The sequence below is a fragment of the Salvelinus namaycush genome, chromosome 36, assembly GCF_016432855.1.
Source record: "Salvelinus namaycush isolate Seneca chromosome 36, SaNama_1.0, whole genome shotgun sequence".
NCBI lineage: Eukaryota > Metazoa > Chordata > Actinopteri > Salmoniformes > Salmonidae > Salvelinus > Salvelinus namaycush.
This window is the reverse complement of record NC_052342.1, coordinates 8,085,792-8,153,669: the sequence shown is the minus strand read 5'-3', so window position 1 is coordinate 8,153,669 and position 67,878 is coordinate 8,085,792. Positions and strand designations below refer to the sequence as shown.

General features: G+C 44.2%; 4 protein-coding genes across 6 annotated transcripts in view; all 4 read left to right on the top strand.

Annotated features, from left to right (window-relative positions):
• Positions 1–14,703: 14,703 nt before the first annotated feature.
• Positions 14,704–23,433, top strand: LOC120030406 (zinc finger and BTB domain-containing protein 38-like; the record flags this gene model as incomplete). The annotated part of the gene is made up of 1 exon (XM_038975797.1): positions 14,704–23,433. A coding segment is annotated over one exon (5,439 nt), but the record flags the coding sequence as incomplete, so codon positions are not given.
• A 2,994-nt stretch (positions 23,434–26,427) lies between these two features.
• On the top strand, positions 26,428–34,332 carry shbg (sex hormone-binding globulin). Its single transcript, XM_038975477.1, has 8 exons — positions 26,428–26,670; positions 29,527–29,627; positions 30,046–30,235; positions 30,777–30,938; positions 31,190–31,349; positions 32,336–32,481; positions 32,637–32,829; positions 33,197–34,332. Exons 1-8 carry the CDS (start codon positions 26,572–26,574, stop codon positions 33,337–33,339), a joined length of 1,194 nt encoding a protein of 397 aa, XP_038831405.1. The 5' UTR covers positions 26,428–26,571; the 3' UTR covers positions 33,340–34,332.
• An 8,079-nt stretch (positions 34,333–42,411) lies between these two features.
• LOC120030372 lies at positions 42,412–57,733 on the top strand. Of its 3 annotated transcripts, XM_038975758.1 has the most exons (6): positions 42,412–42,560; positions 43,253–43,286; positions 53,057–53,166; positions 53,711–53,822; positions 53,956–54,074; positions 56,677–57,733. In XM_038975758.1, the coding sequence occupies exons 3-6, from the start codon at positions 53,158–53,160 to the stop codon at positions 57,202–57,204; spliced, it is 768 nt and encodes a 255-aa protein (XP_038831686.1). In that variant the 5' UTR covers positions 42,412–42,560; positions 43,253–43,286; positions 53,057–53,157; the 3' UTR covers positions 57,205–57,733. The 3 variants fall into 3 exon arrangements, with proteins under 3 accessions (XP_038831686.1, XP_038831687.1, XP_038831685.1); XM_038975759.1 differs by lacking the exon at positions 43,253–43,286; XM_038975757.1 differs by lacking the exons at positions 42,412–42,560; positions 43,253–43,286 and adding an exon at positions 52,537–52,901.
• A 6,065-nt stretch (positions 57,734–63,798) lies between these two features.
• Positions 63,799–67,878, top strand: part of LOC120030588 — a 5,528-nt gene continuing 1,448 nt past the window's right edge. The window contains exons 1-2 of the mRNA XM_038976013.1: positions 63,799–64,176; positions 64,295–64,386. Coding sequence (XP_038831941.1) covers positions 63,915–64,176; positions 64,295–64,386 — 354 coding nt within the window. The 5' untranslated portion in view covers positions 63,799–63,914. The remainder of the gene's footprint in view (positions 64,177–64,294; positions 64,387–67,878) is intronic.

The following is a 67,878-nucleotide window of genomic DNA, read 5'->3' as shown; positions in this document are numbered from 1 at the left end:
AGCTGTATCCTTATTACTCCCAAGCACTTGGGTTAAGATGTTGCTTTTGATTTCTTCTATATTATCCACTTATTAGAGATTCCTGTTGGCCATATCATTGTGTCAACGTTTGTTAAACAAAGGCTTCTACATGGTGCTGTCATACAAAAGCACCGTTATCAGCTTTTTGGCTCCCTCTTGTGGTCTACAATGCAAATGGCATGCATTTTTTTGCTCAACAGTTCAAGTGCACAAATGTCCCCTACCTGCTCTCAGCCCCCTCTACTGGCAACAAGACAAGTGACATGTGGGAAATTGCAGCAATAACAGCTGTACGTCAGCAGCTTAGGATAATATGTATCATTCGATGCCTAGTTTGCCTACATTCAAAACCGTTTACCTGGTCAATATACTGTACATTCATGTTGATTCATCAGCACCATCCCTCTTGAATGGGGGTTATAAAGCATTTCTGTGTCAATGGATTTTAATGCCTTTGGTTGTCATTGGATATAGGCCTATCTTAGATCACATTTGATGTTTAGCCAAATAGGAGGGCCCACACCAATCTACCATGTGAAGACTGATCTGTGACTATGGGCGATAACATGTTTAATACCTCTCCCATCACGTGTTATTTGTGTGTAACACTTTACATTTGAGTGGGGCATAATGTTCTCAGTGGGATGGGTGATGTACATCAGCGTACCTGTTTTTGTCCTTGTGAGTTTGGTTTATGTGGAGAAAGATGCCCTTATTCAGAGGGAGCTCTCGTTTGGTGATGTTAGTGTTTGCCTGGCAGTGCATGTTTTGTGTGAGCAAGTGAGGGAGCTGCAGGTCTCCCTATGAATTTTTTTAACAAGGTGGTTCTGCGGAGTATGGCCAAGGGAGCCCAGGAGGACCATTTTAGATTTTTTAAACACCTTTAACTTCCATTCCTTGCAATCTAGAGCAAACAAATATTGCCTTCTATAATGACAAAGTAAAAAACAAAAACAATGGCATAGCCAGTCCACAAGATGGCGTAACGCCTCTTACGTTGTTTACATTTTAGTGGGGCCATTCTTTACATTTGGTGCGTCCAAGTGGCGCAGCATCGATTCCGTCACAACCATCACAACCGACCGTGATCAGGAGTCCCCATTGGGCGGCGCACAATTGGCCAAGCGTCGTCCGGATTAGGGGAGGGTTTGGCCGGGGTAGGCCGTCAGTGTAAATAATTAATTTTCATTAATTTACTTGCCTATTTAAGTAAAGGTTCAATAAAAATGTGCGAGGGAGAACCCTGGAGCTGAGCGTGTCCTCCATAGCACAGTAAGAGCCTTTATGCTTTATCCAAAACGTGTTCGGAGGCACGGTATGGATGGTGTGACGCAATTGCGAAGTCTGGAGGCAGGCAGTGGCCAAATTGAGCTCTAATGCTCGCGGTGCGCTTCTCAAATTTTGTAACAATGCGGAGGGCTCTGTACAGCAACGCATTGACATGATTGGTTAACGGTAAGTGGGGCGGGAGGTCCTGTATAAACACAAACTCACTTACTTGACAACTTCCTTCACAACAGCGCAACAAAAAAAACAGCTCTGCGTTGCTCCGCGAAGCGCAATAATTAAAAATGCCCAGACTTCTGCAGAGGCCATATCACGGTAAACGCTGCACGACCAATGCAGGCGTCAGAATGACCACGCAGCCCCTTTAATGAGGGAGGGAGAAGAGAGACAACCAGGGAGAGGGAGCCGTTACTCCACTTTGACACGAGATTCTGGACCCTTATTTAAACATCCTTCCTGTCTGCGACGGAAGGTAAGAGACATATGAGATGTGCTAGATTATGTGGATTTTTCTCACCGCCTTGGCCACTGATGTCCCAGCTACAAATGCACCTGTAGTGCAGGCCTATAATTCGTGGACCTGGTTTGCTGTGTGTTTATCCTTGTCTGTCACACTTTAAGTACGCATACAGCACCCCGCCTAAAAACAAAATGACATGCTTTGTGTATACCATGCTAAGGTTGTTCCATCTGGTCACTGAGTAAAATATGGATAAACAAATAAAATATCAGTCCTGTTGCGTGTGTCTGATTTCTCAGCCAGGTTTTCTGTTAGTAGGCCGACTGACTGGGTGGGACTGCGGTTTCTAAATCAAGAGCTTATTCCCTCCATTCACGACACAGCAGTATCTGCAATGATTCAATTGCGATTACATGATCCCAAAAATTCAGCCCACTCTGATAATATCAGTACCTAGCAGACCAAGTGGTCAAGCATAAATGTTTAGCTTCCAACTCAATTAAAAAAGACCCTACAGTTTAAGTGTATATACACTGGCCCTGCTGTTTCGTAATAAAATGTATCATGACGTTGGCTAAGAGGCACGCTCTCGCTTGTTAAAAAAAATCAGCGGAACAAGTGAGCACTTTTCTTGAAAGGCATTCCAGTGGGAGCGCAGGGAATGTCCTGTTCCCTTTACTGATTGTTTTGATGATGTTGCCAAGTGGCTCCATCTTTTATGCGTCCCTTATTATCATCCATCTATCCCTCCAGATCCAACCTCTGTCTCTTGTGGGCATATTTTTCTAGGGATGTTTGCGTCTTTTGGCAACTTTATCTAAGACGCTTCGATATTTAAGGGTCCAAGTCTGAGATACTTTTTAGAGGACGCACAGATAGCTTTTGGAGGAGATTCACACACATGATCCAACTTTGTGTGAAGGCTTTTGGAGCCTCTTCCTCTCCCAGAACTATCTGAGGTGCTAAATTAATTACACTTGATCCCACCTCCCTTCGCAATCGTTTAGTGTTAATCTGGGTTCTGCTCGGCACCGGCCAAGTCTGGCCCCAGCAGCACCACCGAGTCCTACTATCCCCCCCAGAGGACTGGCTCTGGCCATCTCTCCCTCTCTCGGGTCTGACTATCCTTCACGCCCTGCCCTTAACCTAATTCTCTTTACCTCCCTTTTTTGTTTTGCTACCTCCTCCCCTCTCCCTAATTCTCCCTCCCTCGTTGCCTCTTTCTCTTATGTCCTCTGCCCTCTCGCTCTCCCCCTTACCACCTCCATTCACCCCTATTCTCCCCCCTCTTCTCTGCCCCCCTCTCTCATACTGAGCTGTAGAGACTACCACATGCTGGCCGCAGGCTCTCCCCTTGCCCCACCACTGTTAATTTTTTCTCTCTTTTAGTTTCTTTGCTCTGCCTCTGTAGTGTTTTCCCTGGCATGGTGCCGAAGCCTCTGACCATCTGCCTCTCTTTCTTTCTCACTTTTCCTTTATCGCTCCCTTTCTTTTCCCTCTCTCCCGACGTCAACGGTATTATCATAGCGCTTTTTGTCCCTTTTTTTTATCACTGGGGAATGATTTTATTTTGTCTCACCCCGCTCTCCCCCTCACCCTCCGTGTTCCTCCCTCCCTCACACGCTCCCTCTTTTTTTCGCTGTCCCTTACGGCCATTCTCGCTCTCTCTGCCATAGCTCTCTTAAAGAGACATGGTGGAAGAGCAGGGATGTTGACACCACTCAGAAAAACAATGCCATCATAGGAACAGGAAGTATCATACGCCCGGAGTGCAGCGCTACCGGCACGCCTGCTACACAGTCAACATACAGCCACTTCCTACTCACCACTGAACACCAGTAAAACAACCCTCTCTGAGAAATATGACCTCCTCCCTCACCACTAACCCTCCTCCCAGCTATCCTGAACCTACACAACAGGCTAGTCACCCCTTCACCAAATTCTCTTGTGTACACTCTCTTTCTCCCTACTTCCCCCTCCCTCCCACTCTTTTTGCCATTACGGCATGCCTGAGTAGCTGCCTGGAGATGAAGAAGCTAATTAATTTGATTTAGCAGTTCTTTCCCTGGCAGTGGAAAAACCAACCCCCTCCTCCCCCTCCCCAACACCACCCCAAACCGTATCAGGCACCCCTCCCAGATGATTTTCCACCCATCTTATCCAGTCTCTTTTGGCAGCATTTCCGTTCCTTTTTCCCTCAACGCGAGCGTGCGTGCATTTTAGGTTTGCTCTCGGTTGCGTATTAAACTAAAGCTAGTCACTATCCTCTAGTAACCTCCATTCAGTGTTGTTCAGCTCTAATTTTCCAGATTTCACTGGCGCAGGTTGTGTGACTCAACACTAGCTGTGTTGGCGCAGACACAAGGCCTGCTCAGCGCTCACACAAGCGTGCTGGCTCTGGCCATATTCATTCACCGTGGGGATATGAATCACTTAGTAGCCATTTAGTGCTAAAACCCCATTTCCGTCATCTGATATTCTAATGTATCCACCCGCCACAGTCACCCGCTGTGACACGCTGCTGCTTTTGGGGCATCTGCCGAGCGTACGCAGTTAATCATGTGACAGACATGATGTGCGCAGTAAATCATGTGCATTTGTACAAGAGTATGTATTTGTGTGTTTTAATAGTTCCAATATGTGTCTGCATGTGGTACACAGGAGTGTGTCTGCAAGTTTGCTCGTATGCAATTCTGCATGTGTGTGGATGTGCAAGTATAGCAATTGATTTTTTTTAATAACGTTTTCCTGTCTGCAGGCCAGAGCGAATGGCCGCCCACCTGACCCCTTCGTGGAGCAACTCCACTTCCTGTTCCCCTTTTAAGACGACCCCTGACCTTTAAACCTGAGGTCAACACCTCTGGACTTACCACTTAAGCAGGTCAGTCTCTCTAGGGTTTGTTTTGATTATAGTCCTTCTCTAGGCATCAGTAAACTTGAATTCAAGGCTGCAAGTTAAGTAATTGTATATGCAGCAGCACCCGCTTAGGTATCAGTATCTGGACCAGTATCGGTTGTGGCGGTTTCAAGCAGGACTCTGATGAGGCCAAATTCTATTTAATACATTGTCAAGCGCTGGCGAATGAATGAGGCCCGCTTACTGTTGGAATCAATTACACTGTTGAAAGTATTCAATAGTTTTCAGGTCCCTATTTTTTAGTCTTACTGTCAAACTCAATAACCATTTAACAATTCAGAGAAAATATATTTTTGTTGTTTATAGATTGCAAACCAAAACACCCAACATTTCTTTGTTCTCGCGCTGTTTTCAATACATTTACTTTCAAGACTTGTGTGTGTTTGAAGTTTGTCAAGTGTTTCTAAAACGATGCTTTTCCCTATTAACGGTAAATAGTTTTGAATGTAGCACTTCATAATGGCTCTGATTTCCCAGCAAGATGGCTCCCTTGGCGCTTCCATCGTTGCGCATTCAGATGTGTGTGTCGCTTGGTAGCACAGCATGAAAAGCGTTGATCACGTTTGGGCAAACGTCCATGAATAGGGACGGCTGGACAACGGGACTCCCTCTGAATACAGAGTTGGGGGGGCTGGCCGCCGCTGCCACGGGACACTGCACACATGTGTGGGACTGGTTGGCCACACTCCAGTTACGTGAGGGTGCGCGCACACACCCCTCACTGTTATGACTGCCAACGGCCAATATTACCCACCCCCCAACTCTCATACACACATACACTTTATGTGCCACATACACATGTTCCCTGTCACAAGCACACTCACACTCTGTCCCCCACACACTCGCTCTCTTTCTCTCTCTCTCTCCATTGGTGAAAAAGTGCATTGGAGGGGAGAGAGATAAAAAAAAAAAAAAACCAAGTTCCTGCAGAGCCGGAGAGGTCACAGCAACAACACCCAATCCCAGCTCCGTTACCATGGAGACAAGTGTGCTAGTATACAATGGGGCAGGAGGGAGTGGAGGGGAGGGAGTGGTGGCAAGGGGGGGTTGCTGCTGTGTATGTGTCAGCAGTGTAAGAGGATGGGGAAGTAGGATGTGTGTGATGGCTGTAAAGTTCTGAACATTCTTCTCTCTCCCCCCCCACCCCCCCTCTCTTTCTACTGACCCCCCCCCCCCTGTTGAGAAGCAGAGCAGTCTGGGGTACTTAGTTAGAGATGTGGGGTATGTGGAATGCAATTGATTTTTGTCTCGTGTGGAATTGTAAGAAGTTAGTCAGGGCCAAGATGGCGGTGGTATCCTGTCTAACAAGTAACGTTTCCAGAACATAAGATTCCCGCTGTTTTTGACTGGTTCCCATTTGGTTGTGAGATAACATTTGTTAAATCAGGGGTGTATTCAATATGTCTTGCAACGGAAACCATTTACCGTTTAAGAACTAAATGGATGCAAGCGTAATGAAACTGGGAGGGACCTCTCTGAATTTGTCAAATAGGAACTCGTTTTTGTTGCAGAAAGTTTTCCGATTGGAGTAAACTGTTTTTGTTGCAAAACGTTTTCCAGCAGACAAAACGTTTTGCAGCAGAATCAGCGTAATGAATACACCCCTGGGTTGTATTCACTAATGCACACTAGCAAAACATTTGTGATGGAAATGATAGGTTCTTGTTGGACAATTAGCTCTTGAAAGTATCCCAAAGTGGGATTCAAAATCATTTGTCAATGATCTTTGTCCACTAATGCAAAAGTGGAAGATAAATTTTAACATTTTGTAAAAAAGTATGAAAAATAAAATACATCTTGATTAGATAAGTATTCACATCGCTGAGTCAATACATGTTAGAATCCCCTTTGGCAGCGATTACAGCTGTGAGTCTTTCTGGGTAAGTCTCTAAGCGCTTTCCACACCTGGATGTGCAGCATTTGCCCATTTATTCTTAAATTCTTCAGGCTCTATCAAATTGGTGGTTGATCATTGCAAGACAAACATTTTCATGTCTTGCCATAGATTTTCAAGCAGATTTATGTCAAAACTGTTACTCGGCCACTCAGGAACATTCACTGTCTTCTTGGTAAGCAACTACAGTGTAGATTTGGCCTTGTGTTTTAGGTTATTGTCTGGTGGAAAGCAGACAACCAAATCCTTTAGGATTTTGCCTGTGCTTAGCTCCATCCCGTTTTCTTTTTTATCCTGAAAACCTTCCCAGTCCTTTACGATTACAAGCATACCCATAACATTATGCAGCCACCACTATGCTTGAAAATATGGAGAGTGGTACTCAGTAATGTATTGTGTATTTGCCCCAAACTGTTTTCAGGACAGAAACTTAATTGCTTTGCCACATTTTTTTGCAGTATTACTTTAGTGCCTTGTTATAAACAGGATGCATGTTTTGGAATATTTTTATTCTGTACAGGCTTCCTTTTCACTCCATCAATTAGGTTAGTATTGTGGAGTAACTACAATGTTGTTGATCCATCCTCAGTTTTCTCATTATCACAGCCATTCAACTCTAACTATTTTAAAGTCACCATTGGCCTCATTATTTCCTTCCTCTCTGGCAACTGAGTAAGGACGCCTGTATCTTTGTATTGACTGGGTGTATTGATACAACATCCAAAGTGCAATTAATAACTTCACCATGCTCAAAGGGATATTACATTTTTGCTTATTTTTTTACCCATCTACCAATAGGTGCCCTTCTTTGGTAGCCATTGGAAACCTCCCTGGTCTTTGTGGTTGAATCTGTGTCTGAAATTCCCTGCTCGACTGAGGGACCTTACAGATAATTGTATGTGTGGGGTACAGAGATCAAATCACATTTTATTTGTCACATGCGCCGAATACAACAGGCGTAGTAGACCTTACAGTGAAATGCTGACTTACAAGCTTTTAACCAACAATGTTTTAAGAAAAATAAATACAATAAGTATTAAGTAGAAAATAAAAGTAACAAATAATTAAACAGCAGCAGTAAAATAACAGTAGCGAGGCTATTAACAGGGGGTACCGGTACAGAGTCAATGTGCGGGGGCACCGGTTAGTTGAGGTAATATGTACATGTAGGTAGAGTTAAAGTGACTATGCATAGATAATAAACAGAGTAGCAGCAGAGTAAAAGAGGGGTCTGGGTAGCCCTTTGATTAGCTGTTCAGGAGTCTTATGGCTTGGGGGTAGAAGCTGTTAAGAAGACTTTTGGACCTAGGCTTGGCACCGCTTGCCGTGCGGTAGCAGAGAGAACAGTCTATAACTAGGGTGCGGTAGTCATTCAAAAATCATGTCAAACTATTATTGCACACAGTGAGTCCATGCAACTTATTATGTGACTTGTTAAGCGAATATTTACTCCTGAACTTATTTAGGCTTTCCATAACAAAGGGGTTGAATACTTATTGACTCAAGACATTTCAGCTGTGCATTTTTAATTCATTTGTATTTGTATTTTTTTTATACAATGACATCATAGTTCTCTGGGCCTCTGTAGCTTAGTTGGTAGAGCACGATGCTTGCAACGCCAAGATAGTGGGGCGGCAGGTAGCCTAGTGGTTAGAGCGTTGGACTAGAAACTGAAAGGTTGCAAGATCGAATCCTCGAGCTGACAAGATAAAAATCTGTCGTTCTGCCGCTGAACAAGGCAGTTAACCCACTGTTCCTAGGCCGTCATTGAAAATAAGAATTTGTTCTTAACTGACTTGCCTAGTTAAATAAAGGTAAAAAAATATAAATTGTGGGTTCAATTCCCGGGACTACCCTTACTTAAAAAAATTTATGCAAGCATGACTAGTCGCTTTGGATAAAGCATCTACTATATATTATCATTCCACTTTGGAATTATGAGCTATTGTGTGTTGGCCAGTCCCCCAAAAATCTAAATTATACAATTTTAAAATTCAGGATGAAAAACGGCAAAATGTGGAAGAAGTCAAGGGGTGTAAATACTTTCTGAAGGCGCTGTAGACCCTCCCCGCTTCGGTCTCTTTTCTTCCATTTGGTTCCCAGTAAATTATTATTTATTTATTTTACCCTTATTTTACCAGGTAAGTTGACTGATCTTTTTGACATAAACAAACACGGCAAGGCCACGGCAAGGCCACGGCAAGGCCACGGCAAGGCCACGGCAAGGCCACGGCAAGGCCACGGCAAGGCCACGGCAAGGCCACGGCAAGGCCACGGCAAGGCCACGGCAAGGCCACGGCAAGGCCACGGCAAGGCCACGGCAAGGCCACGGCAAGGCCACGGCAAGGCCACGGCAAGGCCATGTTGGCTGTCAATCAATCAGTCGTACAGCAGGGTAGAGTTGGCCTTAGGGTCATACACACACACACTCGCAGTGAACCCGAAACACACACCTGATTTTTGGCGCCATCGCTCGCTCCCCATAAACTTGAAACCTTTTAAAAGAGGCAATAAAAATAGAAGGCAGTGTGTCCCTGCCCTAATCTCTCTCTTTCTCTCTCTTTGATCTTTGCTTCTTCCTTTTCTTCAGTTAAGAGTACTTCCATCGGCCATCAGACTATTGTCTGTACCCCCCCCCCCCCCCCCCCCCCCCCATTCTCTATCCTAGTTCCCAGGTTTTTTTTTTTGTTGGCATTGGTCCTGTTTGTTTTCAGCCATTTTGGGGACTGGCAGTGCTCGTAACTAACTGCTTAAATGGCGTCCTCTGCCTTGCTCTCCCTCTCTCTCCCTATCTCGCCAGGCTTTGTGTATATAAAGTAGTGTGCGTGTTTGTGTGTCTGTGTGTGCGCACGTGTGTGTGTGTGTGTGTGGCTGGAGAACAACACTTCCAAATAAAAAGAGGATTGGATTCAGAGGGGGTGGGGGAGGAGGTGGAGAGAGAATAGAAGAGATGAGGGGGTGAAAAAATTCACTTGCTGAAAAAAAAAGAAGACAAAAACACTGAGAATCATGTGTCAGAGGCAAAACTGAAGTGAGCGAGCGAGTAGAGCAGGCGAGAGAGAGGGAGAGGGAGAGGGAGAGAGAGAAGGCGAGGGAGAGCGAGAGCCAGAGTGCGAGAGTCGCTCCTGCCCTCTTGTCTTTACACACTGCTGCCTGTGTGTGCCCCGTCTCTCACAGACGCGCACACACACACACACACAGCGGCGCGCTCACACAGACTGAGGGAGAGAGAGCCCGAGAGAGCGAGCAAGAGAGAGAGGGGAGAGGGAGAACACATCACAGCAGAGGTGCAGCAGGAGGTTTCCCGAGGTACGTTGTCTCGTTGTGTGCTTGCCTAGCAGTGAGAGCCTGACATGTTGCTCTCTTTTTCTTTTTTTTTGCCTGTTTTTCTCAGTCTCTCCATCGCCGGGGTTGTTGTTGTTTTTGTATGTCAGGAGAAATGGAAGATTTTATTAAGTGTGTGTGTGTGTGTGCCTGTGCACTGTGTGTGTGTACGGTGTGGCGCCAATAAGAGGCCTCGTCTCCCTCATCCTCCCCTGTCTCGCTGGCGCACCACGCAGTTCTTTTTCAGGAGCGATGACTCGTTCAGGGATTGTGATGAAACTTCACATTTCTCGGCGTCTTTTGCATCCGCGTGAATCAGTCCAGATCAGAGGGTCTAAGCTAGCGCTCGTGTGATCAAGGCGATAGTCATTGACATGACATGGTCTTTTGTATTTTAGGGGAACCTTTTCTCACTGTGACCGGTCGGACGATCTTCCTCCATGAACTTAACTCCCAAAAGGACACAGAGAGTCGGGGAATAACTCGAACATGCATGTCCCTGATATATAATCTAGTGCAGAGATTATGCTGTTCTCGTCTCTCCTGTTTCCTGGTTCTTTGGTGTGTCATCATATCCTCCTTATGCCAGGTTATTTTGGAAGCGGAAGGCGGTTCTTGCTGAACCTTGGAGGGCATTTTGACATCACAGCCCTATTGTTGTTTCCTTAACTAACTAAACCCTCCTTTTATTTTAACAAAGAAAAAAGGGTCCCTCATGGTGTCACCATGTCTGCCATGCCAAGCTTCTGGCTTCACTGTATGGGATATATGACCCACAAAACCACAAGGCTTTAGGGGTCATGAGTTATAGGGGCCTTGTTGCTTTGTGGCAGTTGTTGGTTTTCAGGTAGAGGTTTTTATTGGCTAGACTCTATGCCACTGGTATCCACTGGAAGACTTGACTAACCTGCCAATGCTGTTTTTACGTGCAATTTCCGCTTAAGCCATTCCAATTGTCCAATTTTTGAAATTGAGATTGCAACGAATTGGCATAAATATCTCGTTGATAGGAGTGATTTAAGCAGAAGCGAGTGTCTATGAAGTCATGATTTGGCCCTTTTTGCTGGGTGATGCACTCTGGTTGAACGGTGTTGCGCTGTGTTGTAGCAACGGTGCTGCGGTCACAGCAGCAGCCCTCTGGGGACGTTGGAGCAGCGTTCCATGTTATCAGAGTTGTCCCCTCATTCACGTGCCCTCATGCTATCAATGCCCATTTAGTGTCTGGTAGCTGCTTACATCTCCAACAATCCTGAGCCTTTTTACGCTGCACATGACTAACAGGCCTGCGTTGTGTGTGTGTGTGTACGCGATGTCTTAAGAGGGACTGTGTGCAAAATTGAAAAATGATTTTGGGGGAAATTACCTCAAAGGTCAGTGGTGTAGTGTTTCCACTCTTACGACTCAAGGTACTTTTTTTGGGGGGGGGGGCCATCCCCTTCTCCTTAATGGTTCCCATGATTCAATTACAGGGGGCAGAATTCCAGGAATGACGCTTCTGGGTTGGTAGCTAACAGGCCATGGCGAGTGTGGTGTTTTAACCTGGGGCAGGTTAGCTGGTGTGTGGAGTGGCATGCAAAATCGTAGAGATACTACAGTTTACACTGAGTGATTGGGGGGGTACTACAGTCCACCCTCCACTCCTCTTCTCCGCCTCCTACTCCCTCTGCCCCATCTGGCTGGCTCCACCATGTTTTCTGGGCTGAGGGGGGTGTTGTGGAGAGTTCAGTCTCTGTCTCCAGCGACAGCCCCCTTTTCACAGCCCAACTGGTGCCCCCCTGGCTGGCCGTTCCACACTAGGGAGAGCCCAACCGACACCTTCCTATTTCCACAACCCCACTCCACTCGCTCACGGTGCGGAACGAGCAAACTAACCCCCCCCCCCACACACACACACATTTCTCCGTTGCTTGCTAGCTGAAACCCACCCACCAGTCTCTTGCAGTAACTAATCTATGGCTTGGCTCTACACATGAAGGAGATGGGGTCGGAGCCATTGCGTACTAACTGATTAGGACTCAAGTTACTTTAATAGTAACGTGGTCATTGTGACCCTGGAGTGTAGCATTGAAGGTTTTCTTTGACCAACTTCCTGTGGCGGATGTGATTCTGGCTAATGTTCTTCTACCTACCGTAGTGAGTCATTTGTCCCACAAGTGTACCTGCACGTTCAGTTTATTTTTTTTGTGGTTGTGTTTTTTTCGCAGCACGGCGAGCGCAGTTAGACACATTCCTTCAGCGAACGTGGTTGTTTGAGCGGATCACCATACTTCAGAAAGGGCACGTTATTTTTAGGGGGCGAGGCTGGGTCCTTGGCACTCTGGGGGTCAGACGCTTGCTTGCGTGTGTGTGTGTGTGGGGGGAGGGTGTGTACTCGTGTGTGTGTGTGTGTAGGGGGAGGGTGTGTACTCGTGTGTGTGTGGGGGGAGGGTGTGTACTCCTGTGTGTGTGGTGCTTGTGTGTGCGAAGCCCCCCCATGTCACGCATGGCCAGTTTGTTGTTCAAGGCCCTGGTTGTGGCGATGCGGTTGTGTGCGTCACAGCGAGATGAAGAAAGAAAGAGAGAGAGAGCGAGCGGGCGGCAGATTAATTTTCCCTTCGCGGCGCACCAGATGAAATCGTGACGTCTTTAGTCCTCATGTCGTTTCACGCTGTGTTGGCCTGTGAGTAGCTGGTGTCTAATATCAGGGGTTTCCCGCATGACAATGCTTTGTCACAGCGCAGTAAACATCCAGGTATCTACGTTTAGCCCTGTGCACGCTTCCTGCTAATCCGCGTAGTCTCCGTGTTCGTCTGTGTATCTGGGTAAATAAAGAGCAATGCTGTGTAGCTGTGAGACTTTATCTGTGTTTCGTTGCATATCATGTGACCCGATTTTAGTGTGTGCGTGGTGTGACCATTTCCTGCTTTTTTTTCTTTTTTTCTTTTAATCCACTTAATTCAAAGCTCTGCTTATTCAGTTCATTCCACCTATACAGACTCTCTGTGGCGGGGTACTCCTCTGCTTCACCCCATTGTTTTGCATGTGTTTCTATAAGCAAGGCCATCCGCGACATCAGTAGTTTGTTTTTGTGGCCGTGTGTGTGCTTGCTGGTGCCTGTATGTATGGTTGCGTGCATTTGTGCCCATGGGGACGTGTCTGTGTTTGTCTGCCTGTCTGTACTGCTGTGTGTGTGTGTGTGTGTGTGTGTGTGTGTGTGTGTGTGTGTGCTGTGCGTTTCTGTTTCCAGCCTGGCCCTTTTCTCTCTCCCCTTCTCTCTCTCTCTCTCCCTCCTCTTCCCTCTGCAATAACAGTGCTGACCTAGTTCCTGCCTGTTCAGGGCTGCCTGTGGAATTTTACAGAGGCCTGCCTGCCTTGCTGCTTGAAAACGCAGGCAGAAAAGCATGACTGAGGGTTTTTCTTCTTGCCTCACCATTAGGCCTCTACAGCCATCTTCCCCAATCTGTAGAGTCCATAGAACGGCCCGTGCTAAATATGTAATAACAAAATAATTGCCTATTGCGAATCTGCGAGCTGAATATGAATAGAATTGGATCCGCTGCAATCGGCGTTCAAATTAGAATTGAAATGGGAAGCGCCCCGTCGACCGTTGCTCGTCTTCTCGAGCTTAACTGCGACAGAACCGGATGCAGTGGGCGGGGGAAAAATCCTCCACAACCCCCCACCCTACCCTCTCTGGCTCCCCTCCCTCTGCCTTCACAAATAATGGTTAGAGTCATGACCAGCAAATTCTGACCACTGCCAGGAATGGGCCAGCAGGCTGTGATGGGAATCCCCCCCCCCCCCCCCCCCCCCCCCTTTCCCCCCCCACCAAATGGGAACCTATTCTAAGTTAGCAGGGCTATGGGATGTAAGTCAACACTCTATTTCGGGGATTCTTGATTAAATCTGAACGCCTTCCAATTAGGCGACGGGAATGTTGTGGTACAGCCGAGATGGATCCTTGGAATGCCTTTCCCGTCTCTGCGTGCTGAAATCTAAACCAGCATTGCCACACAGTCCACCCTCTAGCTCTCTTTCCCTCCTCTCGCCATTCCCTTTTTTTAAATGTGTATTTATATTTATTATGGATCCCCATTAGCTGCTGCCAAGGCAGCATCTACTCTTCCTGAGGTCCAGCAAAATTAAGGCAGCTTATACGATTTTAAAATTAATAAAATCACATAGTCACAGATTTCACAACACACCGTGTGCCCTCAGGCCCCTACTCCACCATTAGCACATATCTACAGTACAAAATCCATGTGTACTTGTGTCTGTGCCTATGTGTGTGTTGCTTCACCGTCCCTGCAGTTCCTAGTGTTTTTATCTGTTTTGTAAATCTAATTTTACTGCGGGCATCAGTTACTTGATGTGGAATAGAGTTCCATGTAGTCATGGCTCTATGTAGTACTGTGCTGCTCTCATAGTCTGTTCTGGACTTGGGGACTGTGAAGAGACCTCTTGTGGCATTTTTTGTGGGTTACGCATGGGTGTCCGAGCTGTTTGCTAAGTAGTTCAAACAGACAGCTCGGCGCATTCAACATTGTGTTTTGATGTTTTATTGCATTTCTTATGCTACTTCCAGTATTTTTTTTTAGCGTGGTGGAATATTTGAAGGAGAATGTAGTTTTTTTTTTCTGGTATTATACGTTAAAATGTAGAGGTTATCTACAGCGGTTTACAAAAAAATGCCTGCAGGGATCCATTCTAGCTGTAACACTCATCTCTTGTTGTTTCTCAGGTTGTGAGGGCTGGTCATGGTTCCTCAGCCGGAGGTGTGCGACCCTGTCCACGCGAGCCTCTTCCTGCTGCGCCTGAACAAGCAGCACCTGGCCGCCGGGCCCGCCCTCTTCTGTGACGTCGACCTCGTCGCCGACAGCGACGCCAAGTTCACCGCCTGCAGCCAGTACTTCCGCCAGCTGCTGCTGTCGTCTTCCCCACCTCCTTCGGATCCAGTATTGGACACCCGCCATCAACCCCCTCTTCTGGGGGGCTGAGCGAGTCCTGGAGCTGCCTCACCTCCAGTCCAGAGTGCTGTCCAACCTACTCAACTTCATCTATACCTCCCACGTCCCCCGCCGGCACTACAAGGGGAAAAGGCTTCTCTCAGAGGCGGGCCTCAGCCTCGGGGTGCCCTTCTTGACCCACCTGGTTAAAGAAGAGGAGAAGGAACCAGGGGAGATGAAGGGTAAAAGCAGGCAGGGCCGAGCAGGGGAGGCCATGATGGATGATGGGGCAGACGGCCCAGAGAACGCTAAGATCACCCTCAGCTTCCCCCTCAGTGCCGCCCTGCCCGCCGCCCTCACCATTCACAACCACCGCCCCTCCTCGGCCATGTCCCCCCCCCGCTGCCGACACTCCTCCTCGGGGTCCAATGAGGGGTCGTCATGGAAACTGGCCACCACGGACAAACGGCGGCCGTTTAAACAGCCCCGACATGACAGCTCTCCGTCCTCTTCCTCCTCCTCCCATTCTTCTTCCTCTCCCATGGATCTTACCGCACTGGTCAAAAAGGACACCAAATCCCCCCCACCTCTTTTCAAAGCCGGTCTGGACTCCCAGTTCCACAGGTTCACCCCCAGGTCCTCTAATGGGCCTATAGGGGGTTACCCAGGGGAGGGTCACAGACTGACCAATGGCACAGCCTCCCCCTCAGACACTGCACAGATCCTGTTCAACCTGAGCGCCGTGGCCTATCAGAGCCAGGGGAGGCAGGGCACAGAGAGAAAGGAGAAAACAGGAAAACAAGGAGGGAGGGTGGGCAGCCCACAAGTTGGACCAAACCTCCACCCGCCCACCCTCCACCCTCTTCCTCCTCACTCCTCCTCCACCCCCCCAGATGGCCCCACGGCGGAGCTGATATGTGGGGTGTGCCACCGCCTCTTCAGCTCCGCCTCATCTCTCACGGCCCACATGCGGCTGCACCGTGGGGGCCGGGCCCTCAGCTGCCAGCACTGTGGCAAAGCCTTCATCCACAACAAGAGACTGCAGTCCCACGAGGCCTCCTGCCGGCACGCTCTGACCCCGGCCATCCCCTCTAGCCTCCCCCTTCTCCCCATCCAGCCAAAAGCGGAGCCCCTGGAGGAAGGGGAGGTTAGGGTGGAGGGTGGACAGATTCTGGGTGCAGGTGAGGAAGATATGAAGCCTGGCAAAGGGAAGAAAGGGCGAGGTCTCCTGGTTCGACACGAAGGCGACGTGTCCGAGCTGGTGGGGGACGAGGACCACTTCGTCAAGGTGGTGGACGGCCACGTCATCTACTTCTGCTCGGTGTGCGAGCGCTCCTACATGACTCTGTCCAGCCTCAAGCGCCACTCCAACGTGCACTCGTGGCGCCGCAAGTACCCCTGCCACTTCTGCGACAAGGTGTTCGCCCTGGCCGAGTACCGTACCAAGCACGAGGTGTGGCACACGGGCGAGCGACGCTACCAGTGCATCTTCTGCTGGGAGGCCTTCGCCACGTACTACAACCTGAAGACCCACCAGAAGGCTTTCCACGGCATCAGCCCGGGCCTCATCTCCAGCGAGAAGACGGCTAACGGCGGCTACAAGCAGAAGGTCAACGCGCTCAAGTTTTACCGCCTGCTCCCAATGCGTTCCCAGAAGAGACCCTACAAGACCTACAGTGACTCCCTGGCCAATGGCCTGCAGCTGCCCCCTTCTGACCCCTCTTCCGTCCCTCTGCCCCTGGACTGCAGCCTGCCCGACTCCCTGGACCCCGGTGACCTGCGCAGCCTCATCAGTGGCTCTCTACCCAAGGGTGTGAAGCCTGACCCTGAAGAGTTCCCTGCCGGCTTCCCCCTCACAGTAGCTCTAGAGCAGGGAGAGATCCGGCTCCCTTCCCTAACAGGCATGGCCCTAGGGAGAGTAGCTGACAGAGAGGCAGCGTCCGAGAAGGTAGGTAGTCGTGGCAGCAGCTCCAAGGTATCCGTTGGCAACCGAGGTAAAACTCCCAAGGTCGGCGGTAGCCCAGAGTTGGGTTTGTCCTCCGTGATCACGTACGGCCACCCCAAGCCGTCAGTCATAGTGCATGGCACAGCAGTGTCATCCGTCATTGTCCATAGCAACCAGGTCACCTCCGGGGGTGGGAAAAGCCCCCTGAGCAGTCCCTCCCCTGAACCTAGCAACAGCCAGACACTCCCCAAGAGCAGTGCAAAGCCTGTTAAAAAGCATAGGGAAAGTACGGAGAGCCATAGGAAGAGAGCTAAATTAGTGGACAGTTCAGACGCCACAGAGGAGTCGGAGAGGAGATCAGAGATGGGTAGGTCCCATCATAAGTCCAGCAAGAGTGACGGCTCCTCAGCCAAACAGTCGTCCACAGGGTCAGAGGGCAAAGGAGCCGGGCCGCTGTGTCAGATCACGGTGCGGATAGGCGAGGAGGCCATGGTCAAGCGCAGTATCTCCGAGACGGACCTCAAGAGGGACAGGAGCCCCCCTCCTTCCAAAGCCAAAAGGACATACTCCTCCCCACAGGAGACCAAGGAACCTCGCCACTCTCACCACCACCACCACCATCACCACAAACACCGCTCCCATCGCAGCTCGAGCATCGGAGCCGAGGGGGAGAGAGGAGGAGATGGGGAGAGCAGGAAGAAAAGTCCCATAGCCCCGGGCAAGATCAGAGAGTACTACTTCCGCCAGGAGGTGCGCAAGCAGGGGGAGAGTGAGGACGATGAGGACAACCTCTGGAGGCCCTACTATTCCTACAAACCCAAGAGGAAGGCCCCGCACGTCCACAAAGCAAAGAACTGGCAGGCCAAACTGCACTACAAACGCTCCCTCCGGCTTATGAAGAGGGCCGAGGGAATCGTGGACCATGTAAATAAGGAGGCAGAGGAGCAAGACGAGGAGGATGGAACGATGGATGAGGTGGAGGTGAAAGATCACATAGAGCAAGAGAAGGGAGAGGTACTTGAATCCCTCAGTATTTCCGCTATACCTTCAAAAGACAAAGAGGGGGAGGAAGAAATCCAGGAGGCCCACCTTAAGACCATTGATCCTCCCCTGGCTTCTCCCCAACCCCCTCTGGCTACCTCAGTCTCCCCTATGGACACAAAACGCCGGCCCTGGTCCGATGGGAGCGCGTCGGAGTGCGATACGTGTGGCCGCTGGTTCTCCAGCTCCAGGAAGCGGGATAAACATGAGCTCAGCCACCTGCTGGAGTTTGTGTGCCTCCTTTGTAGGGCCCCTTTCCCTTCCAGGGACCAGCTGGAGGATCACCAGAGAACTCGGCACCCCAAAGCCCCCGACCCCCTGTCCGTGCCACCCCAAGCGGGACCTCAGTCCAGAGATGAGGGCATGGAGAGGGAGACTAAGCTGGCAGAAGTAGACAGGGCGAGGGAGAGGGTTATACTAGGGAAGGGAAGTCCAAGTCGCCTAAGTAGGAGATCGTTGGCGAGACACACCTGTCCGCAGTGCCATAAGGTATGCAAGACATCCTCGGCGCTAAACCGCCACGTGAGGCGCCACGAGTTAAGCAGCTCCCCGGAGAGGGAAAGGGAGGAGACGCAGCCAGAGCCAAAAGCAGCAGCAGAGACTACAGTTAGCACTGCTAGCAAAGACCTAGACACCATGAGTGGCCATGTTCCCGTTGTTCAGTCTATCCCAGCTATCAGCTACCCTGTCCCAGAACCACAGCATAGTAGCGAGGGCATAGAGGCACAGCAGTGTGCGAGCCAGCCTAGCAAAGTGAAAGCAGAGCACCGTATTCCAACACTGTGCAGCAGCCCTGAACTCAATGAACTCACAACTCCTGTTCCTGACAGAGCGCCCAGTCCACTGATTATTCAGCCCACTTCAGAGATCCCCATGGCCGATATCCCCAGTTCAAACAGGCCCACACCCTCTCCCTCCTCCTGCACCTCGGCCCTCCAGGGAGTGCTGGTCATGAGCAGTGGAGCTGAATGTCTGGACTACCGGACCCCCAGGAAGAGGAGTCTGGAGGGGCAGAGCCACAGGAGAACCAGCCCTGCACCTGTCACGGGACCACCCACCGCTTCTCCGAACATGCACCTGACCTCGCAGATGAGAATCAACCACACTGCTGCTCCTCCGTCCGTTGCTATGACAACAGTGCCCCTCCGAGGGGTCTGTGGCGTGAAGCGGGAGGAAGATAGTGTGGAGAAAGGACTGAGGCAGGGATGTGGGATGGGCCTCCTCCATCATGCTGGTTTTAAGGACTCACCAGTGGCCCAAGATGTCAGGGTTCCGCCCTTGTCCAGGAGCCCCAGTCCCAACCAAGCACAAGACCTGACCATGTCCTCAATCCTAGCCAGGGAGGTGGAGAGGGAAAGGCAGAGAGAATGGGAGAGGGATATGGAGAGAGAGCTGGAAAGGGGGAGGCAGAGAGAATGGGAGAGGAATATGGACAGAGTGCTGGAAAGGGAGAGGCAGAGAGAAAGGGAGATGGAGAGGGCTCAGCAGACTAGGGGGGCATCTCACCCCCCACAGGAGCAACTCAGAGACAAGGAGGTGATCCTCCTGGTACCCAAAGAGGAGCCAATTAGTCCCGCACCATCCCCTATACACACACCCATTCAAACCACTATTAACAACCCTCCCTTGCAGAGGCGGCCCACCATGTCCCCATGCCTCTCCCCCACTGCCATGGACCTGCTGATGCAGGCCAACCGCCAAGTTTCCCAGTCCATGTGTGGCACACGGGGCCCCGAGAGGCTTCAGTTGCCCACTGGGTCGGTCGGTGGCATCGACCGCCCCTCGGCCCACGCCCTACTGCTCCCACGGGTCCCCCCACCGTCCGAGGCAGAGCCTCAGGACCACTCCCCAGTGCCATCCAGAGACCCTCACAGAGGGGAAGTCACTGCCAGGGGATATCCCATGCAGGACTACCCCCTGCCCCTCATCGTCCAGAGCGGCTATTGCTCTGGCAAGAAGCAGGAGGACAACCTGCTCATGTCCTACCCAACCGGGCCTCTTGCCTTCGGGCCGTTGGGGAAGATGATGCCTACCGGGGACCTAGCCAAACTGCCCTTCTACCCCGACCCGTACCATCTGCTCTACGGGCCACAGCTGCTGGCCTACCCCTACAACCTGGCCTCCCTGCCCATGGCTCTGAACATGATGGCCCCTGGGGACGACAAGGTGGCGCCGCTGCCCTTCCTCCCTGCCCTCTTCAACTACGCTGCAGCAGCTGGTCCCTACACTGGCATGGTGCCACACCACCTAATGGCCAACCCCAGCCTCTACAACAGCGGTGGCGGCAGCAGCAAAAAACAGCGGGACAGCAGCAACGGCAAGCCGTAGAAGTTGTAAAGAGAAGTGACACTTTTATTGTATTTTAAAAGTGGATGACCAGGCCTGTGGTTGAAGAAGGGGTGGAATCATCTCCTTTGGTTACTGAGTACACTTGCACAGTCCCCGGCCTCTCTTTTGTAAAGTAGCAATCAGAGCCTAAGCGTTGAATCGGCAGAGAGGATGATGGGAGGAGGATGAGTGAGGAAAGAAAGGACACATTCATCATTACAGACGGATATCCCCCTCTCCTTTCCTCTGGCTTCTGTTCTCATGTCTTTCTGTCGTACTAGTTCTACACTAGCGCTTGGTTAATTGTCTTCTCCGACTCGTTATGATAATATCTATAATAATAATAACAGCTAACAGGGTGTGAAAATGTTTCACTCTGCTTCCCTTTATAGTGACTGCATAATACTGATCATGAATACACCTCTCTAGGGGGACGCTTTTTAGGGAAGGAAAGGGATCAGCTTGAAATGACATCAAATGAGTGTGTGGCGTGCGATCGCTTATGTGACCGTGTGCTCCAGGTGTTTGTGGGAGCTGTAACGTGACCTGTATGTAGGAGTTATGCAGTTGTGCACGCTGGGGTTGGCTTCTGTTCGTTTGGTGTGTCTGAATGCGAGTGGCTGTACGGCTGCGGTCTGCCATCTGCGCGCTGATCATTCCATGGGGGTTCAAAGGTGTCAGCAGCATTCCAACACTAGAATAGCCCTTTTATAGGTCTGTGCATAGTTCAGTAGAAGGAGTTCTTCTATTTCCAGGTCCCGAAGTAGCAATGCTAGCTAACCGTATGGATGGAGTAGAGTCTGTACTTGAGACAATGGCAGATCTTGTGGGCTTATGTTACTATAGTGGCTAGATGAGTCTGCTTAGGGGTTTCATGTTAGCTTTTACCTTGCGCTAAACAGCTGCAAAAAGTTCCTGTAAAAGGGGGGAGACTTGACAAGTCTTGTAGCTGATTTGTAAATGTACTTTAGCTGTAGCTGACCACTGGGCGAGAAACACGGGTTAGTGTAGACCACGCACTTCCTGTTCTCCTTGTACTCATCTCATTTCTTCCAAGGATTGAAAAACAAATAAGAATAGGTCGGTCTTTTAATGTTCGGTGGCCCTTTTCCTCCCCCTGATGCCTCCTGGTGTCCAACAAAGACACAGTCCGTTTACTAGGCCGGTTTGAAGAGAGGGGGAGTGTGGAAGGGAAAACAGAGCGATGGAATCAGGGCAGGGCAATTCCTGTGATATCTGGAAAGAGCGAGCGAGGGAGATTTTAAAAGAGAACCACAGAGGCCAGGCGCACCTAGGTCAGTACCCTCGACGGAGCTTCCGGGTCAAATCAAAATGACCCCTCCCCTCTTACTGAAAGGGCATAGAAAAGGACAACGGAAATCGAGTCGGATGGCGCCACAGTGGCTCCCGTTTGTGTAAAACAGCTTTTTCGTGTCCCAATAGCTCCTCCCTTCTTCTGGGGCAGAGAAAGGTGACGTCGTTGTAGGGCCGGGCGTAGCAGCATCCGTTGTGCGGCTCGGAGTTTCCCAGATGTCGTGTGGGACTTTTTCTGTAATGTCTTTCTCTGTACGTTACATTTGTTTGTTTTGTTTGACTTTTATATCACCTTTTGCTAGCGAGACAGAAGTGGCTTCAGCAAATTAAAGAGGTTTCGAGTACACTTATGAATATGAATGTCGTTTTAGTCAAGAGGTTAAGTGCATAAAGTTAGACGGGTTTCAGTTTTTCCGACTTGAAACATAGCGTGTGGAGAGCCGTTATGAAGTCTGGTATGCATATTTACAGTAGTCCTAGGAACATGTCAAGAAACTTAGATTCTGTATCCACAAAAGCATGAGCAACACTCGCTTCCTGACAGTTTTTATTATTCTCGATATCCAAAATCTCTCACGTTTTCCTTCCCATGGCTCCTCATCCTCTGTCGTTCCCCCCCCCCCACTATCTCAGCTCACCATCTCTGTTTTGTTTTGTATTTGTTCTGCAGTATAACCCCCTAAAAACAGAGCAGCTGCCACATTTATTTCTCACAATCCGTATGGGAGCTGTCCAATTATCCCCTTTCCTCCCCAAACGTGCACACTTTACACAGCCTCTTTTTGGAGTGTGTATGGTGTGTGTGTGTGTGTGTGTGACGAAACCGCTGCACTGTTCGTTTCGGGCAGGAGGACGGAAACACTGAGTAACCAACTGCAGGGGCTCACGGCCTCGACTTGGTTGTGGTTACAAGCCTTTTGTGTGTATTTCTGTGTGTGTGTGTGTGTGTGTCTCTCTATGCGTGTGTCTGTATGTAGCACAGGAGGTTGGTGGCACCTTAATTGGGGAGGACAGGCTCGTGGAAACGGCTTGTGCGGAATAAATGGAATGGTATCAAATAGATGGAGCACGTGGGTTCCATGTGTTTAAAGCCATGCCAATAGCTCCTTTCCAGCTGTTATGAGCCGTCCTGCCCTCAGCAGCCTCCACTGGTATGTGTGTCTGTATGGGGGCGGAAAAGGAAAACCGAAACGCATCTGCCTCTTAGCAGTATATCCCTCGAGGTACTGTATATGGACAGCCTGTGTTTTTTTTGTTTTTTTTCAGTGGTTTTCTTCCAGAGCCCGCCCCCGTTCCTACCCAGCTGTAAAGACTCACCATACTGTACCCATCGAGGCCATTTCACTAGATAGACATGTTTTTGTGTTTCGTTAAAAAAATTAATTTCTTCTAACATATTTTTGCCATCATGGTGATCAATCACTGACCCAAACGCCTGCAAATAGACACAGAGTGAATTCTGGTGACGATATACATATTCACATTTATGTTGAGTAAGTTCAAATGAATTGTGCCTCCGCTTCAGTATATTTAAACGTAGCTGTATTCAAATGGTTTGGATCTTCCAGATTTCAGACAAGGTGCCTTTTGTATGGCTTAAGAAATGGAAATGATACATGGGTGAATTTATCAAAATGGCAAATAACCGGGAGAAAAGTTGTGGCTTAATGTGCTATGAAGCTGGTCATAGTTCTAGGGGTGTGGCTAAACTGTTTGGTATTGTGTATGTTTAGGTAAATACTGTGCCATAGTTTTTAGAGTCCACAAATACGTTATTGTTTTGTTTTTTCTTCTTCAAATATATGAAATGTTTTAATGTTGCCTGATAACTTTGTCTGGATTTGATACAAAGGCTTGTAGCCACAGCTCTCCCAAAGTCCCTTGTTTGTTTCTTTAACACTTTCCTCTTGTTCACCTCTTTCCCGCTCTTTCTCCTCGCTACAATCAAACAAATAAAGTATTAACCTGATGACCCAACAGGAAGTCTCATGTCTGATTTGAATATCTGCTCTGAGACAAACCAGTATGCGATGTTATTTCTTTCAATAGTTGTGTAACTTGTTCCTCTACAAGAAATAAAAAGATCTGTAAGGTGAAGTTTTGGTTGGTTATACATGTGATTGTTGAAGCATGTATATTACATAATAGCTGGTGTTGTACTACCCCACCAAGCAATACAGCTGTTACACTTGTAGGGGGGGGGGTGTTAATTTATGCATAATAAATCAACATATGCACAGTGTTGGAAAAAGTACCTAATTGTCATACTTGAGTAAAAGTAAAGATACCTTAATAGAAAATGACTCAAGTGAAAGTCACCCAGTAAAATTCTATTTGAGCAAAAGACAAAGTATTTGGTTTTAAATATACTTAAGTATCAAAAATAAATGTAATTGCAAAATTATACTTAAGTATCAAAAGTACAAGTATAAATCATTGAATATTGCTTATATTAAGCAAACCAGACGGCCCAATTTTCTTGTTTTTATTTATTTATTGATAGCTAGGGGCACACTCCAACATGCAGACATCATTTACAAATGAAGCATTTGTGTTTAGTGAGTTCTCCAGATCAGAGGGAGTAGGGATGACCAGGGATGTTGTCAAAAATATTTAATTGGTCAAGTGAAGATACCCCAAAAAAGTACTTTACACCACTGCATATGCATGACTTCTCCCCCTACGTCAGGGCTGCCCAACCCTCTTCCTGGAGATGCACTGCCCTGTGGGTTTTCAGTCCAACTCTAATTTAACACACCTGATTCTACTAATTACCTGCTCAAGACCACTAGCTGAATCAGATATGCTAAATTAGGGTTGGACTGAAAACCTACAGGACTGTAGATCTCCAGGAAGAGGGTTGGACTGAAAACCTACAGGACAGTAGATCTCCAGGAAGAGGGTTGGACTGAAAACCTACAGGACAGTAGATCTCCAGGAAGAGGGTTGGACTGAAAATCTCCAGGAAGCGAGTTGGACAGCCCTGCCCTACAAGCTCATCATAATTATGCATCGTTTTCCACCAGAGGGAGATATTGGGTTAAATCCACGAAAGGAAAGGGTTTCTAGGAGGTGGTTAGTGAAAGGTTTTGCTTGAGGGCAGAAGTGAATTTCCAGTAACATCTTGTTTGAATCCTCTCTGACGAGTGACACTCGGTGGCACAAGAAGGAACTGCTACATATTCTATCCCTGTAGTGTAAAACCCCTCGATTCTTCTCCAGTGAACTATGGAATCCAGGTTGTCTGTCTGGTTACAGGACATAAGCTGACTGGCGCAAAATGTTAATCAGAGCATTTGATTTGCACTGCAGGAGTAAAACAGTGCTGATCTGGAAGTGGTCTCAACCGCTAATCACTAAAGAAACTTCAATCAATCAAATGTATTTTATAAAGCCCATTTTACATCAGCAGTTGTCACAAAGTACTATACAGATACCCAGTATAAAACCCCAAAAACTACCTAGAAAGGCAGGGACCTAGGAAGAAACCTAGGGTGGCCAGTCTTCTTTTGGCCGGGTGGAGATTATAAGGCCAGATCGTTCTTCAAAACGTTCAAACATTCATAGATGACCAGCAGAGTCAACAGTTCAACACCTCAGTGAATGTCAGTTGGCTTTTCATAGCCGAGCATTCAGAGGGTGAGACAGCAGGTCCGGGAGAGAGAGAGTTGAAACAGCAGGTCCGGGACAGAGAGAGTTGAAACAGCAGGTCCGGGACAGAGAGAGTTGAAACAGCAGGTCCGGGAGAGAGAGAGAGTTGAAACAGCAGGTCCGGGACAGAGAGAGTTGAAACAGCAGGTCCGGGACAGAGAGAGTTGAAACAGCAGGTCCAGGACAGAGAGCGTTGAAACAGCAGGTCCGGGAGAGAGAGAGAGTTGAAACAGCAGGTCCGGGACAGAGAGAGTTGAAACAGCAGGTCCGGGACAGAGAGAGTTGAAACAGCAGGTCCGGGACAGAGAGAGTTGAAACAGCAGGTCCGGGAGAGAGAGAGTTGAAACAGCAGGTCCGGGACAGAGAGAGTTGAAACAGCAGGTCCGGGACAGAGAGAGTTGAAACAGCAGGTCCGGGACAGAGAGAGTTGAAACAGCAGGTCTGGGAGAGAGAGAGTTGAACCAGCAGGTCCGGGAGAGAGAAAGTTGAAACAGCAAGGTATCACATAAATGTACAGTTAATAACAATATATTTTTTTGAGTATTAAAGAAATCCTCTCAGATTTGGTGAAAACTTGGGTGGTAATGTCAGAGCAAGATGTCAGGACACAATGTGACGTAAAACCAATAAGATCAAATATTTTGACACCTTTGTCCAGTGATAGCTTTCCTGTTGTTGCAGGGTGTAAAGGGAGGGGGACTCTGTACCGTTCCTAAAAGCACAGTGCAGCCTCAGATGACCATACAGGAATGCTGCCATTCCAACACGCCAAAGCTAAGGCATACACACTTAGTCACTGCTCTCCCAGCAAATAGTCACAGTCTCAGTTGAGCTGGTAAACAACCATCGGTCGACGAAGGTCACTCACCCAGCATACACTGCTGTCTGTTTCTCCATCGCTAGAGAGATAGTGGTGGAGCACATTGGCCAGAGGGGACTCATCAGTTGCGATCTCATTATCAGTTGATAAAAATCATGCCTGGATCTCTTGTACTGTATTCTCTTAATAGTCACTGTTAATCACTTTAGTCTACATATTGACAAGTTGGTCTTGGGTAGCCTATGAGTGCAGAAATATTTTGTCCTGCATTCTGTTGGCTTGCCCTGTTACTGTTACTATTGCCCTCTTCCCCTCACTTTTGTTGCTCTCGCTTTCTTTTGCCTCCTCGACCTCTATTTCTCCTTTTCTGCATTGCACTTTCCCTCCCTCTCTCTCCCAAACAGTTTGACACAAACAAGCAACAACTTACCAGGAAATCAATAGCCGCTGACGATGTCGACATGTTTGCCCTCTGGTCTCTGGCGGGCTCACGTAGCTCTGGCTCACTCCAAAACAGGCGTCAGAGTATCAAAGTAGACCATTAGCCCCACCACTAGTACCTCAGGGCTAGTTCAGAGTGAGTGGACCAACCGCTGTGAGGTTCTGGACACTGGTAAGCCTACTGAGGGTCAGGGGTCTGAAGAATGGGCTCGTTAAAGACCATGTCAGGTGGACTGCTGCTGGGTTTATGTCTCACCTTGCTGGGATGGGGAGCTGAGGGACAATGGAACGGACGCCCCAAGGTACGTCAAAATTCTCTCACTTTTTGAAAATGTACAGGTTTAATATGTAACCAAGGTGTTTTTCTCATGAAATTGATTTTTCGTGGTTCATTTAGTGGTTAGAGTGTTGGGCCAGTAACCGAAAGTTTGCTAGATCAAATCCCCGAGCTGACAAGGTAAAAATCTGTCGTTCTGCCCCTGAACAAGGCAGTTGTTCCCCGGTAGGCCGTCATTGTAAATAAGAATATGTTCTTAACTGACTTGCCTAGTTAAATAAAGGTTAAATAAAAAATGTAAATGATCATTGGATTGGCCCAAGGGATAATATACAATATTGGTCGTAGTATTGCCTTAATCTCTCAAGGACAGACTATGTAAACATCTGACCAAGATCACCTTAACAGTAACACAGAGAACTTGAATTGCGCAGTGAAAGAGAGGGGACTTTGCTCAGTAGTCTGTGGGCGGAAAACAGTATGTCAGGTCAGCCTAAGTCTATTCCACTGATTTGAGCTCACCCACATTTTGCTGTATCACTTTACTAACATATTTATGACTCATTGTACAAAGGAAAATACCATATGTTCAAATGTCTATTTCTCCGTACATTTGGCATCATGTTCAATAGATGCACAAGCATAAGGGTGTCGATGTGCTGTGCATATTCCCTGCCTGTAAGAAGACAACATTGAAACTTAGCGGTGTGTATGTGAATGAATGAGCAGTATATTGAGCATACTGTAACATGTGTTGTACTGTACATACTGTAACATGTGTTGTATTGTACATACTGTAACATGTGTTGTACTGTACATACTGTAACATGTGTTGTACTGTACATACTGTAACATGTGTTGTATTGTACATACTGTAACATGTGTTGTACTGTACATACTGTAACATGTGTTGTACTGTACATACTGTAACATGTGTTGTACTGTACATACTGTAACATGTGTTGTATTGTACATACTGTAACATGTGTTGTATTGTACATACTGTAACATGTGTTGTACTGTACATACTGTAACATGTGTTGTACTGTACATACTGTAACATGTGTTGTACTGTACATACTGTAACATGTGTTGTACTGTACATACTGTAACATGTGTTGTACTGTACATACTGTAACATTGGTGTTGTACTGTACATACTGTAACATGTGTTGTACTGTACATACTGTAACATGTGTTGTACTGTACATACTGTAACATGTGTTGTACTGTACATACTGTAACATGTGTTGTACTGTACATACTGTAACATGTGTTGTACTGTACATACTGTAACATGTGTTGTACTGTACATACTGTAACATGTGTTGTACTGTACATACTGTAACATGTGTTGTACTGTACATACTGTAACATGTGTTGTACTGTACATACTGTAACATTGGTGTTGTACTGTACATACTGTAACATGTGTTGTACTGTACATACTGTAACATGTGTTGTACTGTACATACTGTAACATGTGTTGTACTGTACATACTGTAACATGTGTTGTATTGTACATACTGTAACATTGGTGTTGTACTGTACATACTGTAACATGTGTTGTATTGTACATACTGTAACATGTGTTGTATTGTACATACTGTAACGTGTGTTGTACTGTACATACTGTAACATTGGTGTTGTACTGTACATACTGTAACATGTGTTGTACTGTACATACTGTAACATGTGTTGTACTGTACATACTGTAACATTGGTGTTGTACTGTACATACTGTAACATGTGTTGTACTGTACATACTGTAACATTGGTGTTGTACTGTACATACTGTAACATGTGTTGTACTGTACATACTGTAACATGTGTTGTACTGTATATACTGTAACATGTGTTGTACTGTATATACTGTAACATTGGTGTTGTACTGTACATACTGTAACATGTGTTGTATTGTACATACTGTAACATGTGTTGTACTGTACATACTGTAACATGTGTTGTACTGTACATACTGTAACATTGGTGTTGTACTGTACATACTGTAACATGTGTTGTATTGTACATACTGTAACATGTGTTGTACTGTACATACTGTAACATTGGTGTTGTACTGTACATACTGTAACATGTGTTGTATTGTACATACTGTAACATGTGTTGTACTGTACATACTGTAACATTGGTGTTGTACTGTACATACTGTAACATTGGTGTTGTATTGTACATACTGTAACATTGGTGTTGTACTGTACATACTGTAACATCGGTGTTGTACTGTACATACTGTAACATGTGTTGTATTGTACATACTGTAACATTGGTGTTGTACTGTACATACTGTAACATGTGTTGTACTGTACATACTGTAACATGTGTTGTATTGTACATACTGTAACATGTGTTGTATTGTACATACTGTAACATGTGTTGTATTGTACATACTGTAACATGTGTTGTATTGTACATACTGTAACATTGGTGTTGTACTGTACATACTGTAACATGTGTTGTACTGTACATACTGTAACATTGGTGTTGTACTGTACATACTGTAACATGTGTTGTATTGTACATACTGTAACATGTGTTGTATTGTACATACTGTAACATGTGTTGTATTGTACATACTGTAACATGTGTTGTATTGTACATACTGTAACATGTGTTGTACTGTATATACTGTAACATTGGTGTTGTACTGTACATACTGTAACATGTGTTGTACTGTACATACTGTAACATGTGTTGTATTGTACATACTGTAACATTGGTGTTGTACTGTACATACTGTAACATGTGTTGTATTGTACATACTGTAACATGTGTTGTATTGTACATACTGTAACATGTGTTGTATTGTACATACTGTAACATGTGGTACATACTGTAACATGTGTCATGTTTTGACACACAGAAGGAGGTATCGGGCAGTGGCCCTATCTACCTTGGCCAACAACAACGAGGCACCTGGTGGCCCCTGATGCAGACCAGAGAAAACCTGACAGAGGTCAAAAGGTCAGTCTGCTTTACATGACCGTGAGAGGGGGAAAAACAGCACAAAAAAACAGCACCATTCCAATACTTTTAACATGCACCCTTCCTTCCTTTCTTAAAGTTGAAAGACGATTGGACAGGTGTAAGCATGGGTTACATGCATACATAACATAGTTTTCATAAAATCTGAATGTTTTACTTACTCAAAGAGAGCCCAACTTTCCTTAAATTATACTTCCTACATCTCTGTGCTCTATCATACAAACCATCCATTTTGCTAACCATCCATTTTTACTAACCATCTATTTTGCTAACCATCCATTTTGGCAAGGAGAAACGACCAAAACATTCACTCTAAGCAACGGTCAGTCAAAGTAGCAACTAGGAAGACACATGAATGACTAGTGATAGACTTCTTTCCCATGTCTTTGGTCTACAGCATCAAGTCCATGTTCCAGTTCCGGACGTTTGACCCCGAGGGGGTGGTGTTCTATGGGGACACCAGGGAGGGAGAGGACTGGTTTGTCCTGATCCTCAGGAACGGCATCCCTGAGATGCAGATCGGGAAAGCAGACATCCTCGTCAGTGTGCAAGGGGGACCCAAACTCAACGACGGCAAGTGGCATCTGGTAAGCCAGTGTAACCGATGTGAAATGGCTAGCTAGTTAGCGGTGGTGCATGCTAATAGCCTTTCAAACGGTGACGTCACTCGCTTTGAGACCTTGAAGTAGTGGTTCCCCTTGCTCTGCAAGGGCCGCGGCTTTTGTGGAGCGATGGGTAACGATGCTTCGTGGGTGACTGTTGTTGATGTGTGCAGAGGGTCCCTGGTTCGCGCCCGGGTCGGGGCGAGGGGACGGACTAAAGTTATACTGTTACACCAGGTGACATTCACTCTGCATTATGGGTAACCTATAGAAGCCTGGCACGCAAGTCTAGGTGTCAAATCAGGTGTGTACCAGTCACTTCTAATAGACCTGTGTGTAATGCATTATGAATTAATTTATAGAGGTTGGTATGAAGGCCTGTAGCAATGTGAAAGAAAGCACTTTCAATTCGTGATACACTAGTGTATCAAATGTATTTGAGGCTTTATTCACTGCTGACATGATACATTTCTATTCTGTGATATAGATGTACTGTACTGTTTCTGGTTTTGTATGCATACTGTAGGTGGAGATCAGTAGCCAGGGGGATTTTGTGGTGCTGGAGGTGGACGGCCAGAAGGAGTTGGTGGTGGGACTGAAGTCCAAAGAGACCATGGAGGTTCTGACAGGCCAGATCCGCCTCGCCCTCGGGGGAATCCTGGTCAGCCTGGACAAGCTGCTCCTCCCGGTATGCTGGAGCTATCTGTCTGTCGTTTGGTGTAGACGGGGATTGATTGACTGAACTTGGAAATGGACTGGTCTCGTTTAAAAATTGGTTGTGTGTGAGAGCATGCGTGCTTGTGAATGAGTCTAATTGCTAGCTTTAATGTTTGTGTGTGCTAAGTGTGCTAAGTGTGTGTGGGGGGGGGGGGGGGGGGGGGGGGGGGGGGGTGTATAAACGGTCCTGATACTGTACTTGTGTGTCTGGGTGGTCTTCAGTTCCAGCCAGAGATGGATGGATGTATCCGGAAGGGGAACTGGCTAAACCTGAGCACCCCCTGGGAGACAGAGTTGATTGGGGAGCCCTGGCCCTGCTACCAGAACATCCAGCCAGGGAGCTATTTCCCCGGAGATGGACTGGCTGCATTCAACACCACAGGTAGATATATATTGAAACGAATGTGGGGCACACACAATAAAGACTGGTGACTGTCTAAGAACAAATTAGCAAACAAAATCATTAGCCAACAACAAAACGCTACTCGCCTTGGATCCAATCAGCATCCTTTTGTAGTTTTAACTGAAGCGAAGCAGGTGATCCCTATTCTACCTTCTGTAAAGACAGGCCCTATATACCAAAGAAGGTCTGATGGTGAAGTGAACAGGCTGTGAAGCCACACATAGCCTGAACAGTATTGGGTCTACCCAATTTACCTGTATATGTCCATATTTTAATTGTTTACTTTTTTATTTCACCTTTATTTAACCAGGTAGGCCAGTTGAGAACAAGTTCTCATTTACAACTGCGACCTGGCCAAGATAAAGCAAAGTAGTGTGACACAAACAACAACACAGAGTTACACATGGAATAAACAAACGTACAGTCAATTTCACAATAGAAAAAGTCTATATTAAGTGTGCGCAAATGGCATAAGGAGGTAAGGTAATAAATAGGACATAGTAGCGAAGTAATTGCAAATTAACACTGGAGGGATAGATGTGCAGATGATGATGTGCAAGTAGAAATACTGGTGTGCAAAAGAGCAAAAAAGTAAATCAAAACAATATGGGGATGAGGTAGGTAGTTGGGATGAGGTCGGTATATACAGATGTAGGATCTTAATTTGATCACCCTGTTGCTGGAGAACTTTTCTGCAATGCAGGAAATGTTAAACTTGTAGTGTATTTGAGGTTTAAAAAGGCTTCTGAAGTTTGTAATTTCCGCTTTGAAATTTCACTTGATTTAAAAAAAATATATATATATTAACCCCTACAAAATGTCTATTAATTATAATCCACATAATAATTCATATTTCCTGTTGCTGCAGGATTATTTTCCTGCTGTAGCAAACTGGCTCAAATTAAGATCCTACATCTGTATATTCAAATATTGGGATTGATTTATTCATATCTGTCCCCCTGTAGACCTCCCTGGCCACCAGACAGAGGAGGGTGGAATTACTATTGACATCCATGGAGACTCCACTAAGATGGAAGGAACAGTTCTGAGCTTGAAGACCCCTGGGCAGGAATTGCCCACAGTAACAGTGAAAATAAACAATAACCCAAAGGTACTAATCCCACCATTCTAATTTCATGACAATATGAATGTTGGATTTCAGCATGTAAACAGTCACAATCACAGTTCGTAATCGTGGTTCTTTGACCAGTGCAATACCAATTTGATACAAATGTACATCCATGCTTTCCAACTTTTGTGTGGCAGAAAGTCATACTGACCATCCTCAAGCGTGACACCATCACCGAACAGAGTTTCAGCAGACTGTCCCTAACCCTGTTGAAGAATCAAGTGAACATGGACATCGATGACACGCAAATAACATTTGAGATCGACAGTATACCTGACTTTCATAGAAGCTGGAAAGAGGGGATGATCCTTGCATTTGGGGGGCTTCCAGGTGAATTTGTGAGGAGATACTTGAAGTGTTTTGAGGATACACATGTACCAGAGGAGGCTGGTGGGAGGATCGATAGGAGGACATGTTCATTGTAATGGCTGGAATGGTATCAAAGACATCAAACACATGGAAACCACATGTTTGACTCCATTCCATTCATTCCATTCCAGCCATTACAATGAGCCCATCCTCCTATCGCTCCTCCCACCAGCCTCCCCTGACAGGTACCAGATTTATCCTAAGTTACAGCTAACAGCTATCAGGCGTCTACACACATATTGATGCGGTGGAATCTTGAAATGTTGTTTATTTTTTCCCCTCTCTCCATCCCCCCCGTCCCCCTTTCTGTGGTTCCTCCCGCTCTCAGGTGATGGAGTGTCCTATAGTAGCAACCAGTACCTGAAGGGCTGTCTGGAGAAGATCCAGGTCCAGGGACAGGATGTGGATCTGGACCGGGCGCTGTACAAGGACCTCTCCGTTTCCTCCCATAGTTGCCCCTCAGAAGTCTGAACCAAGGCTTTCCTGACAGATCAGATCTGTGATGACTGTATAGATAATGTCATTTATCTCCATTAATCGCCCTTCCCTGGTCGCATAAGCCTAATTACAAATCCCCCCTCCCCTGTCTGCATTTTAACTGGCTCAGTCAGTATTCCTTTACACACAGTCCTACTTTTAACAATGGCTAAGAGAGGTTTGACCATAGAATTAGGAATTAGAATACTAGAATGGAAAATAACCTTCTTATGATGGTCCAAAGGTCAGCCATGTTGGTGAGGGAGTTGGTCAACCATGGTTTACCAGCGCTGTGATAAAATATTGTGTATAATAATGAATGTGATGAATTTATCTGCACAGTATGTGTATTAGCTAGCTTGCCAGCCATTTGTAGAGAAATGATTCCATGAAGTGCTCTAATTAACTGCCAATATGGCAATATTCCATTCAAACAATGCAGTCAATCCACAGGCATACACTGGCTGAAATCTGTTGATGATAGGACTTAGACAAGTTGTAAATGCAACAAGTACTGTTATTGCATCATATAATCAGCACTCACAGCTTTCTGTTTACATATATTTTAGAGGCTATTTATACAGAAAATTGGTATAAAACCCATATAAACTTTATTTATAATTATATGACAATATTGTAGGTTGACTATAATTTCATTACACAATTTCTGACACATCACATGCCTTACTTTTATGTTCCTACTTAAGTAAAAGCAGGAAGTGCATCACCTATGGCTCTACTGCCATTCATTCCAATTAGACTCGTTTTGGATTTCTCCCTGACCAAGATGGCTGCCATTTTGCCCCATTGTGGAACTTTGAGGGTTTATGACATAGCCCCTCTAGTAATTTAATAAGATCTCAATGGGTTTGATAGTCTGTATTTGCTTTTGACCAGGTTATGGAGTGTAAAATGAGCAGATGAGATGGGCCATTGCTTTCTGAATTTTCTGTCAATAAAGATACATTGAGCTTGTAGTAGATGATCCTGTTGGCGCATCAGTCTCATTATTGTGCAATATAGAATAGGACTAAATCTAATAAAACTTTATTTAAAGTGTAGTTTGATTCTATTGTATTTAGTTCTATTCTTTAACTTAGATTTTTGGTTGAGATGGAGATGTGAATCCAACATCAATTATTCATTTGTAGACAAACTGGATATTGAATTGTTTGCTTGTCAACGCAACCAAATATCAACATTTAAAGGACGTATCTTCTGCTTGGATAGTTCCATCTGTGCCACTGACTTAGTCTGGCTTTAATTCCAGTTTGTCTACAAATGAATAATTGATATGTTGGCTTCATACCCCCGTCTCAACCAAACATCTAAGTTAAAGAGTAGAACTAAATCAAATCAAACTTTAAATGTACATGAAATAAAGTCTGATTTGATTTAGTTATATTCTTTAAATGTTGATATCTGGTTGAGTTGTCAATCAAACACAATTCATTACGTTTCTAATACAGTAAATAGCCTAAAGTTATGGCTATATTGCAAACTAGTCTGACAGTATTTATTCAACCTCAAAATTATTAACACATCCATGGTCACTTTGAGGTTACTATAATTTACGGATAGCCAGGGTTCAACAGTTCAACACTCAGACACAATTTACAAACTAAGCATTTGTGTTTAGTGAGTCTGCCAGATCAGAGGCAGTAGGAAGACCAGGGATGTTCTCTTAATGAATGTGTGAATTAGACCATTTTCCTGCCCTGCTAAGCATTCAAAATGTAACGAGTACTTTTGGGTGTCAGGGAAAATGTAAGGAGTAAAAAGTACATTATTTTCTTTAGGAATGTAGTGGAGTAAAAGTAAAAGTAGTCAAAAATATAAATAGTAAAGTAAAGTACAGATACCCCCTCAAAAAACTTAATTAGTACTTAAAAGTATTTTTACTTAAGTACTTTACACCACTTTTTTGGTTACTATAACTATAAATGTCTTCTTATGTAATCATAGAAAGTGTGCATGTTCAAAGATACCATGGAAAGGTCACATAATAATCTGCTCAAAATCTCGAACAGCATTGATCACTTGCACCATGTACTTTTAATGAAATCTCAGGTAATTTAGTTGTGCTATTAGACGAAGCACAGTGATAACACATTACAGGGGCACAACTTTGGTTTTAGAAGTGGGGGGGACATCAAATAAAAAGGGTAGATCAGCTTTAATATTGCAGAGATATTGTGGCTTCCATCAATGTAATTGTCTGCATCATTTCCAATCCCCCATATTTACACTACTGTTCAAAAGTGGGGTCACTTAGAAATGTCCTTGTTTTTTAAAGAAAAAATAAATAAATTGTCCATTAAAATAACATCAAATCGATCAGAAATACACCATAGACATTGTTCATGTTGTAAATGACTATTGTAGCTGGAAACTGCAGCATTCTTATGGAATATCTACATAGGTGTACAGAGGCCCATTATCAGGAACCTACATTCCTGTGATCCAATGGCACGTTGTGTTAGTTAATCCAAGTTTATCATTTTAACAGGCTAATTGATCATTAGAAAACGCTTTTGCAATTATGTTAGCACAGCTGAAAACTGTTGTCCTGATTAAAGAAGCAATAAAACTGGCCTTCTTTAGACTAGTTGAGTATCTAGAGCATCAGCATTTGTGGGTTCGATTACAGGCTCAAAATGGCCAGAAACAAATAACTTTCTTCTGAAACTCGTCAGTCTATTCTTGTTCTGAGAAATTAAGGCTATTCCATGTGAGAAATTGACAAGAAACTGAAGATCTCGTACAACGCTGTGTACTACTCCCTTCACAGAACAGCGCAAACTGGCTCTAACCAGAATAGAAAGAGGAGTGGGAGGCCCCGGGCACAACTGAGGAAGAGGACAAGTACATTAGAGTGTCTAGTTTGAGAAACAGACGCCTCACAAGTCCTCAACGGGCAGCTTCATTAAATAGTACCCGCAAAACACCAGTCTCAACGGCAATAGTGAAGAGGCGACTCCAGGATGCTGACCTTCTAGGCAGAGTTGCAAAGAAAAAGCCATATCTAAGACTGGCCAATAAAAAGAAAAGATTAAGATGGGCAAAAGAACACAGACACTGGAGAGACAGCCTACCCGACTGCTCAAAGACGTTCACATGGTCCTAAAGCACACCGTTACCTCGTTTTGTATCACATTACAATGATAAAACTGGGAGGGACAAAAATTCTATTTCAGACATGTCCCCCCTGTCCCAAGTGAAAGTTGCGCCCCTGACACATTAAGTTGTTGTATATGTACAAAATATCTGAAGTTTTAACTGTACTTTTAGATGGTTGAAAGGATAGTGATAACACATTGGGTATTCAACAAACTTCTGGCTGTCTTTTTAAGTGGTTGAATAAAGGTTGAAATTTCAATGATCAACATCTCAACCAAATATTACCCACATTTCCACGTTGAAATGATATGGTGTACCCAGTGGGTAGTTACTTTGTGTTGTGACATACAGATCACATTTTTCACTTTTACAGTGTTTTTTATGTGTGCAAAAATGACATAAAACTCCAAATCAGAATGTTGACTGCACTGGGCTTTTAAGCAGTCATGAAGTAGCGAGAATATGCAGTTGGAATTGAGAAAGAGTCAGTGCTGTACTAAAAATCTGCAAGAATGATGCTCTGAAACCATAGCAACCCACAAGGCTAAAGTGTAAAACTGCAATAAACTGCAATTGAGCAGTGGGAGTGGGAGTGACCATGCTGAAACCATTTGTTTCACACATACGCATTACCAGACAGTTTCACAATGTGCCTACTGAAAAGCAAAACATGTTTTCATCACGAAAGGTTGTTTTTACTCATGTCTTAATGATAGAAATTAAAGCCCAACTGTCTTCCCCATGGTCTCGCATAAAGTCGTAGATTTGCCTGATAAATATAGAGATGGATTATGAATGAGACACCGTACTGCTGAATAAGTAGCTATAGAATTAGACCACTTGAAATGACGTGCAGCTTATAAAGGCTTCAATAAGCCTTCATAACGTTTTCATAAACACGACATAAATGTGTCAGAAATCATCTACAACCATATGTCATGCTGTATAAAGGGTTAATAAATGTGGCATAACTGTGTGACATAACCACCAATGTCAAATGTGACATAACCCACTATATCAAATGTGACATAAACCTGTGTTTTACAAAGGGTGACGTAAGCACTGCTTAATAAAGGTTTTATAAATCATATTAAATTGAGGCTTCACAAAGTATTTACAACCTTGTCATGCATCTTGGTAGAGCATTGCAACGCCAGGATAGTGGGTTCTATTCCCAGGACCACCCATACGTACAAATGTTTGCACACATGACTGGAAGTTGCTTTGGATAAAAGTGTCTGTTAAATTGTATATGTGATATTATATTCCTCTAAAACATTTCTAGGATGGCCCAACCTCTTTCCCTCTTAGGTACAGAGCAAATAATGGACCGGACCTCAACTTCCCCCAAAATGCTGTGCTGCAGTATGAAAACAATCACAGGAAGGTACTTCATTGTTACCTAGAAATAATGTGATATTGAGATAAAAACAGCTGCATTTGACCTTTAAGTTTACATCCTTTTTTGTACTTAATCAATTTAAGGGATTCTGTATACATTTTGAATTCATGTTGGGAAAAAATAACAGGGTGGGAAGTCTTCATAAATTTCGCTTTGTGGATTAAAGATTTTGCAAGATTTATTACTACATTGGTCAGATATTCCATATTTGAATATTTTATAATAGCACCATATATTATATCATTTCTTGAAAGCTCAATCTCTGGTAGCCAAACCAGTCTTAAAGTGCAGCCCAGAATTTTTGGGTGAAGGTACAGAAGAAGAATATATGATCCATAGATTCTACTTCAGTAGTACAAAATACACTCAAGTTATGATCAATGTTGAAAGGAAGCCTTAGAAATCCACTGTCTGGATAAATATTATTGAGAATTTTAATGTGCACTTCTTTAGCTTTCGGGGGAATTGGAAAGCTAAGGTAATTAGTTCTCAATTTAGTTAATGATGCTTTATCAAACATACAAAGGATAGAGTTGTAATGTTCTAATAAACTTGTCATGACAACCTTTCTCAAGGATATTAATGTATTTGATTAAAAGAGAAGGCAGATGTGGTCTTACTAAGTTACTCATAACTATGTTGCTAATTAACAAAATAAGGGCCATAGCATTAAGATATTTCCTGTATTGCAAAGTAGGGGGTGAAAAAGAGCTAAAGTTGTAAATTAAAATCAGTTTGTTGTTGTGGTGTGATTCGTCAAGCCTATTGGTTTTAATGATGTTTTATGACTTTCTCCTGACATTTGTAATGCTGGGTTATGTGAGATACGCGGTGAGATCGTGCCCAAGTCGTTGCAATGTCGCAAGTGTCAAGTGGTTGCAGACGTGTAAAAGTGTTTGCGGAGACACTGGAAATAGTTGAAGAACCGAATGGAGATGAGGAAGACATGGGAGTGGATGCACCGCAGAGTGATGAGAATGTTCAGCAGTTGAGGGATATATTTTGTTGTGTTTATTGTGCAGGTGAAAAGTATGAGTGTTTTTCACTCTTCCCCCTATTTGGGCTACCGAGTGGTGCAGCGGTCTAAGGCACTGCATCTCAGTGCTAGAGGCATCACTACAGACCCTGGTTTGATTCCAGGCTGTATCACAACCGGCCGCAATTGGGAGCCTCATTGGGTGGCGCACAATTGCCCAAGCGTTGTCCGGGTTAGGGTTTGGCCGGTGTAGGCCGTCATTGTAAATAAGTATACTGTGTTCTTGCCTAGTTAAATAAAGGTTAAATAAAAATTCAAAAAAACATTTAGCAATTTCCCTTTTTGCGTTTCTCAGTTTTCACCCCACACAGTAGGTGGCGACAACATAACATTGTAGGATATAGTCCGCTGTAAAACCTCACCGAAGAAGGAGGAGGACTAGGGAGGAGGAGTACAGTCGTGGCCAAAAGTTTTGAGAATGACACAAATATTAATTTCCACAAAGTTTGCTGCTTCAGTGTCTTTAGCTATTTTTGTCAGATGTTACTATGGAATACTGAAGTATAATTACAAGCATTTCATAAGTGTCAAAGGCTTTTATTGACAATTACATGAAGTTGATGCAAAGAGTCAATATTTGCAGTGTTGACCCTTCATTTTCAAGACCTCTGCAATCCACCCTGGCATGCTGTCAATTAACTTCTGTGCCACATTCTGACCGATGGCAGGCCATTCTTGCATAATCAATGTTTGGAGTTTGTCAGAATTTGTGGGTTTTTGTTTGTCCACCCGCCTCATGAGGATTGACCACAAGTTCTCAATGGGATTAAGGTCTGGGGAGTTTCCTGGCCATGGACCCAAAATATCAATGTTTTGTTCCCCGAGCCACTTAGTTATCACTTTTGCCTTATGGCAAGGTGCTCCATCATGCTGGAAAAGGCATTGTTTGTCACCAATGTTACGACTTCCGCCGAAGTCGGTTCCTCTCCTTGTTCGGGCGGCGTTCAGCGGTCGACGTCACCGGTCTTCTAGCCATCGCCGATCCACCTTTCATTTTCCATTTGTTTTGTCTTGTTTTCCCACACACCTGGTTTACATTTTCCCTCATTACTTGTCGTGTATTTAACCCTCTGTTCCCCCCATGTCTGTGTGTGAAATTGTTTATTGTTGAGGTTGGCACGCTTCCGGCTGGTTTGCGCCGGGTTTTGTTTTATACCCGTACTTTGTGGCAGCCTGTACTTTGTACTTGGGTTTTTTTGTACTTTGTGCTGCCTCACTTGTCCGTTGGGCATTTGTTTTGTTACGCAGTTGCGTTCTGTGCAAATGATTGCCTAAGTAAAGTGCTTTGTCCACTCATCTCAGCTCTCCTGCGCCTGACTTCTATGCACCAGCTACACTCACCCCTTGACAACCAAACTGTTCCTGGATGGTTGGGAGAAGTTGCTCTCAGAGGATGTGTTGGTACCATTCTTTATTCATGGCTGTGTTCTTAGGCAAAATTGTGAGTGAGCCCACTCCCTTGGCTGAGAAGCAACCCAACACATGAATGGTCTCAGGATGCTTTACTGTTGGCATGACACAGGACTGATGGTAGCGCTCACCTTGTCTTCTCCGGACAAGCTATTTTACGGATGCCCCAAACAATCGGAAAGGGGATTCATCAGAGAAAATGACTTTACCCCAGTCCTCAGCAGTCCAATCCCTGTACCTTTTACAGAATATCAGTCTGTCCCTGATGTTTTTCCTGGAGAGAAGTGGCTTCTTTGCTGCCCTTCTTGACACCAGGCCATCCTCCAAAAGTCTTCGCCTCACTGTGCGTGCAGATGCACTCACACCTGCCTGCTGCCATTCCTGAGCAAGCTCTGTACTGGTTGTGCCCTGATCCCGCAGCTGAATCAACTTTAGGAGACGGTCCTGGCGCTTGCTGAACTTTCTTGGGTGCCCTGAAGCCTTCTTCACAACAATTGAACCGCTCTCCTTGAAGTTCTTGATGATCCGATAAATGGTTGATTTAGGTGCAATCATACTGGCAGTAATATCCTTGCCTGTGAAGCCCTTTTTGTGCAAAGCAATGATGACGGCACATGTTCCCTTGGAGGTAACCATGGTTGACAGTGGAAGAACAATGATTCCAAGCACCACCCTTCTTTTGAAGCTTCCAGTCTGTTATTCAAACTCAATCAGCATGACAGAGTGATCTCCAGCCTTGTCCTCGTCAACACTCACACCTGTGTTAACGAGAGAATCACTGACATGATGTCAGCTGGTCCTTTTGTGGCAGGGCTGAAATGCAGTGGACATATTTTGGGGGGGGATTCAGTTCATTTCCATGGTAAAGAGGGACTTTGCAATTAATTGCAATTCATCTGATCACTCTTCATAACATTCTGGAGTATATGCAAATTGCCATCATACAAACTGAGGCAGCAGACTTTGTAAAAATTAATATTTGTATCATTCTCAAAACTTTTGGCCACGACTGTACAGGGTCACAGAGTTTCTTAACCCATAGGCGCTACATCGCAAGATTTCGAGAACGCTTCGGAAACAGACCAGGCCGGGGTTGTAGTGTTTGAGAAGTCAATGAAAGAAGTGTAAAATGATTGCTGATTTTCTCGAAATCTAATGTCTTAAGTAGTTGAACATGTTGTTACTCCAACCTCGTGAAAGTGACAAACTGACACGTTTTAATTTTCGTCAAAACAACTTTATATAGGAGTGCCTTTGATTGACTGCCAGCACATGGGCAGTTCGGCGCCAGAGGACCGTTAGACCTGATGACGTGTTTCTACGCATGGGCTTTGCTAGCCAACGTCGCCATGATATCGCCTACAAGTGTGATCGGGGATTTCTATTGGAGAAGCAGTTTTGGTCTGTACTGTTTGACAGGGCCGTCCCTAGTTACCACAGCCACAAATACGTAATTATGGCTAAATCCCGCTAATTTATCTTCCTAAAATCAGATTGTAAACCTAACCCTAAACACACTGCTAACCTTATGCATAACTCGAACTTTAAATAAACCAAAAGCAATTTGTTGTTGTCATGAATTTGTACGATATAGCCACTTTGTGGCTGGGGTAACTATCGACATCCAAAGGACAGTAGCTAGCTAGACCTATGTGGAGCTAGCCACAAGAATGGAATTTGCGGTTCCCCTTCAAAATAAAAGTAAGAAATTGAAAGTGATGCAAATGGATACAAATTGTGGAATCGTGACATATTTGGACTAGACAATGCTGAACAAGATTGGAATGTTATATAAATTCAACAAAAGACAATAGTTAGTTAATTTGACAAAAAAAGTCAAATCAGTTGAAATCGCATTGTGGATGTATTATACTTCAGAATTGGGGTCATACATATATTTCACTGTACAGCCTTGCCTATAGATTGTGGATAAAAAAATTGAGTATCAATCTACTCAGTGACACCCACAGTAGACAACTAAGAAGAGATTACACAAATATTAGCGTTGTAGCTCTTATTGCTGGACTTTGACTGTGGGAAATCACCTCCCCATTCAGGCTATTGTGCGTATTGACATTCATATTGCACTGTAAAGCCTTACCTAAGGATTGTGGATCAATGCAATGGGCTATAGGTTTACTCAGTAACACCCACAGTAGACAACTGTGAAAAGATTACACAAATATTAGCATCGTAGCTCTTATTGCGGGACTTTGACTGTGGGAAATAACCTCCCGTCAGACTATCGTGAGTATTTACATTCACATTGCACTTTACAGCCTTACCAATGTATTGTGGATAAATTAAATGGGCTATCAGTCTACTCAGTGACAACCACAGAACACAAATGAGAAGAAATTACACAAATTGTTTCTTGAAATAAACACTGATTAAAACATTATTTCTGTTGCAATTTGTCATTATTCAGAATTATGTTCTCTGGGTGTCACCGAGTAGGACTTCTAATAAGACAAAGGCCAAGTAGTAATCACTTGTATTTTCTCACAAACAACAATTTGGAGAGATGGGCTATACGGGCCATGAATCTGTCCAAAACCCAAGTATAAAAAGCAAACCTTTTGATTGATTGCGACCAAGGTGGGTTTAAGAAAATTGTTTGAAGACAATGCATACTTGGGGTAATATAAACCTATAACAACATGGTTTTATTAAGATACTGCCCGTCAAAAATATTTTATTTGTCAGGCCAAGAGATTGACCTGATTTATTGTCTATTGCTTCGTTTCATGCTATAGCTTCCTGACCTGTCCCATTGTCGACTGCTGTTGTCGATCGCTTGTTCCAGACATTCAAGACCCCAGTGGCGTGTATTGATGGAAGCCAAGGGAAGCCAGGCTTCCCCAAAAAATGTAGTAAGAAAAAAAGTGAAATCATTTCTCTTTTGCTCTGTGTTTCATATTTTTTCTTCAATTCACAAGAGGCTGAATGCATCTCACCGGAGAAAGCATCCGGGTGAGTGAAACAGCGCCCCTCTGTCTCAGTATGTGTTGCCCATCTATCTGATGCTGTCTGGTCAAAAAGAGTATGACATTTTTGCCACCCGTAGCATTGAATGCAAGGGAAGCCAGTAAGCATTTGGCCTCCCTTGATAATTTAAAATAATAATAAAATAATAGCCAACCAGTGTTGAGCTAAACTGAGCGAGCTCAACTGTGAATGGTCCTGGTGCATCAACAACAACAAAAAATGTCAAGGGAAGACAGTTTGGATTTGGCCTCACACCAATCACATAACATCAAAAGCCAAACGTCATTGATTGAAAAACTTGAATTGTTGCATCTTGTTGTGTTGTTGTCCTCTGGTGGCTAGCTAGCTAAAATTGACCCTTTCTTAAATTAGCCATGGATGAAGATAGGGATTTGGACTTATAATGGTGATTCTGATACAACCATAATTTTATACATTGTGCCCCTGGCCTGAGAGGATGGAAGTTCAATATGTAGCTAGTAAGCTAATGTTAACTAGCTAGCTTATCGTTGCCCATGAAAAGAAGTTAGGCTAGCGAGCAACCAGTTTTAGCCAGGTAGCCTAGGACAACAAAAACGAATAGTGTGTACTGTATGACAGAGTCATAGTCCGTTTCAGCAACATGAAAGAGAGGAGGATGGCATTGGCATTTGTGCATGCATTTCTCTACAAGTAGGGTGAGTCAACATGTTTTTTCTACTTGCACATTAATCAGTACCATGGACAGCCACATCATATTTAGCTTACGTTGATTGGACTGAATAGTTTTGGGTATCTTTTAGTTGTCACTGAATTAGACTAAGCATAGGTGATTTGATGACGTTGAAATGGTGCTGGAATAGTGGACGCAGCTCCTATTTTCTTTGCTAGTTGCGGTAACTCTCCGTGGTTCTAAATCAAGAGTTAATCAAACATGAATTATTATCTCTTAGATGTAAAGTATCCTGTTTAGGGGACCTGTGTGGTTCTGGTACCGGTTCCGACTTACATTTTTGCTTATAAATCGATCTGTGGACACTGTATTGAGCGATAGCCCTGGTTCCCACACAGAGTATATTTTCTGAGCCTGTGTGATGTAGGATGTGATATCTGAAACACTTGAGGCTGAAATGTCCCTCTCCCATTTCATTTGCTCATCCGACTGTCCATCAACACCTGGCTGAACACTACATCACAGTCACTGACAAAGCACATGCCTGCAATCGTTAAATCGTAGCGCAGCAGGAGAGGGTGTTTTCATCATGGTAGCACATTCAGAGAACGATTTATAGCCATTAATCTAAAATAATTAATAGATTTTAGACAAAAAACACTTTCTGTTTGTCATACATGGACATAAACTCAGCAAAAAAAGAAACTTTTTCAGGACCCTGTCTTTCAAAGATAATTCGTAAAAATCCAAATAACTTTACAGATCTACATTGGGTTTAAACACTGTTTCCCATGCTTGTTCAATGAACCATAAACAATTAATGAACATGCACCTGTGGAACGATCGTTAAGACACTAACAGCTTACAGACGGTAGGCAATTAAGGTCACAGTTATGAAAACTTAGGACACTAAAGAGGCCTTTCTACTGACTCTGAAAAACACCAAAAGAAAGATGCCCAGGGTCCCTGCTCATCTGCGTGAACGTGCCTTAGGTATGCTTCAAGGAGGCATGAGGACTGCAGATGTGGCAAGGGCAATAAATTGCAATCTCCGTACTGTGAGACGCCTAAGACAGTGCTACAGGGAGACAGGACAGACAGCTGATCGTCCTCGCAGTGGCAGACCACGTGTAACAACACCTGCACAGGATCGGTACATCCGAACATCACACCTGCGGGACAGGTACGGGATGGCAACAACAACTGCCCAAGTTACACCAGGAACGCACAATCCCTCCATCAGTGCTCAGACTGTCCGCAATAGGCTGAGAGAGGCTGGACTGAGGGCTTGTAGGCCTGTCGTAAGGCAGGTCCTCACCAGACATTACCAGCAACAACGTCGCCTATGGGCACAAACCCACCGTCGCTGGACCAGACAGGACTGGCAAAAAGTGCTCTTCACTGACGAGTCGCGGTTTTGTCTCACCAGGGGTGATTGTCGGATTCACGTTTATCGTTGAAGGAATGAGCGTTACACCGAGGCCTGTACTCTGGAGCGGGAACGATTTGGAGGTGAGTGTCCGTCATGGTCTGGGGCGGTGTGTCACAGCATCGTCGGACTGAGCTTGTTGTCATAGCAGGCAATCTCAACGCTGTGCGTTACAGGGAAGAGATCCTCCTCCCTCATGTGGTACCCTTCCTGCAGGCTCATCCTGACATGAGCCTCCAGCATGACAATGCCACCAGCCATACTGCTCGTTCTGTGCGTAATTTCCTGCAAGACATGAATGTCAGTGTTCTGCCATGGCCAGCGAAAAGCCTGGGTCTCAATCCTATTGAGCACGTCTGGAACCTGTTGGATTGGAGGGTGAGGGCTAGGGCCATTCCCCCTAGAAATGTCCGGGAACTTGCAGGTGCTTTAGTGGAAGAGTAGGGTAACATTTCACAGTAAGAACTGGCAAATCTGGTAGTCCATGAGTAGGAGATGCACTGCAGTACTTAATGCACCACACCAGATACTGACTGTTACTTTTGATTTTGAGCCCCCCTTTTTCAGGGACACATTATTCAATTTCTGTTAGTCACATGTCTGTGGAACTTGTTCAGTTTATGTCTCAGTTGTTGAATCTTGTTATGTTCATACAAATATTTACACATGTTAAGTTTGCTGAAAATAAACGCAGTTGACAGTGAGAGGACATTTCTTCCTAACTAGTTCTGGAAGCCAAGCTAGATCTCTGTGAGACATTCACAGTGATGGGGGCAGACATTTTCATTAAGAGAGACCTTTAGAAAATATGCACAGTCTCCAACACTAAACATACAAATATGAATTTTACAGTCATAAGGAAGGTGAAATCTTATAGTTAGTCATTTTATAATTTGATTATACTATATTTTGAAAGCATATAAGTAATTTCAAGCCTTATTCCTACAGTTTTGTTGAATAGGAAATACATATGAAATATTATTGTTTAGGGCCCTCTCATGATAAATAATTTCTTTTGGAGATTACATAGATTACATTTAGTTACATTTAACTGGTTTTAACTTGCTTGACCATGCTGTAGGCCATGTAACTGTTTGTTACATGCAATATGCTTTGTGGACTTCACCGGACAGATTTTGCTCAGGTTTTGTGATGAAACAAAGATGTGGTTGAATTTATTCTGCCACCGTTTCTTCTTATTTGCTCGGCCTTAGGCCTATCACAGTGACAAGGCATATGAACTAACAGGTTATAAAGCAAACAACACAATTATTACAACACATAGGTTGTAATGTGGCTTTTTTTATGTTGTAATATGGCATTTCCCCCCCCCGGGCTTGGCTTCCCAGTGATCTTACCCTTCTAATTGACTTAATTTTGTGGCTAGAGTCAAATACTTTCTGTGGCACATACTGCTGGTCAACATGAGCTACCAAAATGATTCTGAAGTGTGCCAGGCCTTGCAGTCCCAAGATAGAAGGGAGGAATGGAAATATTTAACACGAATAACAAGTAAACAAGTAACAGAATCGATCTTCTCAGTACCTGTTAGTGTATTAAGTTGACCCAGACCAGAATAATTATTTTATGTGGGGTCCTTTACTTGCATATTGGTTGGCCTCCTGCTACATCGTTGTGAACGTATGACAGGTATTGCTTGCAGTTGCATGCATGTTACAGAGGCTGAAGCTAAACATTTAACAAATAGATAAATAAGCTATTTAGCTTACTGTTGAAGAATGATAAATAGCCAGACTTGTCGTGTTTTACTGTAAAGCTAATATTGCATGCATTAGGACTGCTGGTGTTTTATTTCTAATGATCAGGCTTGCATTGCATACAATCATACTACTATAACACCCATTCATATTATTAAATGACTCTGATGTTCAAGATAGCTTGGTTTTATATTCAACTCATGCATTGATAACTAATATTGCTCTGCGATATGATGCAATATAACTAGATTAGAAGGCCTAGGCTACTTCATCCTAATGTAAGCTAAATGCATTGGATACAAAACAATCACTGGCATATTGTAAAGGATAACATGTCCAATTTAATTATTTGCATGCATATAAAACAATAATATTTTACATTAAATGAATACACTATTGTAATATTATTAATGCCTTTCTCTCCTTGAAGGGAATTAGACAGATTAACTACAGCCCCCAGATGCCCAAGCTTCAAAACCAGAACTTTGGAGAATGGCGAGACATCAACACATGTCATTTTTTATAAATATTAACACTTATTGGTTTTCCTGTATCTGTGCATGAATCCTTAGAACACAGTCCATTGTACAAAATAAGTCATCCCCAAGTGGGGGACATGTGAAGGAGATGAACCTCCAACATTGTCGTCTCAATTGTAGACCATGGATAGTTGAACAAGGTGTTCATGCTGGGCAGGAATAAAAACTTGCACACAGTCCAGTACCCTGGGACACAAATCGCCCACATCTTTATTTTAGAATGAGCTGACAATTCTGCATGATAGAAGTAGATCCACACTTTATTCTCCATCTAACATAGGGATGTTGCACACTGCTGACTAAACTCACTGCTCAGATTCGACTGCTGGTTCAAGTTGTGAGAACCACAACTACCTTTATTCACGTGCAATGGTTCTGTAAACAGTTTTGCATATTCATAGGCTTGATCAAGTTGTCACCGATTTATTTTGAATTGATCATTGAAAAAATGGTCTTCATATGTGTAACAGTATAACTTTATACCGTCCCCTCGCCCCGACACGGGCGCGAACCAGGGACCCTCTGCACACATCAACAACTGACACCCACGAAGCATCGTTACCCATCGCTCCACAAAAGCCGCGGCCCTTGTAGAGCAAGGTGCAACACTACTTCTAGGTTTCAAAGCAAGTGACGTAACTGATTGAAACGCTAGTAGCGCGTACCCGCTAACTAGCTAGCCATTTCACATCCGTTACACTCACCCCCCTTTCAACCTCCTCCTTTTCCGCAGCAACCCCGGTTCGAATCCGGGTCACGGCACCAATGTAACAGTATAACTTTATACCGTCCCCTCGCCCCGACACGGCGCGAACCAGGGACCCTCTGCACACATCAACAACTGACACCCACGAAGCATCGTTACCCATCGCTCCACAAAAGCCGCGGCCCTTGCAGAGCAAGGTGCAACACTACTTCTAGGTTTCAAAGCAAGTGACGTAACTGATTGAAACGCTAGTAGCGCGCACCCGCTAACTAGCTAGCCATTTCACATCCGTTACACATGCAATGGTGCAACACAAGCTGGGAGGGGGAAATGACAACGAGACAAGGACACTGCATGCATGTATTTACTGATCACATAAGAATGCATAAATAACCTGGCTGGCTGGCTAGCAAGCCTAGATCGAACCAAACACAGCCAACTGCATTTCCTACGTTTTTACTCCGATGTTAAAACATCGTACCTCCAAACCAGTCGGACACGACTGTTATGTCCTGCCAAGCCGATGCCATGGAGTGAAATGAACACATAAGTTGCTAGCTGTCCCTGAAAAAAACCGATATGTTAGTTTTGTCTTTAGCTGGCTAGCAAATTCACGAATGCAGGATTATAAAACTGTTAGTGTCTTCACAATTAACACAATGCTGACCTTAAAAGATCGCCTGTTAGCTAGCTATCAAGTCAGACGTTAGCTAGCAAGTAAGCTAACTTAGCTTGGCTAGTGGGCTGATAAATCTCACCAGTGATTCAACATGTTAATTCAAAATTAGAAAGTAATTTGTTGAACTTTAACATAATTTGGTGAATAAATACACGTAATAATTATATTTCACAAGCTTATTCCAAGTGTGAACTTCTGTCCATCGTTAATTCAGAGATTTTTGTGTCGCAATATGTTATGGGATACGGTCCCCGGCGAAGGGTTTTGACTAGAAAGAATACAGCCAAAGACAGAAAGAACAGTATGAAGATAAGTAAAAATTGAAATCCCCAATCTAAACTCATGCGTAAAAACACGTTATCGGGTCTAACGGTAAATTGCGCATGTGTAGACTGTCAAATCAAAGGCAGTACTTTGATATAAAGTTGTTTTTGACAGAGTGAGGGCTTTTGCATAGGTGCTTTTTTTTGCGTGACAAAACAAAAATGCCCTGAATGTAAATTAACGTTATTAACTGGTTCCCATGCTTTTAAAATAAAGGTTCTGTTCTGGAACAGTATAGATCACTTTTGTTTTTTGGTTTGGGTGCTGTTCCTCAAATAATTTCTTTATTTTCATGTTTTTGGTTCTGTTCCCTGAATCGGTTCCAACCCTACACTTAAGACATTGGCTCGAATCTACAAAGCGAACTATAAAATATGGTTCATGCTGCTTTGTTTTCCAGATCTCCCAAGTATCCTTATAGAACTTCCGGTAAAGTAAGTACATACTTATGTTTACAGAAATATATGGATATCAATGAAACTCTGGAAAATCATCTGAACAGTGCATACTATGATTGACAGTCCATGCTGTAGGATGGTTCATGAAGTATATTTTTCATTGCGTCGACCTAACTTTTTCAATCCATTTGTCCTTAGGAATGCAATCTTTTTTTTGTGTACCCCACACGGTCCCCACGTGTTTGCCCAAGAGGGTTTCATCTACAATAGGTTAAAAATGGGTAGATGCGCGTGAGGGCCCCCACCGACCCAGGGGACTGAGTCATCTCACTCTCCATGGCCAACAACAGTAAGGACTTTAATCAGGTCAACACTCGCAAGGACAGACGTATTCCAGGGCGCGTTCTCGGAGCATGCGCAGAACAGCTGGCAGGGATATTCATGGTCATTTTCAAACTTTCCGTGTCCCAGTCTGTAATCTCCACGTGTTAAGCTGACCACCATCATTCCTGTTCCCAAAAACCTCCCTGTAGCACTCAAATCTGTAATCATGAAGTGCTTTGAAAGGCTGGATATGGCACACATCAACTCCATCATCCCAGACACCTTAGACTCCAATATGCATACTGCTCCAACAGATCCATAGACGACACAATCTCAATTGCACTCCACACTGCCCTCACCCACCTAGATAAGAGGAATACCTATGTGAGAATGCTGTTCATTGACTACAGCACAGCGTTCAAAACTATTGTCCCCTCCAAGCTCGTCACCAAGCTTAGGACCCTGGTACTGAACACCTCCCTCTGCAACTGGGTCCTGGACTTCCTGACGGCTGACTCCAGGTAGTGAGGGTAGGCAACATCCCCTCCGCCACTCTGACCCTCAACACGGGATGTGTGCTTAGTCCCCTCCTATAGCCCCTGTTCATCCACAACTGCATGACCACTCACAACTCCAACACCATCATTAAGTTTGCTAACGACACTTCATGGTAGGCCTGATCACTGGCGGCGATGGGACAGCCTACAGGGAGGAGGTCAGTGACCTGGCAGTGTGGTGCCAGGACAACAACCTCTCAATGTCAGTAAGGAGCTGATCGTGGACTACAGGAAACGGAGGGCCCAGCACACCCCCATCCACACTGTTGGGGCTGCAGTGGAGCTGGTTGAGCGGTTCAAGTTTCTCGGTGTACAAATCACGTACACTTGGTATGGCAACAGCACCGCTCTCGATCACATGGCGCTACAAAGGGTGGTGCAGAAAGCCCAATACATCACTGGGGCTAAGCTCCCTGCCATCCAAGACCTCTATTTCAGGCGGTGTGAAAGGAAGCTCCGGAAAATCGTTAAAGATTCCAGCCACCCAAGTCATAGACTGTTCTCTCTGCTTCCACTAGTGTCCTTCTATAAACTGTAACTCAGTAAAATCTTTGAACTTGTTGCTTGTTGCGTTTATATTTTTGTTCAGTATATACACCTTGTTCAACTATTTATGGTCTACAATTGAGTCCACAATTAGTTGATTGAGGTGTTAGTGAAGGGCTGGAACAAATACCTGTAAACTCCTGTCCTGTGTAAAAACAACAACAACCGGTGGTTGTCAGGACTAAATTTTCCCTCATGTACTAAACAAGCTTTTGAGGTTCCTCCCCTTGTTATGTACCCCACTTGGGGATAACTTATTTTGTACAATGGACTGTGTCCTAAAGACTCATGCACAGATACAGGAAAGCCAATCAGTTAATATTTCTTACAATTACAAGTATTGTCTCCCCACGGTTCTGGTTTTGAGGCTTGGGCAACTGGGGGCTGCAGTTCATCTGTCTAATCCCCTGCAAGGAGAGAAAGGCATTAATAATATTAGAATGGTGTATTCATTTCATTTAATATATACTGAACAAAAACATAAAAGCAACATGCAACAAGTTCATAGATTTAAATCAGTAAATGTAAATAATGTCAATTGGCCCAAATATATGGATTTCACATGACTGGGCAGGGGCTTAGCCATGGTTGGGCCTGGGAGGGCATAGACCCACCCACTGGGGAGCCAAGCCCAGCCAATCAGAATGAGTTTTTCCCACAAAAAGTATTTATTACAGACAGAAATACTCCTCAGTCTCATCAGCTGCCAGGGTGGCTGGTCTCAGATGATCCCGCAGGTGAAGAAGCCGGATGTGGAGGTCCAGAGCTGGCGTGGTTACACGTGGTCAGCGGTTGTGAGGCCGGTCGGATGTACTGCCAAATTCTCTAAAACGATGTTGGAGGTGGCTTATGTTAGAGAAATGAACATTAAAGTATCTGGCAACAGCTCTGTTGGACAGTCCTGCACTCAGCATGCCAATTGCATGATCCCTCAAAACTTGAGACACGTGTGCATTATGTTTTGTGACAAAACTGCACATTTTAGAGCGGCCTTTTATTGTACCCAGTACAGGTGCACCTGTAACAATTATGCTGTTTAATCAGCTTCTTGATATGCTAGTGGGTGGATTATCTTGGCAAAGGAGAAATGCCCACTAAACAGGGATGTAAACACATTTGTGTGCAACATTTTAGAGAAATAAGCCTTTTGTGCATATGTAATATTTCTAGGATATTTTATTTCAGCTCATGAAACCAACACTTTATATGTTGCGTTTATATTGATGTTCAGTATATATATTCCTGTTTGATATGCATGCATATACACTGAGTGTACAAAACACTAAGAACACCTTTGTCATATTGAGTTGCCCTCAATGAAGGACTTTTATTTTAAAAACGAACAGCAAATTCCCCTATTGTGGCTAGCTTCACATAGGTGCTAGCTAGCACTATCACCTTCAAACTACTTAGCACGTTCACATACTTGTCATTGTATAAAGAAAGAGACGACCATGGCGAATTGTGACTATTTACAAACTCAGCTAACATCTGTTTTGAACTCGCTTGTTAAAATTGCGGTCGTGGAACTACTGCGAATTGTAGAGGATAGCGCCGTTGAACTTCGTCTGGAGGTGTCCAAGAGTAAATTTGAGAACGAAGCACTGAAAATTGAGAACGAATCTAACAAAAATAAGTTACAGAGTTTGGAAGCAGAACTGTGGACAGCGGGAAATCGACCATGTTCCTTATGTTATCGTTGTGTTGGTATTCCAGCTCGCGGTAAAGGTAGTTAAATTTGCTAACATAGCTAACGTTAGTTTATTCGCTTGCAATGATGGAGGCGTTACAAACTGGACAGTGCATGGATAAGATAAGCAAGATACAGTATCTAGCTAGTTAACGTTCGCTTGCTAATGGTGTTTCTTCTGTTTGTGGCCCAGGTGGATGCGTCAGTCCCAAAAGAGATAATGATGCTGCTGGTCCTCCTAATTCTTCAGAGGAGGACAATGCATCATCATGGCTGCAACAATCTTCTCATACCATGGAAGAGGTACAGTAGCTAGCTGTCTAACCTATATTGCTACCTAGCTAATGTCATAATAGCAGTCTGTTACCTAATATATTTAGCTAGCCCTTGATCATTATTCTGTTCTATTACACATAAGTCGGACTGTACAGAGTTTTGTTAAGAGTTTAAGAGCCCTACACTCAATCTGGACATTAAGACGCATTGCTTGCGGTACTGTACGGTTTTTAGAAGCTTAAGGACCTTATTTTTCATATCAGCTAGAAATAATTTCCAATAAACAAAAGGTTAAATTGATACACACCTTTTTATAGGATTATCTCCATATTACAGCGTGTGTTTATGAAAGACCGAGCGACCGCTTGTGCTAATTAGCTATCTAGCGTTCTCTGAACACCTGTGTGTAACGGAAGAAGGCCGCCAGAAATTCACGTTTATAAGAGTAACGTTACATCTAGCCCAAGAGTAAATCTTGGACTACGTAGATGCATAATTTGCATCCATGTGCATATTCTTTCATGGTCTGTATGCAAACATGTGGGACTTCATTCCACTGTACTTGATTCAGACTACAGCAGCCATGGAGAGGGATGGGATTCAAATCGTTGTCATTAAGAACGAAGCGGGGCATGAAGGCACACATCGGAAGAAGGACACACAGGCTGGAATTTCAACAGAAGGTAACAATTCGTATTTGTCTCATGTAGAAAGTGTTGTTACATCAGATTGTATCAGGTCCCATTGTCGATGATTTGAAATAATGTACTTCAAACTGTCCTACACCTGATTTACAAAGCTTGTGTTTGTTTGCAGGTGAGCAGGCTTGTCCCAAAGTGGACATGGTGTATGGCAAGGAGTGGAGCCAAAGCTTGTGGCGAGACAGAGATGCTGTCAAGGAGGACTCTGCAGGACCATCGGTGACCCATCGACAGGTCAGTTCTCTTTCTAAGGCAGAGATCCTTATCGGATAAAGGCATGTAGGCTTTACATACAGAAGCTGTTGACACGGTTGGGAGTGTCCGATTTGAGACCTACAGCCACAGAATTAGATTAGAAAATGTTTCTCCACATCTCCTGTGCAAAATGTGCTGATGACGCAAGTGCATCATATGATAACACTTTTAGATATTAACTTTACTGCTGGCATGCAAAAACATTTGGGGACCATTTCAACAGTGGACTAATGAAACAATACTACACGGTTCTTTTGAGTAAAATATCCCTTTAAGTAGATGCGTCTCTCATACCTTCTCTTGCTACTTCACTTGACTGAGTTCACATTCCAATCACAACAGACTCAGATCCTTTGACAATGAATGGGAAAGGAAAGGATGTAACGCAAACTCAGTTGACAGAAGTGAACTTGGAGGAGAAGGATGGCAAGAACAGTAGGGATGTAGTAATTCACTTAAATGTACAGGTCCCCGGTTCAAATGTTTAAGAGGAGCCAAACCGATTGAACATTGTGAATCACCGGTTCACTAATGTTTTTTAGTCATTGTTATATTCTGAAAATATCTCTTATCTGTTGTGACTGAATTGATGCTTCCTCTCCTTCGGTTCAGTAGCCTATGAACTTTTATGCTTGTAACTGTATGACTGTCAGATAACAACTGTGCGCACAGTTCGGGAGACAGCTGCTCGAGCCAACGAGAGGTAGGACTATCCCTGTTCCAAGGCTATTCATACATCTGCGTGGCATCTTTAACATTCAGATGCTTATAAAATGTCTTTCACAATGTCAAATCATAGGCTTTATTAGTTGAGTGACAAGCAATGTAATTTGCTTGTCACTAAACTAATTGTAACTCAACTAATTGTTGGCTAATGCCAGGCTAATATTAATTGGCTAATGCCAGGCTAATTTCTAAAGATAAATATTGTCATAGGACTAGCTCACAATATTTTTTTTATCATCAGTAAAAATGAGAAGTTAATCAGTGGGTGATGGTGATTTCAGATTAAAAAGTGGGGGGTCAAAAAGCATAAATTGCCCACACCCCTAATCTGATAGTGGGATGGAGGATGCTCAGTCTGCCCTATGGCTCAGGGGCAGTGCTATCTAGGTTCCTTGGGATGTCCCTACCCTAATTTTCTTATTATTCTTAAATAAAAGGTTAACTGTACAATCTGCTTCCTGCTGTTTAGGGAAAGGCAAGACCTATTTCTAAAATCATCGGTATGTTTTTTAAACTTTAAATCCTAGTCAATCCAAAAGCCCAGATTTTTATAGGTGGGAACCCGATCAATGGGAGAACCATTCAATAAATAAATAAATTGAGTGTACAAAACATTAGGACCACCTGCTCTTTCCATGACATAGACTGACCAGGTGAATCCAGGTGAAAGCTATGATCCTTTATTGATGTCACCGGTTAAATCCACTTCAATCAGTGTAGATGAAGGGGAGGAGACAGGTTAAAGAATAATTTTTAAGCCTTCAGACAATTGAGACATGGATTGTGTATGTGTGCCATTGAGGTTGAATTGGCAAGACAAAATATTTAAGTGCCTTTGAACAGGGCATGGTAGTAGGTGCCAGGCACACCAGTTTGTGTGTCAAGAATTGCAACGCTGCTGGGTTTTTCATGCTCAACAGTTTCCCGTGTGTATCAAGAATGGTCCACCACCCAAAGGACATCCAACCAACTTGACACAACTGTGGGAAGTATTGGAGTCAACATGGGCCAGCATCGTTGTGGAACACTTTCGAGACCTTGTAGAGCCCATGCCCTGACAAATTGAGGCTGTTCTTAGGGCAAAAGGAGTGGGTGGGTGCAACTCAATATTAAGGTGTTCCTAATGTTTTGTACAATGTATGTAGTCCATCTGATTTTTTTGTTGTTGTGAGAATTAGAGAACAACCTATATTTCATCTTGGCCAACCAGGGCATTTCGTGAGGCAACAAAGTCAGATTGCAGCTCTAACAACGCCTGGTCTACAGTTGGGGCAATGACATACATTACAGTATAGTCTACATACAGATTAATATTACAAGTTAACAGACCAATATTATTTATATAAATAGTAAAGAGAACATGTCCCAGTGCCGAACCCTGTAGTACACCTTCGTTAATATCCAGGAACTTAGATTTAACACCATCAGAAATCACAATGTTCTGTCTGACAATTCTCAAGCCACTTGCAAGAAGTCTGATACAGGCCTATTTTAGTCGACCTTTGAATTCAAATGTGATGGTCAACCGTGTCAAAGGCCTTCGAACGGTCTATAAAAAATAAGGCCGCACAATGGTTTTTATGATCTAAGCAATTGAACACATCTAAAACAAGAGTAGCAGCTGAAACTGTGCTATATCCAGGTCTGAAACCTGATTGGTGGACATTAACCATAACCCTAACCATTTTTAAAGTTCAACTTCAATGGGGTAGGGAAGTCCCAGGGATCCCGGATAGCACGGACCTATGGCTCAGCTCCGGTACCTACACACACCATTGACGCACACAAACACACCCTCTTTTTATTTGATTTATTTCTAACACGCTGATTGAAAAACATAGCTCTCTCTCCACAGTGGCTTACACCTGGGCAGTCAAGCTCTGTGGACTTACGAAATCTGCGCCGGCGCCGAAGAGTAAGAACTCAACCGCATCCGCAAAGGAGAGGGACCTACCTCAGGTATACTCCCGAGCAAAGGGCCAAGATTGCGCGGATGTGCATGGAGGTGGGTGCACAGATGGCCGCAGCCATGATGTCTGAGGAATTGGGAAGACGCATCAGCCCCAACACTGTGAGGTCCATGAGGATCAGCTACGAACAGACGGTCGAAAGCATGGGCGTCCAGAAAGTGGAAGACCTACCCCATTTGAGGCCATTCAGAACAGACATGTTTGATGAGGAGATTACTCGCTTCGTAATGGTGAGGAGAAGAGCTGGAGGTCAGGTTAGCCCGTCTATGCTGATGGTAGCCACACGAGACATTGTGATGCGCAGAAACCCGGAGATGCTGGCAGAGAATGGCGGTCATATCCTAATCAGCACAAATTGGGCCCGTTGTTGGCTCCGGCGGTTGGCAGGAAATAGAATCACGTCAAAGAGGTAGTGAAGATATTGCAGGAGTCCTCTACTGTTAGGACAGTGTTTTTACATGAATGACAATTCCTCATGTTTGTGTGTTGAAGTTAAGGAAGACGTGTAACATTCCGTGTTGACTGGTGTCCAGTGTGGTTAGGAGAATCTGCATGCAGTATGTAACCGGATGCCATTGTGCTGTGTTCTCTGAAGTTGGTGTTGGCAGTTCAAATCTTTAGTATTTACATTTTCTGAATATTCAAACCTTTTGAAGCGAACTATTCAGATCAATGCTTTTCATATATTTTGTAAGGGGATGGATGGGTTTGGTGTTATAACAATGGTATATAACTTGGCTAATGTATTGTATGAGGTAACCACATGGTTTTGTTTGCTTTTTATGTATTGTGTATATTGATGTGTGTGTGTATAGTGTAATTGATGTTAGGGCTCACCTGCAAAAGAGACCATGGTATCAGCATGACTCCCTGCTTAAATAAAGGTGAAATTAAATCAACTGTATTAGAAGTTTCTGAAAATAAATATACACAAAATCCTTAGTGCCTCTTATGTTTTATTTCTTTAGTACCTTAGCGTGTTTGTGAGAGAGAATGTGTTCATGCGATTGTGCTACCACTACAGAGAAGCATCGGCATGTGCCACGAAAAAAGTAACAAATGAAAGCTGTAACATGTAATATGTCAAACACACAGGTCAAGACTGTTTCGGCTCAGAAAAGGCGGAGTGTTTGTGTGAAGAAGTCGGTCATAGAAGATGAACCTGCTGACTCATCAGATGCTGGTACCCAGGTACATCAAAATGAACCTCATTTTATACCACAAATAATGGAAGGTGGGGAAAGCTGCTTGTTGCACTCAATGTGAGAAGAAAAATTATGCTTCTGATCGGTCAAGCCCTGAGAGTGAGGCTGATTACTCAATCAGAATCAAGTACATTTACATATACCTGGAATTTGACTTAGTGAATAGGCGCTGCCAGCAATGGACAATGTACAAACAGAATACAGACAGTCGACATACAGAATATACAATATCCATACAGTAAACGTAACGAAGATTTACAGTGAGGATATACAATTTACAGAGGGGATGGATATCTTTATATGCAGAGGAAGGGACGCTACCGTGACAAACATATACAGTGTTGTGTACATAGTGCAGTTATTAATATGAGGTAATTCATTTAAAGGTGCTCAAATGCGTTGTATCAGGTACAACTTCAGTTATATGGAAATGTATGTGTAGACAGTGTGACAAACGTTCCTCTTGGTCTTTCTCCACAGCACCAGAACACCACCGAATCCTTTGATGTGGAGAAAAGTTGTGCATTTGGAAGTTTTGAACCAGAAAGTTGTTTGAACTTTGAAGAAAACCACTTCTTGACTTCACCAGTCAACATCATGGTCCCGAAATGTGTGAAGCTACCAGGTGCAGCAGCTGTCATGGACACCCAATTAGACAAGTCCATGGACATTGGCAACATGAACAACTCCGGAAGAAAGAAGAGAGGGAGAAAAAATGGCCCTTGTAAAGGCAATGTAAATTACTGTTTTGTATGTGGAGAGCCCCAATCGAAGATCTCCCGCCACTTGAAACAGCACGAGAAGGAAAATGCTGAAATTGCTTATGTCTTAAGTCTTGACATAGCTTCAAGACAGCGGAAAGTGTTGCTGGAGAAACTGAGGAACAAGGGAAATTTCCAACACAACACTAACGTCGTAAATAAGGGATCCGGGTGTCTCAAAGTAAAAAGGAAACCCAAACCGAATAGTGGCGCGAAGAGATTTGAACCTTGTCTTTACTGTAAAGGTATGTTCATTTGGCAAGATGTGCGGAGGCACATGGGAAGATGCCCTTGTAGACCTGAGGGTGGAGATAAAAACCAAGAGCATCATTATGGCAAGAAGAGGTTCCTACAGAGCTGCTACACTGGACGAGTGAGCAGCATGTTTAATAAAATCGATGTGCAGCTCACGCCTGACGGGGGGGATTAACTAGCACTTGTATTTTGCCTCGCCACGCTGGCTTCGCCCTCGAGTGGGTGCTAGCAAGCATGCTAGGCATCAACAGCCAATCCATTAGGGTCTAGAAGCTATAGTGAGCTTCAATTGGTCAATCGCGCTGCGTAATCAATCAAATGTATTTATTAAGCCCATTTTATACATCAGCAGATGTCACAAAGTGCCAACACAGAAACCCTACCTAAAACCCCAAATAGCAAGCAATGCAGAAGCACGGTGGCTAGGAAAAACTCCCTAGAAAGGTTGGAACCTAGGAAGAAACCTAGAGAGGAACCAGGCTCTGAGGGGTGGCCAGTCCTCTTTTGTCTGTGCCGGGTGGCAATTATAACAGTACATAGTCATTAAGGCCAGATTGTTCTCCAAAGTGTTCAAATGTTCATAGATGACCAGCAGGGTCAGATAATAATCACAGTGGTTGTAGAGGGTGCAACAGGTCAGTATATTAAGAGTAAATGTCACTTGACTTTTCATAGCTGGGCATTCAGAGGTCGAAATAGTAGGTGTGGTAGAGAGAGGGAGAGTTGAAAACAGGAGGTCTGGGACAAGGTAGCACGTCCGGTGAACAGCTCAGGGTTCCATAGCCGCAGGCAGAACAGTTGAAACTGGAGCAGCAGCACGTCCAGGTGGACTGGGGACAGCAAGGAGTCATCAGGCCAGGTAGTCCTGAGGCATGGTCCTAGGGCTCAGGTTCTCTGGGAGGGGAAAGAGGGAGAATTAGAGGGAGCATACTTAAATTCACACAAGACAAGAGAATAACACCAGATATAACAGACTGACCCTAGCCCCCCGGCACATAGAGTATTGCAGCATAGATACTGGAGGCTGAGACGGGGTCGGGAGACACTGTGGCCCTGTCTGACGATACCCCCAGACAGGGCCAACCAGGCAGGATATAACCCCACCCACTTTGCCAAAGCACAGCCCCCACACCACTAGAGGGATATCTTCAACCACCAACTTACTATCCTGAGACAAGGCAGAGTATAGCCCACAAAGATCTCCACCGCACGAGCCCGAGGAGACGACAAACGGGACAGGAAGATCACGTGAGTGACTCAACCCACCTATGGATGGCATGGAAGAGCACTATTAAGCCAGTGACTCAGCCCCCGTAATAGGGTCAGAGGCAGAGCATCCCAATGGAGAGGGGAACGGGCCAGACTACACTCAATCATAGGACCTACTGAAGAGATGAGTTTTCAATAAAGACAAAGGTCGAGACCGGGTCTGCGTCTCACATGGATAGGTAGACCATTCCATAAAAATGTATCTCAATAGGAGAAAGCCCTGCCTCCAGCTGTTTGCTTAGAAATCCTAGGGACAATAAGAAGGCCTGCGTCATGTGACCGTAGCATGTGTGTAGGTATGTACGGCAGGACCAAACCTTGAAATCAGCATTAGCCTGAGTATTCGAAGAGTTTTTGCATAAAGTTCAGCTTTCCCCAACTAAGGTCCCGCTCTGTTCACGCTCCCTCGCCCGTGCTCACATTGCCCAACGCTCCCTGCCCAATTTCACTTCTCTTCCACTGAAAATGAATGGCTTTCCGTAGTTTAATCGTCCACATCGTCTTTAGTTGAAAGGTACCGTGAGAGCGTTTGATAAAGTGGCTCAAGCTTTCTCCAGGATACATTCTGTAGCAGCTAAATGCCTACAATGACGGTCTGCTTTCGTTACGACAACGCTACGCCCCCAGTTATAGCACTCAAATCGCTAAGCTCATAAACCAGGTTGCAACCATAATGTGTAATACTCTATAAATGATCCCAACAGTGTTCAGAGTGGACTGTCAGATTTTTTTTTCTTTTCTGTTAAAAAAAAAAGAATTTCCTGATTTAGCCTCGGTTTAAATTCTCCTCTTTAGGAAATGCGACAGAACGAGATTTGGGTTTCGGAGGTGTGCTTTGGTGTGTGTGTGTGTTTTTGAACATGGGAAGTGTTTGTACTTTAACCCTGCCAAAACATTACAGTCACTCACCTTTCTAGATAACGTGAAACCGTGTAACCAGGTGTTGTCTTGAAGTAGCTTAGACTAGCTAGCAAGCTTTCCAACTTCTTTCACCAATTATCTTCAGCCGGCAGGTGTGCGACCGTGGCAGTTGGTTTGAATTTGGTTACCCTACCTGTGAGGCTAGCAGGAGTTTTAAGTTCTCAGTCACTGCTGGTTTGGAGATGACATCGCCTAATACAGACAGAAGCATGTCTGTTCTACAAAATGTATTCCCAAATAAATGTATTCTCAAATATTTTATTTTCTCTGTTACGCTGTGTGCACTGAACTGACATGCATGGTGGTTGATGACACTGCTGTTCAGATGAAGGGAATTAAATAGTCTATAATGTGCACCAAAGCAGCGTTTAACTCAAACAGCGGTGTGTAGCCTACCGTAGCTGGTAATTCAAAGCTTATACTTTATCACTCATTATGCAACTTTCCAGTGCTACTATTTTTGCCAAGTAATGTTATTAAAACTTAAATCAGACAGCCCAATAGTAGAATAGTTGACCTATTTACCTAGTTGGCTTGTGTGTTCTGTATGCAAGATAAATATTCTACTCGAGCACAGTAGGTTGGTGGCACCTTAATTGGGGAGGATGGGCTCGTAGTAATGGCTGGAGCGGAATAGGTGGAATGGTATCAAATACATCAAACATATGGTTTCCATGTGTTTGATGCCGTTCCGGCCATTATCATGAGCTATCCTCCCCTTAGCAGCCTCCTGTGCTCTCAAGATGCATTCAAGTTACTAGAGCCATAGGAGGGGAAAGTATTCTGACAAGCCAATGCACAAAAATTCTATATGCAATCGCAGGAAAACACTTTTGGCCTTTGTTGCTAAAACATGTTTAATTCACACAAACTTACTCTGAAAGTTTCAGTATTGATTATTTTAAACGCAAGAACATGTTAATTTGCTTTCATGAGTTTATTCTCTCACTGCCCTGAGTTTAAGACGAGGGTTTTGCTATCTTGGAATTAAGAACATTTCCAATAACTTTATTTTCAAGAATCTAATTTCTTAACTTTTTGCTTAGTGCAATACATTTTTCAGCAACTTTTTTGAGGAATTCCAACTTTGCTAAATTTTCTTCTTAAGTCTATAGTTAAGAAAAAATGGTAGTTAAGAAGAAATGTCTTATGAAGGTTTTGTGAATCTGGGCCCTTGACTTTTTCCACATTTTGTTACGTTACAGCCTTATTCTAAAATTGATGGGGGAAAAACTCAATTTAATCCGTCTACACACAATACCCCCATAATGACAAAGCAAAAACAGGTTTTTAGACATTTTTGCAAATGTATAACAAACTGAAATATCACATTTACATCAGTATTCAAACCCTTTGCTATGAGACTTGAAATTGAGCTCAGGTGCATCCTGTTTCCTTTGATCATCCTTGAGCTGTTTCTACAGTATGAAAGGGGAGGTTAACTTGGCCCCAGACAATCGATATAAGATCGACTTTAAGTTTCAGTCATATTTTTTTGTTGCTTTAACCAGAGTTAGGTACCGTCAATACATTACACAATGTAAATGGGACAATATTTTCATGTTGCTCACCTTTTAGTTGTCTAATTTAAAAGCGTTCAATATTTGAATATGCATTTTTACAATTTATAGTTGGTTTGAAGTTGTCATTGAAATTTTGAGCTACTGACATTTTACAATATTGTCCCATGTACATTGTGTAATTTGCTGATGGTTCTTAACTAGCCCCATGGGGGATATCGAATAACACAACAAATTGACAATGGGCATTAAGCGTCTATCATAGTCCAAAACGTGTATGCGTACACACTGCAGTGTTGTCGAATAATGGACCGTTGACTTTCATAATTTTTAAATTCTCGGCACAGCTCAAACAGTATCTCTACCTTTCAACACGTTCAAATTAGTAGAGAACGCATACCGGAATTGTGGGGAGGTGGCGTTCAGTGTCTCAGAGCAGTGTATCTACCGGTATGTCAGAATGGGATGCCGGAATATCGCGTCTCAGCGTCTAGACTAGGATTTGGTATCGGGTCGCGTACAGCAGCACTCCGAATTTATGATTTACTTGGATGCTGCCAGCTGTGGGCAGGTTTGAAATAAACCCAAGCCAATGGAAATTTATGGTATTATTTATTCTGTGACGGTTTTTTCCCTCCTAATCTCGCAAATCTCCGTTTTGGACAAGACTTTATGACCGAAATGATCCTATTTACACTTTGTAGTCAATTTTCACACTAGAATCCATGTTTGACTCATATCGAGGTTTATGTGTGGTGTTGTTTTAAATGCCCCCCCTCCCCAATTTCTACTGGTATTAGAAATAGTTGATTAATATTGAGGTTACAGTAGAGGCACATTGAGATAGAAATAGAATTTAAGACATAATTTGAGAGACATTTGTAGCACATTAAGTAAACATAATATTTTGACTAGTGACAGTTGCTTGTTGTATAGTTGAATTGATGGCAAAGACATTTTATGTCTTTAAATGAATTAAATTCGAAATGAATTTTGTATTTGCACAACACGATACTTATTGTATGACCTCGTGATAAATCTCGTCAATAGCTCCGCCCCAAATAGGAAGTCATGCACAACCATTGTTCAACCATTTGTTTTGCCAGGGATAAGGTAAACGTGGAGGATACGAGTAGATTTAGATAAAGTCTAAACACTTGTTTTATAAACAAAGCTAAAGATTTACTAGCATATGACAATGGAGAATGCTGCCCACCTTCAAAGTCAGCTAACCTCTCTCATGAACGCGGTAATGAGGGCAGCGGTCGTGGAAATAGTCCGACTTGTAGATGGCAGCGCCGTGGCCCTTCGCGAAGAGTTGTCCAAGAGTAAACGGGAGAACGAAGCACTGAAAGCCGAGAACGAGTCGAATAAAAATAAGATGCAAAATTTGGAAGCAAAACTAGCTGCGGAGCAGCGTTCTGTCGGTTGTCATGTAGCCGAAGCTGGTGGCGGTAAGGTAGTGTGTGTGGATAGTTGAAAGCTTTCTATTGTATTGATTTTGTTAACGTTACACGATTTCTTTCTGGGCAAATAAAAATGTAATGGTTTCTGTTTATGGTAATTACATAGATCAATTTTTCCAAACAAAGGAAGATGTTAAGGCTTGTGCAGAGAAGACCCGTGCAAGGCTGCAATCTTTGGAGCCAGCAGGCCAATCCGAGGTTAGTATATTGTATAAGCACAGATGGAACAATGAGCCAGATATTTCACCGGATGTATATTCAATACCAAATCTAGTAAAGAGGAGTTATTGCACACGCGCTTCAGAATAGGTGTTCACAAACGGAAATATGCAAATACAAGCTAGAACGCGCCAATAGGATCTGGCTAGATCGTACTTGGCTCTGCCCCACCCTCCTTGTTTGCTCTGCCAACTATGAATAATTTGTTCCCATTGGAAATGACAGGCTGTGGTCAGTCTTGTTAGTTATAAAACATCTTTGGTATAAGGGCAGTTCCATGGTAACGGACTGATCCTTGGGAAGGCCCTATACCATCAAAGTTCACATTTTTAAATGGTAAGCTTAGGTTCTTAGTATGTGTGCTCTAGCCAACAGCTTGCAGATACACTGCAGGTTGAGAGCTTGAAGTTCCTTGGTGTCCACATCACCAACAAACTATCATGGTCCAAACCCACCAAGACAGTCGTGAAGAGGGCACTACAAAGCCTTTTCCTCTGGAAACTGAAAAGATTTGGCATGGGTCCTCAGATCCTCAAAAAGTTATACAGCTGCACCATCGAGAGCATCCTGACTGGTTGCATCACTGTCTGGTATGGCAACTGCTCAGCCTCCGACTGTAAGGCACTACAGAGGGTAGTGCGTATGGCCCAGTATATCATTGGGGCCAAGCTTCCTGCCACCCAGGACCTCAATACAAGGCGATGTCAGAGGAAGGCCCTAAAAAATGTCAAAAGATTCCAGCCACCCTAGTCATAGACTGTTCTCTCTGCTACCGCACGGCAAGCGGTACCGGAGCGCCAAGTCTAGGTCCAAAAGGCTTCTTAACAGCTTCTACCCCCAAGCCATAAGGCTCTTGAATAGCTAATCAAATGGCATCCCAGACTATTTGCATTGTCCCTCCGCTTTTACGCTGCTGCTACTCTGTTTATTATCTATGTATAGTCACTTTAACTCTACCTACATGTACATATTAACTCGACTAACCTGTGCTCCCGCACATTGACTCTACCGGTACCCCCTGTATAAAGCCCCTGTATACTGTACCCCCTGTATACTGTTATTTTCCGGCTGCTCTTTAATTATTATTATTTATTTTTTTACTTATCTATCTTTTACTTAACACTTATTTTTCTTAACTGCATTGTTGCTTAAGGGCTTGTAAGTAAGCATTTCACTGTAAGGTCTACTAAACATGTTGTTTTCAGCGCATGTGGCAAATTATATGTGATTTATAGCCTACTACATGGTGAGATTGTTATGGACAAAAGTGAGAATTATTTTGTCAAATGGCAGCCAATCATTGATCGTCATGTCACCAGAATAAGACCCACTATTTATTGGAATGCAGCATGAAGCTCATCACTGTGCACTTTCACCACCCTGTGAAGTTCATCATAACTTATGTCATCTGCAGCCTAATAAACTACATGCTTTCCCGAGTCGTAGTGTGAGCACCACACAACATATCATAGTGTTTACTTCGATATGGTTGTTATATCAATATTTGCACATAAAGGCATTTCAACCACCATTTCTCATGTAATTAATTTTACAGAATATAAAGATCCCACCTTTTAGAAAACTAACTGACAAATTAGCTGTTTCCATCAGGCCTGTCGTGACATTTTTGTATCCGCCATGTACTTTACAAACATAAAAAGGTTGGATGGAAACCTGGTTACTGAGACTCAGATTTTTCACTTTAAAATGAACATGTACCAGTCAAAAGTTTGACACTACAGCATCCCGGGTGGCTCAGTGGTCTAAGGCAGTGCTAGCTGTGCCACCAGAGATTCTGGGTTTGAGCCCAGGCTCTGTCACAGCCGGCTGTGACCGGGAGGCCCATGGGGCGGCGCACAATTGGCACAGCGTCGTCCAGGTTAGGGAGGGGTTTGGCCGGCAGGGATATCCTTGTCTCATCGTGTACTAGCGACTCCTGTGGCGGACTGAGCGCAGTGCACGCTGACCAGGTTGCCAGGTGTACAGTGTTTCCTCCGACACATTGGTGCGGCTGGCTTCCGGGTTGGATGTGCATTGTGTCAAGAAGCAGTGCGGCTTGGTTGGGTTGTGTTTCGGAGGACGCATGGCTCTCGACCTCGCCTCTCCCGAGTCCGTACGGGAGTTGCAGCGATGAGACAAGACTGTAACTACTACCAATTGGATACCATGAAATTGGGGTAAAAAAAACAAAAACAAGTTTGTACTCATTCAAGGGTTTTTATTTTTACTATTTTCAACATTGTTGAAAACATTATCAACATTATCAAAACAATGAAATAACACATGGAATCATGAGGTAACCAAGAAAGTGTTAAACAAATCAAAATTAAATTTTAGATTCTTCAAAGTAGCCACCCTTTGCCTTGATGACAGCTTTTCACACGCTTGGCATTCTCACAACCAGCTTCGCCTGGAATGCCACATATGCTGAGCACTTCTTGGCTGCTTTTCCTTCACTCTGTGGTCCAACTCATCCCAAACCATCTCAATTGGGTTGAGGTCGGGTGATTGTGGAAGCTAGGTCATCTGATGCAGAACTCAATCACTCTCCTTCTTGGTCAAATAGCTCTACACAGCCCGGAGGTATGTTGGGTCATTGACCTGTTTAAAAACAAATGACTGTCCCACTAAGCGCAAACCAGATGGGATGGCGTATCGCTGCAGAATGCTGTGGTAGCCATGCTGGTTAAGTGTGCCTTGAATTCTAAATTAATTACTGACTGTCACCAGCAAAGCACACCATCACACCACCTCCTCTATGCTTCACGGTTGGGACCACGCATGCGGAGATCAGCGTTCCCCGACTCTGCTTTTTACAAAGAAACAGCGGTTGGAACTAAACATTTCAAATTTGGACTCACCAAACCAAAGGACATATTCCCACCGGTCTAATGTCCATTGCTCGTGTTTCTTGGTACAATCAATTCTCTTCTTATTGGTGTCCTTTAGTAGTGGTTTCTTTGCAGGAATTTGACCATGAAGGCCAGATTCAGAGTCTACTCTGTTGAGATGTCTGTTACTTGAACTCTGAAGCATTTATTTGGGCTGCAAATTCTTGTAACTAATGAACTTATCCTCTGCAGCAGAAGTAACTCTGGGTCTTCCTTTTCTGTGGGGGTCGTCATGTGAGCCAGTTTCATCATAGCGCTTGAAGGTTTTTGCGACTGCACTTGAAGAAACTTTCAAAGTTCTTAACTTTCCGTATTAACTGACCTTCATGTCTTTAAAGTAATGATAGACTGTCGTTTCTCTTTGCTTATTTGAGCTGTTCTTTCCATAATATAGACTTAGCCTTATTTGGTTAAAGACCATCTTCTGTTACCATTCCTACCATGTCACTACACAAATATATATTTTGATTAACACTTTTTTAGGTTACTAGATGAGTCCATATATGTTATTTCATATTTTTGATGTCTTCACTATTATTCTACAATGTAGAAAATAGTAAAAAATAAAGAAGAACCCTGG

Coding starts and splice junctions, on each gene's coding strand:
- shbg (XM_038975477.1), top strand. CDS start 26,572: ATGGGCTCGTTAAAGACCATGTCAGGTGGACTGCTGCTGGGTTTATGT. Junction 30,236..30,776: donor ACGACGGCAAGTGGCATCTG/GTAAGCCAGTGT, acceptor TGCATACTGTAG/GTGGAGATCAGTAGCCAGGG. Junction 31,350..32,335: donor GGCTGCATTCAACACCACAG/GTAGATATATAT, acceptor GTCCCCCTGTAG/ACCTCCCTGGCCACCAGACA.
- LOC120030372 (XM_038975757.1), top strand. CDS start 52,628: ATGGCGAATTGTGACTATTTACAAACTCAGCTAACATCTGTTTTGAAC. Junction 53,167..53,710: donor CTTCTCATACCATGGAAGAG/GTACAGTAGCTA, acceptor TACTTGATTCAG/ACTACAGCAGCCATGGAGAG. Junction 54,075..56,676: donor CATCGGTGACCCATCGACAG/GTCAGTTCTCTT, acceptor CTCTCTCCACAG/TGGCTTACACCTGGGCAGTC.